Source organism: Lepidochelys olivacea (assembly GCF_965140295.1).
Source record: "Lepidochelys olivacea isolate rLepOli2 genome assembly, chromosome: 1".
Taxonomy (NCBI): Eukaryota; Metazoa; Chordata; order Testudines; family Cheloniidae; genus Lepidochelys; species Lepidochelys olivacea.
The window spans coordinates 315,909,458-315,981,546 of record NC_140411.1 but is presented as its reverse complement, the minus strand read 5'-3'; the positions used below and the strand labels follow the sequence as shown (position 1 = coordinate 315,981,546).

The following is a 72,089-nucleotide window of genomic DNA, read 5'->3' as shown; positions in this document are numbered from 1 at the left end:
TCACAGTCCCAAAGCACTACTCACTTACCACAGGTCAGTTTCACCTTAGATCTAACACCAAAGACAACACTTACAGCCAATTCTATAATAAAGTATATAAAGATTCATGAAATATTAAAAGGAAATTACAAGGTTAAAGCAAGCAAACAGTCACATGCATGAATTACTCTTCAATTTTAAAAGGCAATATAGGCTTCTGTAATCAGCAAGCTCTGTTTGAGCTTTAGGGCTAACTCAGGCTAAGCAGCTGGGGATCTCTTGCTATGCCTAGATACACCTTGCTGCCAATGCTCCCCCCAAGTCCAAACAGCATAGAGATACCTAGTTCCTTCTCTTGGGATTTTGAGCCCCTCCTGCCATGTGGTCTGAGCTGCAAACTCAGCTGATGGGAGGAATCCGCTTGCATGACTCATTGTCACAGGGAGGAGAGAAGAACAACAAAAGTCTTTTGTCCTCTTATTGACAGTACATACGGAAATTCCAGTTGCAACGTCCCACAATCTGGTATCGATGGACTTTTCCTTTGGGGAAGGGCGTAATACCTTCTGTTGAAGGTCAGCTCTTCACACTAATTAATGTGTCTCTCCTGTCTGGTGATTTCCCAACTCACAATACAACTGCTCAAATATTACCTTTACAATATAGGCTACAGATGTTCTAAATGAGATTAATTCACACAGCTACTTGCAAGTATTCAATAAACTCTGAATACCAAATGCATGCTTCCAATCTTAATACCTGTTTTACCAATGCTAACACATAAGTGAGCCAGACTGATTCCAGCTATGTATTTGTCAGTGTTCAATTGAAACATAGGGACCTTGGCATGAGAGGACACCTGATCTGCCAGTGTCACGGGGCCCTACTCCATTCTGCAAATTTGATGGCTTTTCTCTCTCTAGAGAAATCTCAGACCATTCACTAGTTGTACTTATCTCTTAAGTCAGACCCCACCGTCACAATCTAATGATGACTAAGGCTTTTAGGCCATATTGCCACATGTACTTGTGTGACCCAACATGCCTTGCTTCTCCTGTGCATCCTTCGAGCGTGGCTGAACTCAGTGTATCAACCGAAAAGACATCCCTTAGAATACTGGTACGGGTTTGTCCTGCAGTCCTATAGCCTCCAGAGTGGTGGATGGGTCAGAAGAACACATGCAAGGGCGTACCCTTTTCTTGCCCCCTTCAATTGTTACTGATGCTTCCCTCCTGATAGGACAGGGTGCTTATCTAGAAGGGTTACAAACCTAAGAGTTAATATGGAGAATTGCCTCCTGCTCTATCTGTGTCCGCAAATTCTGCACGATTCAGAGGGCTTGTTGTGCTTTTCTGTGTAAAGAGCTTGTTGATCTAGAAGCTGACCAAATATACAGCCACAGTGTACTACCTAAACAGACTGGGACAGCATGATCTGATCAGCTTTGTCTAGAGGTGATAAATCTATGGGACTTTTGCATCAAAGAAGGGGTTGCTCCCATTTCCACACACTTACCAAGTTCCCAGAATTAGTTGGCCAATCACCTCAGCAGGAGACTTTCCCAAAATCACAAGTGGTCCCTGAAGAATAGTGTGCTCCGAACCAACTTTCAGGTCTGGGGTATTTCAGCATTTGACCTATTCACAACAAAAGACAAGAAGTGCCATCGGTTCTGTTCCATTCTGAGTGAGCCAGAGTACAGGTTTGCTAACCCAAACCTTTCTCTCAACATGGGGACTGAGCTTCATGTATGCATTACCCCCATTCTGCTTATCCCACAGGTTATTGTCCAAGTAAAACAAGACCAGGCCAGGATAATTCTCATAATGCTATCTTGGTCAAGCCAGTGCTGGATCTCTGATCTTCACAGTTTCTCGATTCAAACTCCATGTCATCTCTGTCTATTCTTCCAGGCCTACTGTACCAGCATCCTAGACCTACATTGCACCCAGATCCAAACAGTCTGTACCTCATGGTGTGACTGTTGAGTAGTTAGATCAAACAGAGAGACTGCTCAGTGGCAGTTCGGGAAATATTGCTTAATAGTAGAGAGCAGTCTACTAGATGCACTTTTTCTTCTTTGAGTTCCTGCTCGTATCCATTCCGTGCTCGGGGTGTGTGCGTGCCACGTGCGCGGTTGCTGAAGATTTTTCCCTTGGGGTATCCGTAGGACTGGCTCTCGTTGCCCCTGGAGTCACATGCAGATGCGTCGGTATAAGGGGTGCCGCCAACTCCGCACCCTTACTGCCTGTGACGGTTACTTGGAATGATCCCTCTTGCTCTTGCAAGACTTCTTTCCCTTGGACTTTATAATATATTGTATAGTTTTTGCAGTTAGTTTATATAGTTCTTAGTAAGTGTTAGTGTATATAGGGTGAATAGTGGTCCCTGTTGTTGACGGATTTTCATACCAGGGCCTGGTCATGCCCCAGTCCCCGAGCTTCAAGTCATGTGCCTCCTGCCGCAAGCCCATGCCAGAGAGTGACCCGCATTCTAGCAGTCTAAAGTGCCTCAGGGAAACTCACATTAAGGAGAAGGGCCAGATCTTCAGGAGCTTCAGCCCACATATTCAGAAATATAGACATATTTGTATGGAGGCAGCCCTCAGACTGGCCTAGGTGCCAAGCTGATCCAAATCAGCACTGAGCTCTTCAGCTTCCCTGCAAAGGACTCCACCGGCACCATTCTCCATCCCTGGTGCCGAGGAAGAAGCATTAGAAACAGCGCACCAAGAGAGGGCGCTCTCCAGTTCCAAAGAGGGACAAGTGAGTCCCAGACAAGGACAGAACAAGGAGTAATGGTCTCAAGTTGCAGTGGGGGAGGTTTAGGTTGGATATTAGGAAAAACTTTTTCACTAGGAGGGTGGTGAAACACTGGAATGCGTTGCCTAGGGAGGTGGTGGAATCTCCTTCCTTAGAAGTTTTTAAGGTCAGGCTTGACAAAGCCCTGGCTGGGATGATTTAATTGGGGATGGGTCCTGCTTTTGAGCAGGGGGTTGGACTAGATGACCTCCTGAGGTCCCTTCCAACCCTGATATTCTATGATTAAGTGGGGAGTGACTAATGCAGTGAGACCCGTGCTGGGCCACTCGTCCTCCCTAGAGCCATTGTTGGCTCTGGCAACTCCACCTAGAGTGCTAAGTCCAGTCCACCTGCAACAGCAGGGGTAACTTCACTGTTTCACTCCAGGCAGTGTCAGGAATAAATCAGTGGGAACAGAGCAATTCCATATGATGAAAGATTAATGTAAGTAAGCGTGCTCTATCTAAAACTGGAGTTTATTAGATTGGAACAGTATTGAGTAATTAACAGCATGTTTGCAGTGGCCAGTTGTTACCTGCCAGGGAGAAAAGCCATCAGGAAAAACATCTCTCAAGGTGGCTTCAGAGGACTGCTCCAGAATACACTGTCTTAGCTCATCTTTTATAACTAACTTATACATCTTAAAGAGTAGCAGCCGTGTTAGTCTGTATTCGCAAAAAGAAAAGGAGTACTTGTGGCACCTTAGAGACTAATAAATTTATTTGAGCATAAGCTTTCATGAGCTACAGATCACTTCATCGATGCATTCAGTGGAATTTTCATTTTCCACTGAATGCATCCGATGAAGTGAGCTGTAGCTCACGAAAGTTTATGCTCAAATAAATTTGTTTAGTCTCTAAGGTGCCACAAGTACTCCTTTTCTTTATACATCTTAGTGACCCCTATTAAAATCATTACTTTTCCTAACTTTCAGTAAACTACTTATCAACACATTCCTAACAATCTTAATCATAATAATACTTCTGTATCAGTCACCCAAATTCAGGGTTTTCCATCCACTTAATTTCTTTTTCTCAGTTGTTGACTTTTCTTTCCCCTCCTCCCATTATGATTAGCAGAAACTGCGAGCTAGTTCTGACCTTGCCTCTAAAAGCCTGCTTTCAAATTAACCCTTTATTATGTGGTGTTCTATTTTATTAATTCATGGTGTGTGAACGCGCATAATATGGTTGCAATGAGTTTGATCACATTCTGGGGTCCACCCCCCTCAAATCCAAGGCAGCAACCTCACCATCAGGATTCTGTCAAGTCTGTATGCTTGTCATACTGTGTCTTGAGTAACAGTAGTTGTGCTCACACTTGGCTTCTCCCCCCCCCCCCCCACGTAATGAGCTCCTGGACTGCATCAGAGGCAGATGTCTGTCATTAGTCAATTGTTGGAGAAATGTGTCCATCATTGTTGTGATGCCAGCCATTTCTAGTTGGGGAAGGGATGTCAGGCTGAGCCTCCTTGGTATGGTTCCCAGTAAGGCTAATTTATGTGCTTGGTATGTTGCAGAAGATTATTGTAAACTGGGGGGAAGGCTGCCTTCTGGGCCTGTTTGTGACAGAAAAGCTTATATTGCAATTTTATTTGCACCCACAGAGTTAGCTTTTGGGTTATAGAGAAGAGCTATCGGAAGCTCTGCTGATGCCAGCTGTGCAGGAGTAACCACCGTAATGCCAAAATTGGCAAGGCTTTTAAATTTGGGTGGATTCTTCTGACAAGCTTCCATGGCTTTAGTTTGCCAACCCTTGCCAAGCAGCAGGTTGAATCACACCCAGTCAGCATGCGTACTACTGGCAACATTCTGTATTGTTGTTGGCCAAGTTCAGCTGCTATGGTGTGGGTGATCATGATTCTGAGAAAAATTTTACCAGATGTGCTTTATTCTTGGGGTTTTCAATGAATTTTCTCCATTGGGACCATGGATTTTTACTTCATTGCTTTGTGATGATGCCTCTGTGCATGCCCAGAAACTTTCAATTGAATCTTTGACATGATATAAGTAAAGACAATATATGTTCTTTTGCAGCTCTCATAACTCTGTAGAGGGTGGTGTACTATTCTGAAACCCAAGTCAGCAAGTTCTGCAAAGCTAGTTGCACCTTCTGGCCTGACCATTTGAATAACAGACTTGCCATTTGCTATCCAAGTTGTGCGCATGTTGAATGCTGGCAGTTGATATGGACTCTCACTCTTTCTAATTCAGGCAATAGCTTACTCTTTGCAGTTTTGTTCAGGGTACCATCCAAATGTGCTAGAACATATTGAACTGTAGAATGCTCATGTATCTCTTGTTTGTGTAGTTACTACAAGACAGCTAAACAACTGTCTTATCACTACTAACTTTCAGGTTGAACTTCTTGCTTAGAGATGCAAATGTTTTGATGTTGAGCTTAGGCAGTGGTTCAAAGAAACCAGTGGTATTTGAATTTAATCCCTTCCACATACTGTTTCATTGCTTTGATTCCTATATCATTTGTAGTAACAAGCTTGGTAGCAATCTTTGCGGGTACAAACAATGCCACTTGCAATGTTGGTGAATGTTCTCAATTCACATTCAAATCAAATGGGTTTGTCATGGATTCAGTGATGGTGCAAACTCCCTTATTTACATCTCCTTCATCACATTGCATGCAAAGTGGTGCAGCCTCCTTGTGTTTTCCTTGTGACACATCTGAGTCTACTATATAACACATGTTATCTTTGTGGAAGTTGTGATAGCTAAGCACTCATGAGCAGTGATGAACCATCTAAGATCCTGGTTTCAAAGTGAAACCCACTATATCCCCTTTTTTCTTTATTATCACAGTTTACTGTTTGTTCAAGTGCCATGTCTATCCAGACTTTGCTGAATTTATTTGTAGACTGAGCCACTGCATAAGTTCCTTGCACAGATTGATCATGAACTTTGGGCGGCTTAATCTGGCAGAAACTTCGTATCACTGATGTACACAGATACCCAGCGGGCATAGCTGGTACAGTCAAAAGTGAAAAGTAGTAGTATCTCTAAAAGCACTGCAAGATGTATGTGCCAGTTGTTTTCACTTTCTGCTCTAATGAAACACATTGAGATGTTAACCATTTTGATGTAATCATCTCAGAATGCAAAGGTTTGGGAAGTTGCTGTTCCAAAATTGCAGAATCTGTGTACTACATCCAGTACATTCTTGAGGGCATCACTGAGCTGGGCAAGTGTCTGCTGTGAGACTTGTTGCACCATTTTCGATACCGGAATTTGACATTCTTGGAGCTTGCTGTTGGTAAGGTCTACATCACAGTCAATCTCATTGTCTTGTATCCATTTACAAAATGCCTGCCACCGCAATCTGGACAGAGCCTCCATTGTAAGCTTGTGGGCCTTCATTCCACGGTTGTATAACTGCCTTTAAGTAGACTGCTTGCTGTGTTGCTACCATGCAACTGAAATTCTATGAGGATGTCTTCCAGAGCACTCTTCGTACTTCTTTCCAGTTATAGCCAGAAATGTCTGTGCTATGTAGAAACCACCCATTCTCAAGATTGTTTTTTCTGAAATTCCTCTGGGCACCTCCACTGAATCACTTTAGCCTTACAATATATAGCCTCATCAAATGTCAAAACACCATCATCTTGGCCAAGTGTCCTAGACATCTTGTTGACATTCTTCATTACAGTGAAAACTGTATCCCATTCAGTAGCTGATGCTGGCAGCACTGGACAGTACACAATAGATGTTACTGTTGGAATAGCAGATGAAATAATCACATTACATTATGTAAGCGAATCATAAATTACACATATAGACAAAACAACAAGCAGAGAACATATTTAAAGTTCATTTGCTATAATGAAATCACTATGGGATGAAATAAATGTATAATTATACACGCATTAAAGAAGAGTCATTACTTGGACTTTTTCAGGAAATGTGTGAAGGCAATTTGAGATGATTTACAAAAGCACCCATAATTCTCAATTACCCCTACATAATACAACACACACACAAGCAAATAACTCCAGGGAATTAATCCCTTCATAAAAATGTGTTAACCATTTCTGCAGATGGATGCTACAAATTTCAGATTTAGGCAGGATTTTCCATTTGGGCCCCCAGACTATAGCTTCTTTAATGGGCCTCCATTTGAGCCTATGGCCACCTGTTCTTTTGTCTTTTGATATCAGAAGAATCCTGCCTCATTCCTATTATGTCAGCCAGAAGAGTGGGTGAGCATCAGGGTCTCGTAGCAGGACCTCTATATATGCTGTTTATCAAAGATCCAAGTAGCTTTGAGAGCACATCCAAAATTTTTAATATATTTACCTGTGTTTTTTCTTAAAAGCCGCTCTCAAATAGGGATGAGGCTCATCTGCATACTTTATATGTAAAGCCAGTATTAGCCTTCTGTCTGAAGAGGACTGAGCCTTTTAGGCTGTCTCCTCAGCTCTTTGTTTTGTGTGCTGACAGAGTAAGACAGCAAGCAGTTTCCAGATTACTTCCTGTATCATGACAGCTTATGAGATAGTGAATACCCCTCCTTCACAGAGACTGTCAGCCCATTAATGAGATCTCAGGCTATCTCTAGCTTTTCTAAAGGGCATACCCATACTGGATGTTTGTAGGGCAGCTATTTGGTCCTCTGTGCATACCTTCATTCATCATTACACCATCACTACAGTTGCAAGATCTGATACAAACTTTGGAAAAGTGGTGTTATAGTTGCTATTTAAATAAACTCTGATTCCTGCCTCCTAATGGTACTGCTTGTCACTCACCTGAGTGGAGTACACATGTGCAACCACTCGAAGACAAAACTGTTACTTACCTTTATTATAACTGTTTTCAAGATGTGGTTGCACACGTCTTCCACGACCTAACCTCTGTCCACTCTGCATCGGAGTCCTGTATCTCCAGGTTCAGATGCAAAGGATCTGAGGGTGGTCTGAGTGGTGCTATTCTTACATAGTCTTGGGGGAGAGGGTCTGAGGATGTGTAGGTTATGAGCACTGCCTCAATGGGTTCTGCTGCAGAAAACTCTCTGGCTCCAGCATCCTGGTTGCGCATATAATTGAGTGGAATACATGTGTACAACTGCATCTCAAAGAACAACAGTTACAGAACAGGTAAGTAAACATTTTTTCCGCTAGTGCACTTTGATCTACTCCTGGGAGTAGATTAAAGTGCACTAGGGACGTGGTTCTCAACCAGGTGTCCATGGCCCCCTTGGGGGCCACAAGTTGGTTTCAGAGGATCTGTGAGCCCTGAGCCGCCGGCACCCTGTGGGGCACAAGCCCCGAGCCTATGGGCAGAGTTGGAGAGTCTCTCCCCCACCCACCCCCAAACTGTAGTGCCTTAACCAGAGTGGGGCAGTCCCAGGGGAAGCTCCAAACGCTCCCTCTACCTCTTCTTTCTCCCCCCCATGCCCCCTCCCGAGGCCTCACCCCCCTGCCCAGGTCAAAAATGGGAAGCCAGAGCTGAGCAGAACAGGATGGCTGCTCCTCTGACTAATGCCATGGAGCGGGCAGCCATGGTGCTCCTCCTCCTCCTGGTGTCCGGGTCTACAGCTGCTCCTCAGCTCCCATCCCCCTTTGACTACCCACGCAGCCAGTAAGAGCAGCCTGGATGGGAGTACCTGGCTCCAGGGCCAGCAGAGCCCTTTGGGAGCAACAACCACGGGGTGGACCTGGGGAGCCCTCCCAGCACACAGCCCCTTGCTATCCCCCTGCCTGCACACAGCCCCTAGCTACCTGTCTCCCTGCACCGCGAGTGCTTTTCAGACTTTTTGAGCTGAGCATACCCTTTGAGTTATGATTTTTAGTTGCTTCCCCCCTCCCTGTTCCCCTCTTCCCCCCCCTCCCCCAACACTGACAGGCTGGGTGGCTTGCTGAGGTGAATCGGAAGTGGAGTGTGGTGCTCCCTTCCTGGACCCTGCCGTGTGGAGCTGGCCTGAGCCCCATCTGGCCCTGCTCCCTAAAATAGAAGTCAAACTATGCCTATGCCCAAGTGCACTGTCCAGCAGCTGGACCCTGTGCCCCACAGGCCAGAATCCCAGAAAAACACACGCACCACACCACCACCCCCCTGCGGCTGAAGCTCCAAGCCTCCCTGGGCCCTAGAGTGTTTATAGCATGTTGAGGGGGGCTCAACGAAAGAGGGTTGAGAACCCCTGCACTAGCAAACTGTTAGTGCATGGCAGCAGGGTCCACATGGACACTTACTGTGCATTAGGGTAGTGCAGGGCAGATCTACATCCTATCTTGCTGCAAACTAAGTGTTCATGTAGACAGGGCTTCTGTCTCCTGTGATTTCATAACTCCAGTAGTTCCTCAGTCCTCCATAAAACTCCAGAGGTAAACAGGACTTGCTTTTTTAGTAGAAAAAGCAACTCAGAAATCCTCCCCCGTATTTAATATTAATGTAAACAAACATAAGAAAAATGTTCAGACATTCATCTATCCATAAAGATGCTGCACAGGCACTATTGCCCCACCTCCCAATTTTAGGCCACCATTTAACATAGAAGGTATAAACCTGTGAATCTTTCCACATAAAAGGTGGAAAGATAATATTGCAGCAGCAGAAAATATTCTTTTATAGAATTGCTGGAAAGAAGTGAATGTAAATATTGTCTACTGTATAACAAAGCTATAAAACTACTTCATTCACCACAGAGCTGAAACAAAAAGAAACTCTAATAGTCTGTTCAATGGAAACAGCAGGAGAACTTAAACTGATTATGATTACTGGAATTGGAATTCACTCAGATGTGCAAGCTTTCTTCTCAAAAAGGGCAAAGAATATTTAAGTAACACACGTGATCTGAGCCTGTGGTACGTTTTGCCCAAAGTAGCACAGTGTCCACTAAAGTCATTCTGAAGCATTGGTTGTACTGATTCACTTGAAAGAAAAATATTTAATAAATCACCAGTACCACTTCCTGCAGCAGTTATCCCATCCAAGAGGTTGAACTAGCCCACCCTTACTTATCCTGAGATCAGACAGGGTCACAGCAGATAATAATGGCCACAGAGATGAGAGGGAAGGGCAAGAAGACTGTGTTTACCATTTTGTCTAGGCTTTTGGCTGTATAACTGTATGCACGTAAAATGAGCTTGTCCCCTTTTCATGCTTCAATAGCAAAGTTAAAAGTCCCATAACTGATTCCCTTTCATTAAGGCCTATTTTGGCTGAGTCTAAATATTATGGAGTCTACTGGGAGTTACATTTTACCATTTGGGAAGAAGGATATATTTAATGAAACCAGTTTTTATTATTTTTTTTAAAAAGCTACAATAAATCTCGTCGTAGAACTTTTACTACAAAAAAATCATCTATATTCTTCTTTAAGCACAAGAGATCCATGAGTTTGTAGAGCCTGCACTAGAGCAGTCAACAATTGTTGCTGTGCTATGGAGATGAAATAGTGTTGTTTGTTACTATAGTGCCTACGAGCCTTAGTCATAGACCAGGACCCCATTCATCAAAGTGGAGTACAAACCAAACCGATCCTTGCCCTCATAAGCTTATAATCTAAGAATAAGATAAGACAACAGATAGATGTAGATAGATGGGGGAGTACAAGGAGTTGGTGTGATAGGCAGTGATCTCTGCACATCAGCAGTCTAACCATAGTCAAGTTTTCTATAGGCATCGCAGCAAAGGAGCATTTTGAGGAGGGATTTAAAGGTTAATGATGGAGTAGTTTGTGCAGCCCGAGGGATAGCACATGAGAAAGCATGAAGGTGGTTGTTTGAAAATTTAACAAGTGAGTGATGGAAGCTGGCATCATGGACCAATTCGGGAGGAGCATCAGCTTGACTGGGAATAAGAGATGATAGGTAGGATGGGGTTTGACTGTGAAGGTCCTTGAAAGTGAAGACAAGAAACTTATTTTTGATACAGTAGAGAAGGGGAAGCCAGTGGAGGGGCGCAAAAGAAAGCTATGGTCTAGGAAAATGATCTTAGCAGCAGCATTCTTAATGGAAAAGAACCTTAATGCAGTAATCGAGATTTAAGGTGACGAGAGTTTGGACAAGAGTTTTGGCTGTGTAGATGAATAGGCAAATCCTTATCTTAGGTAAGATATAGATACGACCTATGAGGACCTAGAGAAAAGGCAGAGTAAAAAATCATACACCGGTTATTGATGTGAGTGAGAGGATGGTGAAGTTGTCTACAGTAATTGAGAGAGGAGGTAGTGGCAAGGGCTTGGGATGGATTATTAGAAGCTGTTTTTAACCATATTCAACTTGGGCTGGCAGCTACACATCCACAAGGAGATCTCACAGAGAGAGGTTGACTTTTTAATATGGCTAGAAGAAGACAGGTCTGGAGTAGACACACAAATCGGTGAGTTGTCTTCTTAGAGATGGCAGCTGAATTTGTGTCTGTGGATGAGATTACTCAGATAAATTGTAGAAGAAGAAAAGGGGACCAAGGACAGAGCCTTGTGGAACCTTCACAGAAAGTTGGAGGGAGAAAGAGGATTCTTGAACATGCTGAAGGAACAATTAGAGGTAGGAGGAGGACCAAGAGAAGACAGTCAGGGAAGACAATATTTCAGGAAGAGGAGTATGGTAGATAATGTCAAATGGACCAAAGGGCGTGAAGATGTAGTATTGGTGCTGAGCTTTAGCTAGGAAGAGGCCATTAGAGGTTTTAGGAGGAGTGGTTTCAGTGGTGTACAAGAGGCATAAGCTGGATTGGAACAGGGTCTAGGATACAGCTGAAGTAGAGGAACTCCAGACAGTGACTGTAGATAGCACATTCAGTGAACTTAGAGACAAAAGGGAGATGGGTAGTTGGAGAGGCAAATGGGGTTAAGAGGTTTTTTGTTTGGTTTGGTTTTTTTAAGATGGGAGAGACTTAAGTATGGTTGTATTGTCGGGGAAAAGAGTTAGATGTGAGGGAGAGGGATTAAGGAAAAGAGTGAGAGGATGAGAGTAGGTGTGGAGGAGATCAGGTGATGGGATGGGGTCACTGGGGCAGGTGAAGGGGTTAGAGAAAAGAGCAGACAATAATCTTCTCTGTGCTGGGAGAAGGAGACAAGAATTGCAGGATGTGGTATGCGTGCAATTTCATTTCATGGATTTTGAGTTTTCGTCCTTGCAGGTTACAAAACTTTTGAAGAATTACAGATCACATTCTACATTGCTTGCGTTGCCCTCTAAACTGTTTTATCATAAAGAGCTGGAAGTTTGTGCAGACACTTCCGTAGTAACTTCTTTGTTGGGTTGGGAAAAATTACCGAGGAAGGGGTTTCCACTAATTTTTCATGGCATAAAGGTATGTAAAATATTCTTACTAAAATGGGGGTGGGGAATTAAGGGAGATTTGATAGGTGGGAGACTCTTCTTCTTCAGTAACATAAATTTCATATGCTTGGAAGTGCAGTAATTGGAGAAGGACCTGTTTGTTTTTCCTCAGTCTAATTCTAGACTATGTAGATACATTTAATCAAATTAGCCGACATTGCTGTATAATTTGACTTCTTTCCAAACCAACTCCTAAGTGTTAAGAAGATAATCAGCAGGTATTTATCACTAAATTTGCAACAACTCTGTGTCTGATCTTTATTTTCTTCTCTCCTAATGCAGGGCACTGAAACACGTGAAGGACACAACCCCTCTTGGTTTAATCCTACAGAAGCAGTTCAAGTAATGCGTTATTGTTGCCTTCTTGCAAAACATGTTAACAATGCAGTGTCGGTGACTGATATTGGAGTGATTACACCATATCGTAAACAGGTCTGATTCTGATGCTTATAAGTGATAAGTTTCTGAATTTAAACTCATATTTTTGATTCACTGCTAGTCCTGTTTATTGCAAGAAACTATTGCAAACTTTGGACTGCTTTCCTAGTCGCATTATGTATTGTACTGTCAATCATATTTAATATGCTATTAAACTATCAGATAAAAAGCTAGCAGTAATGAAAAAGGACACATTCTGCTTCTCTCCCCCACGTTAATGTCCCCAGATCTATCACAGTTGGTTTTCTGCCTACTTACAGAAGCAGTTAAGAAAACTGTGGAGAGACTGGATAGTAGCTAAATACACCGTAAGAATTTCAACATTACAAAATTTCTTAGAAACTATATTAATGTGAGGAAAAAGCCAAGAAGTGTGAACTAATTTGAAACTGAAAAAATATCAGTTGCTGGTTAAAATGTTGAGATTAATTTTGTCCATAGACAACTAATCGTACCTAATACCATAGACAACTAATCGTACCTGTGTTATTGGGTACTTTACCTGTTAGCCCTGGTCTGCACTAGGACTTTAGGTCGAATTTAGCAGTGTTAAATCGATGTAAACCTATGAAGCCCTTTTTTCTACTTAAAGGGCTCTTAAAATCGATTTCCTTACTCCACCCCTGACAAGTGGATTAGCGCTTAAATCGGCCTTGCCGGGTCGAATTTGGGGTACTGTGGACACAATTCGATGGTATTGGCCTCTGGGAGCTATCCCAGAGTGCTCCATTGTGACCGCTCTGGACAGCACTCTCAACTCAGATGCACTGGCCAAGTAGACAAGAAAAGAACCACGAACTTTTTAATCTCATTTCCGGAGACTGCGGGAACAGTGGGATAGCTACCCACTTCGCAACACTCCGGAAGTCGATGCTTGCCTCGGTACTGTGGAAGCACTCCGCCAAGTTAATGCACTTAATGCACTTAGAGCATTTTCTGTGGGGACACACACACTCGAATATATAAAAACGATTTCTAAAAAACCAACTTCTATAAATTCGACCTAATTTTGTAGTGTAGACATACCCTTAGTTTGGCAACAGGTATGACACTTTCCCATATGAACTTTGTACTTAATCTAAAAGCTCTTGTTAATCATTCCCAGTTAGAACATTTGCTCTCAATCCAGATGCAAACACTTTGAGAGGTATAAAAATTTTTACATTAGGTTCTATTTTTGATACACTTTGTATGAAAGATACTAGTTATTTAATCTAAAAACAAATTCCTTCAAATATTTTTGTTTTATAGGTAGAAAAAATTAGGTTTCTTCTGCGAAATGTTGATTTGATGGATATTAAAGTTGGTTCTGTAGAGGAGTTTCAAGGGCAGGAGTACTTGGTGATCATCATATCGACAGTATGTAAAAGTGCAATGTTTTTTATACAACAGTAATCACCATTTTAAAAGGCAACGTATTTTTATCTACCACTTATGTATCACAGCACCTAAGATACTACTTCATTTTCTAAGTACAGGCAAATACTGCAGTATGTCAGATATCATTTTGTAGTAGTTGGTAAATATTTACGTTTATATTGTAACAATTGTCTCATTTATTTTACACAAGGGTATGACTTTTTTACTTCAAACTTCGAGTACATTTAAACATAAATTGGGGAATTGAAAATTATGTAAATTTAAGCTAGTAACTATAGAGGAGAAAACTTTTAATCACTGTGATAATGAACCTGTCTACAGCTATTTGATTTATATGAAAATTAACATTCAGCCCGCTTCCTAATGAGAGGAGTGCACATGACCAGAGTCACTGCCTCAATTGATACCTTTGCTGGTAGTCTATCCAAAAGCACCAACACCAAACATGAATGGAGACTGAACTATCTTATCACCTTGTAAATTTGTAGGCTTGGCAGAATTTGATTTTTTTTTATAGTTTTGATGAATAATCTGTTTATTTTTAAGCATTTTTTTAATGTTTATCAATTTAAAATTTCAGAGTTGCAGAAAATTATGAGGGGGATCAGACGATAATTATTTAATGACAGTAGATTTTGTGATTCAGAAAGTTAAAGCCTCGTAACCATTAAAACACAAATTTCAGGATCGTATGTCAAAATATGCAAAGTATATAGCCTTAAATCAAACTCTGATTTCTCAAGCATCATTTTTTCTTTCTTTACCAAGCTGTGACTGTCAATTATTGATGGAAATACATTTTCACTGGTTTCTGTATGGTGAGATCGACGTTTATCAACATTTACCGATAAAAATCTAATGCTTCCAGGCCATATTACTTGTATTGTGATAGTACTTATCTCGATCTTAGCTCCATTACCGTAGTATGAGTGCCTCACAGTCTTTAACATATTTATCCTCCCAGCACACCTGTGAGGATACTGAGGTACAGAGATGAGTGACTTGCCCACAGCAAGTCTGGTAGAGCAGGTATTTGAACCCAGCTCTTGAGTTCCATGCTAGGAACCTAACCATAAGGTCCCATTGAGCTTGGGTGCATGTGTGTGCACACACAGGTGAAGAAGGTCTCTGCCCTGAAGTGTTCCTAATCTAAATAGGAGACAATAGGTGGATATAACATACTGGGAGAGAACAAGGAAACAACATGAAGTGTGATAAGTTGTGGTCCCAGAGTACCAGTTGTCTGAAGAAGGTGGTCCCTCCATGTTAGGTTTGAAGCATGTCTGGGCATTGTAAGGAAGCGTGCAATACTATTCCATGTACAAATACAGTAGCTTAGTCTGTGGGTTGATCAATTAGAACTTCTCTGGAGCATTACCTACCTTCACCAATAAAATTAAATAATGTTCTAAGATGGCGTTCTTCATTAAGATATGTACTACTAATTTCTCATTCTGAATTAGGATTGGCACCCCTGATTGCTGCTTCACTGGGGCCACTTTACACACCATTCTCCTTGAGCAGTCTCATCTGGAGAACTTGCCTTGTGTAGGGGATATTTAGAGTGGCAACATAGTTGGCGGGGTGAAGTTGACTGCAGTATATTTTGATGAGTTTCCGTCTCACTTATTGACTGTTGCTTTGTTTGTCTATTCGTTTTAGGTACGATCGAATGAGGGTTCATTTGATGATGATAGATACTACTTGGGATTCCTCTCTAATGCAAAACGATTTAATGTGGCAATTACCAGACCCAAGGCTTTGCTTATTATGGTGGGAAATCCTCATGTACTTGTAAAAGTAAGGTGGTATTTTTGTTTTTTCGCTGTTTAAAAAAAAAACAGAAGTGTGTGTATGCAGTATTTGTATGGTATTTGGGGGCTATGAACTGTGGGGGTTTTTTTGAGTTTTTATTTACTTGGTGTGAAGAACAATGACTCTTTGTTCTCCTTTATATGAAACTTTTTCAAAACAGTGTTGAGCACTGCTTTCTTTTAGTGTAGTTCTGGTTTGAAAAGTGATTAAAATGGCACCTTCTAACCTAACACATACCTGTCCCTATGCATAGCTGGCACATTATCTCTTGACTTTAGTGAAATGTCACTAAAAGTCAAGTAGTAATTTTTTTACTCATGTTAGCTGCATTGTTCTGCAGGGCTAGGTTTGTGAGCTGGATTCTCTTTTAGCATATTTATTGTTTTAAGTGTGGAGCCAAATTCTGCTCTCACGTGCAGAAGTTCCATTGGATGTTGCTTTCAGTAGGGTTGCACAATTGTAAAATAAAGTCAGAATTTGGCATGTATAATCTCCTACTGATGGTGGTGATGCACAAGTGTGAAAGAGTCTGGCCTGACTTTCAGATCCCAGAGGGGGGAGTTTGGAGGATGGGCAGTTGGGGTCAGGGCCGGCTCTAGGATTTTTGCTATACCCCAAGCAAAAAAAATTTTTGGCCGCCTCCGCTTTTTTTTCATGCCCCCCTGGCTCCACCCCAACTCCGTCCCTTCCCCAAATCCCTGGCCCCGCCTCCTCCCCCGGGCGTGCCACATTCCCCCCTGCATTACTTCCTGGCCCCCGCCCCCCCCATACAACCCCTGGCCCTAGTTCACCTCCGCTCAGCCTGCTCCCCGGAACGTGCCGTCGCTCCGCTTCTCCCCCTCCCTCTCAGGCGAGGGAGAGGCAGCGCGTTCAGGGGAGCAGGCGGAGCGGAGGTGGGCGGGGGGGGGGTGCGGCAAGCCTGGGAGGGAGGGGGGAGAAGCAGAGTGGCGGTGGTACACTCAGTGGAGGAGGCGGAGTGGAGATGAGCTGGGGCGGCAGGGGCACATTTCTAGGGGCGGCATGGCTGGCGGCGGAATGCCACCCCTAGAAATGTGCCGCCCCAAGCACCTGCTTGTTTTGCTGGTGCCTAGAGCCGGCCCTGGTTGGGGGAGGAAGGAGTTTTTACTTGTAAACTGAGTAAATTTCACCTAGAAACCAGAGATGCCACCAAGATGGAACCTTGGCATACTGTTTCTAGTTTCCTGTATTTAGTTTTTTCAGTGCACAGCCATCTCCTTTATTTAAATTTGTGTTCCTATCTGTGACTAAAGGGACAGTTAGAGAAAGGAATTTATACGCAATATTTTTGACTTTTCAGCTTGTGGTTTCAGTTGCGCTGGGACTCTTTATATGTTAGTACTACAGCTATTGACTTCCATGTGCTAAGAAATACAATGGGCATTGTCATCCACAATGTCAAAATACTTTTAGATATCACTTACATGTCTTTAGAATATTTAGCTCTTTTTGTCCATGTCTTCTGCATCTCTAAAGGACTTAAGAGTAAGCAAATACGTAGAAGTAGGGCAGTCAGAATTTTTCTTAGTCTAAGCCATCCTGTTGACAATCTTCCCTACCATATAGGGAAACTCTAGATTTGTTTAGATGGAGAAAATCCGTGTGAAGCATCATTCTTTAAGTTACCATCCGCAGCCTTACCTGGATATGAAAGTGTTTTAGTCCCTCCTCTCATCTTGGTCAATATGAATTTATAATTTAGAAATCAATATATTTGTAGGTAACAGTCATGATGTTTAGGTTAATTTGGATGCATTGTTAATCTTGTTAGAGAGATTCTCTTTTTGCTTAATCTTCCCAAAAGAATCCGAGTGCTCTTAGAGCTTATCTATAGTGTGTCTTAGTTCACACCAGTCCCATTTTTGAACAGAATTGCATTAACATGCATAGAACTTTTAGTGCACACCAGCAGAGTTTACACCGGTCAGTTAGTGCATGACACAAGCTGGTGCGTATTACAGTTCTCACCCCAGCTGGTGTGGATTTAAGCACTGTATAGACAAGCCCTAAGAGTCCTTGGATTATTTTGGGAATACTAAGCCTAAAGGGAATCTAACAAGCTATTAACAATGCATCCAAATCAACCTAAACAACATGAAGAAAAGGAGTACTTGTGGCACCTTAGAGACTAACCAATTTATTTGAGCATAAGCTTTCGTGAGCTACAGCTTTCGCTCACGTCATTGGATGCAAGTGAGCTGTAGCTCATGAAAGCTTATGCTCAAATAAATGTGTTAGTCTCTAAGGTGCCACAAGTACTCCTTTTCTTTTTGTGAATACAGACTAACACGGCTGCTACTCTGACACCTAAACAACATGATTATTACCCACAAAATAGTGATTTGTAAATCCATGTTGACCAAGATGAGAGGATGGACCAAAACACTTTCATTTCCAGGTAAGGAAATGAGGAGGACTACAGCTAATAAGAATTCTGTGTATTTAGAATCACTATCTTCCTGTGTGTATTAGGTTCATCATTTATAGTGAATCAAAAAAATAAGGTTAGTGTGCCTTTCCAGAATGCAGTGTTTCAGAAACTTCTAATACTTTTAGGAGCACATACGAATCTATCTGTAGAAAATGTAAATTCCAGCTAAAGACAGCAACATTATTTAATTACCTTCTGTTAACCAGTCTGCAGGTTCTATTTTTTGACCAATAATTTATTCAGATAAATTTAGGTCTCCTGTACGCTTGCATCACCTGTTAATACTCTCTGAAATACACAAATTAATTCTAACTGCACTACTGTATTTAAACATAACTTTTTTTTGGTAGGATCCCTGTTTCAGCGCTCTTTTGGAATACAGCCTAGCAAATGGAGTTTATGTAGGTTGCGATTTGCCTTCTGAATTGAAATCTCTGCAACGGTGAGTGCCTGCTTCTTCAGTATGCTTAAGTGTGGGGGCAACTTACTGTGTGTGTTTCTAAACAGATACAGACTCTAATAAGGGTATGATAAATACAGGAACATCTGTTTCCATATTCAGAAGATGTTGTTACTGAGATATAAGCGTTTCTTTTCCCATATGTGTTAATTATCAAATTCTAAGTTATATAGACTATATTGTAACTTATCAAAATTGTGCACATGTATTTGGGGAACTAGAGATTTTTTTTTTATTTTTTTTTTTTAAGTTTCCTCCAAGCCATTAAGTATGGCCTTTGGAGACCTACAAATAGGAAAAGGTACATCAAAAAATTATAAGTGAACCAAGGCCATTATATTCCAATGAGTGCCTAAAAGCTAAGCACCCAAACAGAGCTTTGTGTATCAAAACAAATTGGCTGACTGCTGTTGAGCATTCATACCAATAACTTAAAAATCTGATTTGAAAATCTATTTCTAAGGTTTCTAAGATGATGGCAACTTAACTAAGGGAGAACAGTTTTTAAAGAATGTGATTTAAGCTAACTGAGCCCCTTTTAAGCAAGATACTAGATTTACTACACAGGAATTAACTTTTTATCTAAACCAGCACCTTCTTATTCACAGGAGGGTGGTTGGATCTACTTCACCATTTGTAATTATTTTTCCCTTTTACTTTTTAACTTTAATCCATAGATACGACTTCCAGTGCTCAGGGCGTGACCCGAAGACTTTTCCATCTGAAAGTGAATGTGTGAAAAGCATTTGATCCAAAACAGAAACTCAGAACCTCTAGTTTCAGCATTGTTTTCTAAATAGTTTGTATTCCTAAACTTTAAGGGGATTTTTTTATTTAACTACAAACAACTTTAAGTTCAAAATCCTGTGCGTCAAGGTAAAGTTGCTATACTAACTTCAGTCTTGTACCAAACGAGTATAAATACCTAAAGTTTATGCATACTGTAATGTACCATTATCCTTTTGGCTTCTCAAAACAGAAGCTAAAAAGAACCAGGAACTAATATTGAATTTCTCCCATCTGACGTTTAATTTTGTATCTGTAATAGTCTACGATTTTGTAATGTCTTTTATTCAGTGCCCTGCAATCCTCTGAGTTCATGTAGTATCGGTTCAGACCCAGGCAAGTATTTCAATCCAGACTTCTGAGAAAGTTTTATATCAAAAGAATAGTTTTTACAATGTTTCAAGGATTTCTGTTTCTTCTTCTTCTTCCCCTCTCTTTAGTCTCTGGCATTTTTCTCTGAAGAAAACTATTGGTTTCCAAAAGGCTTTTTTCCTTGCTCTCATCTGTTGTAACAAATCTGTAGCTTCTGAAGGTGACTTAGCCTCTTTGGGCTGAAATATCACAAAAACCTATAATAGAGGTACTATATTTATGAAACTCATAGCTTTGTGCTGCACTTGGGCTTTGTCCAGGTTCTCATATTAACGAGAGAAAGGAAGTGGTGACATAAAGCATTACATTTTAGGCAACCTCTAACTTTTTTTTGTTTTTAATACAGCCAATAATCCCATGCAAGCAGATAACCTAGATGGCTTCTAGTGCACTTTCACAGAAAAGATCAGCTTAATGATTTGGGGCTAGGAAATTAGAATGTAGTTTGGAAGATGTCAGCTAAAGATTACAAGGGTTACTTAGCGATAAAAGTTATACACTGTAGAATAAGGTGGAAAAACACTGCAGCAGTTATGCCAAGAAACAACCTTTATTTTTTTGTTTTGGAAAAACAGTGTTCAGAAAATCCATCCCTATGAGAATGACCTGCATTAAGTTTTGTTTTTTTTTTACAGGCAAAATATGAGAACATATATATGGCTTATTTTCCTGTATAAGTGAGATAAAGAGTGTTTAGAAATTTACTGACTAACGTTTAAATAATAAAGCCTGGTGTACAAAAATAACCTCAACTGTAGCTATCCTAGTGATTTTTATGAAAACTTAGTGGTGCAGCTCCTTTCAGGATTAAGAAATACTGTAAGCAACAATATGATCCAGCCTGGACTGCCTACAGTTTCATTTATTGGGTTTCTGACTGCCCACATACCTTAAACAAAGGTTTTGATTAAAGGTATTCCCATAACAAGCAGTACAAGGCTTATAGTCACCTCACTGTTTTCTTTTTAATTTTTTTTAAACTACCAAAATTTGTGGGTTGTTTTATTTTTGTTTCCCACTTCAGTAAGCAAACAGCTGGCAGTCTTGCTATAATAGATAATAGATCTGATCAGTGGTTCATGCAATCTGATGGCCCTTTACAAGGCAGTGACCTTATGTCATGCTTTTCAATATAATACATTAGGGGAAAATCTGAAATTCATATAAGATTAAAGCCACAAGGGACAACTATATTTCAGTCCGATAGGCCACAGAATTTCACCCATTAATTCCTGCATCGAGCCCAATAACTCTTGGCTAAACCAGAGCATAGCATGTAGACACTGTTTTTGATTTTTAAGGTTTCATAAATAGACCTTTGTGATCATTTAGTCTGATTTACATAACACAGGCCATAGGATTTCCCTGTAATAATTCTGGCTTCAAGTCCTATAGCTGTGATTGAACTAGAGCACATTTTCTAGAAAAATATCCAGTCTTGATTTTAAAATCTGCAGTGGCGGGGAATCCACCACAACCCCTGGTGGGATGTTCCAGTGATTAATTATCCTAACTGTTAAAAACGTGCACCTTTATTTCTAGTCTGAATGTGTCTAGCTTGAACTTGCAGTCACCAGTGGATCTGTCATACTTTTGTCAGCTAGTTTAAAGAGCCATCTGTTACCAAATGTCTATTGTCCCATGTAGGTACTTGCAGACTGCAAGCAGGTCTCCCCCTTTAATAAGTTAAATAGATTTAGCTTCTGGAGTCTCACTGTAAGTTATGTTTTCCAATCCTTCAGTCATTCTTGTAGCTCTTCTCTGAATCCTCTCCAAATTTTCAAAATCCTTATTGAAAAGTGGTCACCAGAACTGGACACAATTCCAGTAGCAGTTGCACCAGGGCCAAATACAGGTAATATAACCTCCCTACTCCAACTCTATTCTGTTTATATATCCCGCAATCACATTTATTAGCCCTTTCTGGCCACAGCATCACACTGGGAGATCATGTTCCATGGATTATACACCATATCACCAATTCTTTTTGAGAGTCACTGCGCCTCCAGTTCCTTCTCACTGCTGCATGGTCTGAGTTGGAACTGTTAGTGTCCTCTCCTCTTTGATGCACTTTTAAAGAAAAGAAGTTTAGAAATTTTATATATAGTTAGTTTTAGTCTACTGTTTTTGCTGTTTCTTCATAGTTTAGTTTTTAGTAGCAGTTTTAGTAGGATTTGGACTTTGGGGGAATCTGTTTTCCCATTCTTCCCCCTCCCACCCACTCCCCAGCACCAACACACAGATTATGACAAAGATGCCAGGTTTCAAGATCTGTGCCTCCCGTCCACATTCATTCTCAGTCAGTGACACGCACCAATGCTACCTCTGCTGCTTGGAAGAAGCCCACATTTCATCCAGGTGCAATATCTGCAAGTCCTTCCCAAGCCGTACCCAGGAAGACCAGGCTCATCACCTCTAGAAGCACCTCATGGAGGTTGCCACGAGTCTGAAGTCAAAACCAAGCCAAGGAACACTCCACCCCATACATTGGCCTGAGAAACTCAGGAGTGTTTCTCTGGCTGCAGAGCTTAATTCCAGCTCCAGTGGTACTGCATCTACAGACCCCGTGCTGGAGCCTAGTTGGGAGGTAAGGAAGTATGCACATAAGCCTGGCAGTAAATCTTCCTCCAAGCCAAACGATGATGGGCCTTCCATGAGTTCCAGTCACAGAGAAGTGGCGGCATTCCAAGGCACACAAACATGACAAAAAATTGCACAGACCAACAGATCTGCTGGTATCCAGCCATGCACACCTGCAGTGTCAGCCTCCCTTAAGATCAGGGATCCGCCGGTTCGGGGACAGTGCTCCGCTTCAGTATAGAATGGGTAATGTTGACACAAGGTGTTGGGATACATATATCCATACGTAATCCATATATCCATGTAATATGTTATAGGCCTAGTGTGGATGACATGTGTTTGACCTGAGTTGCATGTTGATAACCGAAACGAGAATTTGAGGTTTTAAGCCATCCAGAGCTGTTTGTGAAAAATATGAGAAAGATGGAGAAATACCAGATAAGGAAATAGCATTGGGGGTATTGCCATGACAATGTACCTGTTGAAATGTATCTGTTGCAGTATAAACAAGAACTGGGGAAAGAGGAACATCTTGGGCCTGGGACTGTTTCTAAACATCTTGGGTTTTGACAATTTGCCCAGAACTGTTTCTTCCATCGGTTTCGATAGTACCACCACTGGATCCAGGATCTGAGTTCTTATAGTCGGCTGATTCCGACAGGGCATAAGAGCCACCTGTTCACTGCTGTTAGTACAATTACATGAAAGGTCCACCAGTGGTGTGGCAATACCCTCCCCTTCAGCAGCATGGAAGCTGCTGGTTGCCCTCTCCATGTGGCACTCCGCACCATCTGCCAGATCAGTCTTGCTGGCCCTATTGGGGGTCCTGGCCCCAGTACCCACCCTTGGAACCCACTCGTTCTACGAAGGAAGCTTAGCTCCTATCTCTATTTAGGGCATCCTCAGGCAGATGCTCCAAACAAGCTATGGAGGATGAACCACTCAGTCCAGTTCTGATGGTACCAGCGGAACAGGAGTGTTTCTCATTATCGTCTCCAGATGCTGCAGTCCTTCAGCCTCCCCCTTACCTCCAGATGACTTTTTCCAGTTTCAGGAACTCCTGTGAAGGGTGGCAGGCAAACAGTATATTCCACTGGAGGAAGTACAGGACAAGCAGCATCAGCTCCTGGACATCCTTCATTCCTCAGTACCAAACGGGGTTGTTCTACCCATTAACTATGCCATTCTCCAACCTGCTCAAACAGTTTGACATACCCCAGCTACTTGCACGCCTACCCTCAAGGGGGCAGAGGAGAGATACTACATTCCAGCTAAAGGGTCAGAGTTCTTTTCTCTAACCCCTCACCCAATTCCCCTGTGGTGCAAGCAGCAACAGAACGATCCAGACAGCAAAATACATGCTCCACCTCGAAAGATGAGGGCAAACTCTTGGATCTTCTGGGATGCAAGGTTTTCTCTTCAGCAAGCCTCCAATTTCAGATTTCAAACTACCAGGCCTTGCTGGCCAAATATGAATTTCTTAACTACAGTAAATTGGAGGACTTTGCCAACAAGCTGCCTCAGCAAGACCAAGCATGTTTCTAGTCTATCCTGGAGGAGGGCAAGCTGGTGGCTAGAATGGCGCTACAGTTGGCTACAGATGCAGCAGATACCTTGTCTCACTCAATGGCCACTGGTATTGTCATGAGGAGAGATTGATGGCTGCACTCATCCAGGTTCCCCAGAAAGTGCAGAAAGCCATTGGGGACCTTTCTTTTGATGAGTCACATCTGTTTAATCAGAAGACCGATGATTCCCTTTATTCCTTCAAGGATTCCAGATCCACATTACAATCACTGGATAGCTATACACCTGCACCCAAAAGGAAATTCTACTGCCCGCCGCCTAGACTCTGGTTCAGGACTCCCCAGTTCTTCCACCAGAGGTCATATAAAACTCCTCATAAGTGCCAGAAGACGCAAGGATCCCATCCTCGGGGCCCACCTTCACAATGTTCCTCATCTCATGTTTAAACCTCTCAAAAATGACATTTGAGTGCCACTAGAGAGTCGTCAACCATCACCGTGCCTACCACCATGCAACCAACCCTCTCCCTTCGAGAGTCGTCTAGCACTCCTTTTTACCAGCTTGGAGTGCAATAACAGTGGACACATAGGTCCTGGATGTCATCCACTATGACTATACAATTGAGTTCACTACGCTACCTCATCCATGTCCCCTGCCCTGATCCCTTTTCAGGGACCATATTAATGACAATATCCTCACCCTAGAAGTGGACTTCTTGCTACAAAGGGGAGCAATAGAGCACATCCCTTGGACCTATCAGGGCACGACGTTCTATTCAGTTAGGCTGCTGACCAGGAAGTAATCTTCCAGAGACTCAAAACATGATTGCAGACTCTCTAATTAGAAGATTCATCGTTGATCACGAATGGGAGCTGCACAACTCCATAGTGAATGACATCTTCTGCCAATGGGGGACTCCCACCAGAAACTTCTTTGTTTCTCACATCAGCAACAAATAGAGCACATACTGCTCCAGAAAGGTGTTGGTATCCACTCTCAAGGCAATGTCCTCATCTTCTGCTGGTCGGACCAGATCAACTACACATTTTCCCCACTCTCCCTCTTATTCCATGAATCCTCCACAAGATCAGACGGGAGAGGGCCAGGTCTATCCTGATAGCCCTGTTCCGGTCCCGCCATTTTGATTTCCCACACTTCTCCACGTCGGCCCGTCCCCGAATTCCCTTACCCTCTTCTTGGAACTGCTTGTGCAACACAACAGCAGGATCAGACATCCTGATCCACAGACATTTCACATGAGAGCTTGGTATTTGGATAGGCATCTTCTCTAGAACAGGAATATTTGTTGGCATTACAAGACATCCTTTTAAGCCACAGGAAAGAGTCCATGAGGCGTTTTTATCAGCCCAAGTAGAAACGCTTTGCCCTCTGGACCCAGCAGATAGGGGCTTCGCCCCTGAGGAAGTGGACATTCCCCTTCTTTTAGACTTTCTGTCCCTGAAGACGTTTGGACTTGCCCTCAATTCTGTAGCAGTTGGTTATCAGTGTCTTCCATCCCCCACACCTGTGTAGAAGGGCACTCCATATTTACACACCCGTTGACTACCAGATTTTGGAAGCGTCTCAGGACTTTCCCACACACACAACCTATTGTCCCCAGTGGGACTTCAACCTTGTTCTCTCAGCGTTGACTAAATCACCCTTTGACCCACTGGCTTCATGCTCTCTGTCCCTCCTTTCCATGAAGGTCAAGCTTCCTGGTAAAACATTGTTGGGAAAAGCCACTTCAGCAGAAAGCATCAGCAATCAAAGAAGGATACTAAAGGATTTATAAAGTAAGCCTGTTAGTTTTAACTATAACTTAGAATATAGCGGGAGTGGGTTTTTTTTACTAAGAATGCATAAAATACTGTTACTAATTGAGACTTTATCTGTGTAAATTTTAGAACAAATTCAAGAACTGCTGTCCATGATTTTTTACAAACTGGCGATTTGTAGCAAAGCGCTTTGCTTGGAATCATTTACACTATATGCTGTCATAATTTAAATGCTCTTTTAAACGTGTAATAAGGAATTAGTGTAAGGCAGCGGTTCTCAAAATTCATTGCACTGCGACCCCTTCTGACACCAAAAGTTACTCCATGACCCCAGGAGGGGGCACCGAAGCCTGAGCCCACCCAAGCCCCATTGCCCTGGGTGGGGGAGCCAAAGCCTGAGCCCCACTGCTCCGGGGAGGGGGAGCCAAAGCTGAAGCTCAAGGGCTTCAGCCCCAGGCAGGGGGCCTGCAACCTGAGTCCTGCTGGCCAGCGTTTCCGCCCCGGGCTCCAGCAAGCCTAAGCCAACCCTGGCGACCCCACTCAAAGGGGGTCACGACCCACAGTTTGAGAACTGCTGGTGTAAGGGGTTTTGTGCCTTCTTTAAGATTTTTAGATCATATTGTATTAGGGATTATTAGCTACATTAATAAAATACTTTATTTTGGAAGTATAAAGTAGTAGTAGTAGTAGTGCCTATGTCAATTACTTTATTGGAAGGTTATATCCATGTCCTTTAGTGTTTTCTGTAACAACTCCAAAAACTGATACCTCAGGAAAGACAGATAAAGAGGCAGTAGGCTTGGGATGCCAAAAATCCATTTTTCAGGGCAACACCCTGAGTTTGAGAATGTTGATGTGGACAGAAGCTTCTTGAGGAGTCCATTTGCCCTGGCCTACAGAGCCTTGGAGATGGGCATCCTAACACAGCAGGGAAATATCCATGGTAATGAACCTTTGTGGGGGTGGATGCAAAAAAATGCAACTTCCACACAGACTTTGAAAAGATCCTTGCACCAGTTGAGGGAGCAGAGAACTCTGAGATATGGTCACTTGTTTGGATAGACTGTCTGTTGGCGTGTAAACAGTCCTGAGCCGGTCCTGAAGGTATTTAAGTTGTAGTCTTGCATGGGAGGACCAAGCTGTCAAAATGGCTGTTTAAAGAAAGGTGCAGACTGGGAGGTAAACGTAAAGGGTGAGACCCCCTTCTTGTGAGGTCTGGACCTCTTTCTGGAGGGGTCTACAGGACTTCTATAGGTCTGGTATTGAAAGGGTCACGGTTGTTGAGCAGGCTGCAGTTTGCTAAATCGTCTCTTTGTTGCAGGCCTATAGATCCTGAGAGATTGTGTCATCCTGGAATTCTTGAGAGCGAAGTGAACAGTTGGTGTCGCTACTGAAGAGCTTCAAAAGAAAGGTTCTCCACTGTGTTCTGAACCTCCCTGGGAATGCTGGAGGTTTTATAGCCAAGAGGCTCACCGAATGATAGCGATTGCTATCTAATCTAGGGAGCCTTCATGATCATCTGGCCTTCTCAAATAAGAGCTTAAAATGACTCTTTGGTCTTGTAGCAGGTAGTCAATGAAATATGCTTTATTAGATTAAACATGTACATTTTATTGTCGAGGCTTAATAGTTCGTGACCCTAAACTGCAGAGCAGCAGAGGAGTAGCTCTTTTGGCCCAGAAGCTCCAGCCACTTGAGCTCTTTATCTGAGAGAATCTGTTTGGAATAAGCTTGTTGATGGCTCCTTGTTTTTACTGCTTCCACTACAAAGGAGCTGGTAGGAAAAAAGGATGGGAAGAAAAAAATCTACTACCAAGGATGGGAGGAAAAAAACTCCATCCCCTTGGCCGGGACATAATACTGTTTTGTCAGCCCTCTTCCACGTGGCTGGGCTGATGACAGGTGTCTGCCATACAGTAGATTGGTGATAGTAAATCTATTAATAGGGTAAGACAGCCTTGCCCTAGGAAGCAGAAAGTTCACCAGGAAGTGTGTGGCGGTTCCTTGACTTTCTCCAGTGGGACCAGAGGGAGTCTAATCTCTTCAGCAGCAGAGTATGGGGGCAGGGGCATAACCCCCTCAGCAAGGCAGGATAACAGCCTCTTGTATCACATCCGGTAAGTTTTCTAAGCTGTTCTAACTCCTATGTAAAGAAATCAGTGCCAGAGAGAGCACTGTCCCACACAGCTGGAAGCAGGCAGAGCAGGAGAAAAACTTAGTGAATTTTACCTGCTCCAATTAGCATAACAAAAATCGTGACAGTATCAATGTTTAGACATACATAAAATATAGATGTAACTAATTTTACAAATATTAGATAGTGATAGTTTATAGCAGGTTTAGCTAGAAATCCAAAGTGGCAGCCATAATGATTTTATTTAAAAAATCAAAATGGTGATCTTAGGCTGAATTGACCAGTAGCAGACAGGTAACTGGGGTTATAACAAAAGATTTTGCTTTTAGCTGCTCTGAAAAGCCTTGCAGCACCTTGGATAGAGACTTGCAGACAAAAACTGAAAAAGCGGCTTAATCATCATAAAATCGTATTTCTCCAGATTTGGCATGACAGTGGTGGTGACAGTATCATAACGCTTTGGTTGCATAAAACAGTAGTTAGTTTTAGGATTAAGGCTTTAGATAAGTAGGAATTAATGATAGTTTAGAGTCAGAAAACCAAAATAGTGGTTGCAAGTACTCTCTGTGGAGGACATAGGTTTAGATAGAGTTCAATGGGGAATGACCCGGCATGTCTCCCAAGACCTCAAGGGGAGGATCTATGCTAATATTGACCTCCAGGGGAAGATCTATGCAGCAAGGGGGGGAGGGAAGGATGAGCCTCTATGATAACTGGAAGCTGATTGGCTGAGTGGATCTAATTGGGCAGGAAAGATTATGCTAATAAGCCAGATTTGAGAAAGCAACCAGTATATAAGACTGACAGCCAGCAGGCTTAAGTGTGTGGGCATGTAGGGTACCTGAGCTGCAGAGCTGAAGGGAATAAAGCTGAAGAAAAAGCAGAGGCTTCCGGAAGCAGCTACCCACAGGCAACCAAAGCTTCCAAGTAGCTTCTAAGGCAGCATAGCAGCACCAGCAGGTTCCGGGCAGGTGGCAAGGGGAGTTTTGTGAAGCAGCAGCAGCAGCAGCCATCCCCAGAGCAGATATCTCCCAATTGACGGAACAGAAGGACCCCTTGAGATGAGTCAGAGGGATTTTGAGTGAGAGTGTGTAAGTCTCTAATTTTTCCATCAAATTTTTTTTAAAAAATGACTGGGTGTACCTGTAAATAAAAAACAGATGCCTGCCTGAGTGAGATCTGCCCCACCCATTCTGTGATCGTCTGGCCACCACTCACAGAATGTTACTGTAAATAATGATTCTTTAATGTATTATAATGTTTTGTTGTACACATGCATAGAAGCTCTGTTTGTTACTTTATGATGGGTTGCAATATACCATTGTATTGGGGCTCTATGCATGTGTATGAGATCTCTATGCGCCTTAATCATCATCATTGTAACTGCCATTTGACTTATGTATGCTATGTTTCCTATGCTGTCTTATTTTATTATGCCATTTTAAATGTTATGTCTTGTAGAATATGATATACTTTTTCTTGCTTTATTAAATATATTGTCATTGCTTATCTCCTTTTGTGATAAATTAAGGGGGGTTAGCTTCCTTTTATGGACACCCAGACAGCCAGTAGCTATAAAATCCCTCTTAGTAACTGTTCTCTAATTGCACTACCTGTAAAGGGATAAAAAGTCTTACTGCTACGCATAGGTAAAAGGAAGGGAGTGGACACCTGGCTAAAAGAGCCAATGGGAAGGCTAGAGCTTTTTTAAATTGGAGGGGAAAAAAAGACTCCCCTTCTGTCTGTCTGTCTCTGCCCTCCTGGGGAGGGGCAAAGAGGACAGCAGCTATGCTGTAAAAGCTTGGGCCAGATATGAAAAAATCCTCAGTATCATACCTAGAAACTACTCGTTTAAAACCCCAGATATCTAAGTAGATCAGGAATGTCTAGAAAGATGCAATTAGTTTTATTCCTTTTATTTCGTTATGGCTTGTGGATTCCTCTGTGCTAACCTGAGGTGCTTTTGTTTTGCTTGTAACCTTTAAGCTGGACCTCAAGAAAGCTAGTCTTGGTGCTTAATTCTTGTAGTTGCTCTTTTAAAATCTAGCAGTAGCCTGAGTTTCCGGATGTATGTATTCTTTTTTTATTAATAAAATTTACCTTTTTAAAGAACAGAATTGGATTTTTGTTTTAAGAAGTTTGTGCACATGTTGTTTAATTGTCTGTGGCAAGAGCTGATTTCCTTTTTTGCCTTTCTCAGCTCTTCCCAGCGGGGGGGAGGGGGATGAAAGGGCTTGAGGGTACCCCACAGGAAGGAATTCTCAAGTGCGCCTTCCTGGGTTCTCAAATGGGGGATTTTTTTGCACTTTGGTGGTGGCAGTATCTACAGCTTTTCTCTGACCTCGAATTGGTAACCTTGGGAGTTTAATACAAGCCTAGTGTGGCCAGTATTATTTTTTTAGAATCCTTTTGGGCCTCCACCTTCTGCACTAAAAGTGCCAGAGTGGGGAATTAGCCTTGACACCTTAAGTAAATGATACTTTGTTTTCGAGGAATTACTGTTTGCATGTCAATCCTTTGAGCAAAGGCCTGTATCCGTGTTCTTCCAAGGGGTAGCAGGATTAGCCTGCTCTGGGGAATCCTCTGCAGGTCAGCAACAAACCCCCTAGTACTACCCTTGCAATTCCTCTAGGGCGGGCCACCACCTTATTACTAAGGCTATGATTTTGTCATTGTTTTTAGTAAAAGTCATGGATGGGTCACAGGCAAGAAACAAAAAAAATCATGGAAGCTGTGACCTGTCCCTGACTTTTACTAAAAACATTCCTGACAAAAGAGGGAGGGAGGAGGGTCCACCACCCTTCCCCCCTTCCCAACCTACAGTAGCTGAGAGTAGCAGGGTCCCTGTGGAGCTGGAGCAGGCAGGGGGCAGGGGTCCCCTGCCACTGCTGGTTGGAGGAGGGGGGGCTTCCAGCAGCTGCTGAGGTTCCTCTGCCATGGCCAGAGGCGGGCAACAGCTGCTTGCGGTGGCGAGCAGCTGCGGGGGGGGGGAGCCCTGGCCAGCGGTGGTAGCTGGGGAGCTGCACGGGTTCCCATGGCCGCTGAGTAGCTCCGGGATCCCTCTGTCATGGCCAGAGGTGGCTGGGAACTGCAGGGCGGGGGGTGGCTGCTCGTGGCCACTGAGCAGCTCCTGGGTTCCTCTGCCACCACCACTGGTGGCTTGGCAGCTCAGGGATCATAGAATCATAGAATATCAGGGTTGGAAGGGACCCCAGAAGGTCATCTAGTCCAACCCCCTGCTCGAAGCAGGACCAATTCCCAGTTAAATCATCCCAGCCAGGGCTTTGTCAAGCCTGACCTTAAAAACCTCTAAGGAAGGAGATTCTACCGCCTCCCTAGGTAACGCATTCCAGTGTTTCACCACCCTCTTAGTGAAAAAGTTTTTCCTAATATCCAATCTAAACCTCCCCCACTGCAACTTGAGACCATTACTCCTCGTTCTGTCATCTGCTACCATTGAGAACAGTCAAGAGCCAACCTCTTTGGAACCCCCTTTCAGGTAGTTGAAAGCAGCTATCAAATCCCCCCTCATTCTTCTCTTCTGCAGGCTAAACAATCCCAGCTCCCTCAGCCTCTCCTCATAACTCATGTGTTCCAGTCCCCTAATCATTTTTGTTGCCCTTCGCTGGACTCTCTCCAATTTATCCACATCCTTCTTGAAGTGTGGGGCCCAAAACTGGACACACTACTCCAGATGAAGCCTCACCAATGTCGAATAGAGGGGAACGATCACGTCCCTCGATCTGCTCGCTATGCCCCTACTTATACATCCCAAAATGCCATTGGCCTTCTTGGCAACAAGGGCACACTGCTGACTCATATCCAGCTTCTTGTCCACTGTCACCCCTAGGTCCTTTTCCGCAGAACTGCTGCCTAGCCATTCAGTCCCTAGTCTGTAGCTGTGCATTGGGTTCTTCCGTCCTAAGTGCAGGACCCTGCACTTATCCTTATTGAACCTCATCAGATTTCTTTTGGCCCAATCCTCCAATTTGTCTAGGTCCTTCTGTATCCTATCCCTCCCCTCCAGCGTATCTACCACTCCTCCCAGTTTAGTATCATCCGCAAATTTGCTGAGAGTGCAATCCACACCATCCTCCAGATCATTTATGAAGATACTGAACAAAACCGGCCCCAGGACCGACCCTTGGGGTACTCCACTTGATACCGGCTGCCAACTAGACATGGAGCCATTGATCACTACCCGTTGAGCCCGACAATCTAGCCAGCTTTCTACCCACCTTATAGATCCCCGCCAGTGTGGTGGCCAGTCAGTTCCAAGGGTCCCACCACCACCAGCATCTGGAGAGCTGTATTGCTATGTAGCTTGTATTGTGTTATATTGTCGTCTTTCTTGATTATATAATGGTTATAAATGATCATTTTGTTTTCAAAGAATTACTGCTTGAGACAAACTCCCTGGTAAAATGTGGGTAATTCTTCTAGGGGAGGGCCTACTTCGATGGGCCAAATTGACAGTTGGTTTACAGACCATTATTAGGGTGCCATGGGTCCAAATTTTGGGGTAACAGATGGAAGTGTTGCCTCAACTGCTGCCTTCCTCTGTAGCACGGGGCACGGGTCTCTTGCTGGAGGGTTCTCTGCTCCTTGAAGTCTTTAAACCACGATCTGAGGACTTCAATAGCTCAGACATAGGTGAGAGGTTTATCACAGGAGTGGGTGGGTGAGATTCTGTGGCCTGCCTTGTGCAGGAAGTCGGACTAGATGATCATAATGATCCCTTCTGACCTTAATATCTATGAATCTTTTTGCCCCTGTGTGGCTACTTCCTGGGGAGGCTATTGTGGTACTAGTAGCTGCTAGTCCAAAATGGGTCTCCTACACGAAGCTAACCTACAATACTGGCCACTTTAAGGAGTCATGGGGTTTCAGAAGATCCACTACAGTTGTGCATAGAGAAAAGGTCCTTGGGGTTTTCCTGCCAGGAGTGATATGGACATCTGGGATCTTTTCCCCAGGAAACACCTACAGCGAAGAAGGTGGGTTTGGGATGGAGGTGCAGTCCTGGACAGAAATGTCCAAGTCAGAGGAGGTTTCTTCTTTGCCTCCAGTAGAGGAGCTCTAGGAAGTGGTACCAGGAACCATGTCCATTTTGGAGGCTAAGGTGGGGCTGGTAATGGTGTTGGTACCAGCAGTCAAGATTTTATGCTGGGCTGCAGTACAAGTGGATAAGTTCTCTAGCAATACTGGGGAAGAGTTTCTCAATACCGCTTCATAGGGGTGATTCCAGTTCCTCTGCAGGAGGTCTTTGTGAGAGAAGAACCTGGACAGTAGTGGGGAAGCTAGAGACAGGGAGAGGGTGCAGCAGTACAATTCATGCACTCCACAGTTATACACCCCAAGGAGGAATATACCAGAGACAGTGCAGAGGGATGGTCCATGCACTTCTTATGGCTGTGACCTAAAGGGGGCGATACCAGAACCTTAGAAGAAAGCTTCTTAAGAATCATAGCACCTGGAGAAGTCTCTGGGGCTAGAGGGTTTCGCTTCAGTAGCGACAACAATGGCTCTCAGCATGATTTGCTAGAAGATTTCTTGGTGCAAGTATACCACAAGTCTTGGTAGGTATTGGTGCTTTGGTACCAGAGCCAATAGCAGTACCCATTACCAGAGCATGAGCTCTCCCTATTTCCAGTCTTGAACAGCAACTTCCCCTTCTTTTGGAGTCTCTCTGCAAGAATTTGGTTTTCCTTTTTGAATGGTTAGTTTCCAAAACTGCTCCAAGGTCTGTGGAAGACACCACTGTAACCTAAGCATGTGAGGCCAGTGTACTGGGACAGATTAGACTCCGTGAGCCTGAAGGAGCTCTCTCAGCTTGCAAGAACTGTTTTTAAATGAGGTGTAGACCTTCCATTTTCACAGGATGAGAGACTCCCTGACTCGGCTAGAATGCCTGTTGATGAGGGATGAAGACCTGTAGCAGGGCTGATGGGCTTTGAAACCTGAGGGGTTTGGCATAACCCAACCAGGGAGGCCCCAGCAGCACAAGGAAAGGGGCAGCTGGAAAACACTCCCTACCCTCAAAAGCACAAACATATGCTAAAGTAAAAACAATAAGGAATGAAATTTAAATACTTATAAAAGGATGCTGATAACTAGCAGCAGACACTGCAGTACTCTAGCTCGAGTTGAGGATGGTTGAGAAGGAACTGGAGGAGTAATGAGTCTCTCTTTATATACTCTCGCACCAGAGCATGAGGATGTATGGAGTGCAGGTGTAGAGCTAAGTTCCCTGTAAACTGCATGGCCATGCAGCAGCCTATTTAGCACCATGCAGGAGCTTAGGGAACCAATCTCCCCCAGTCTCCCACAGCCCCAACTGCAGCCCAGACCTGCCACGGGCAGATGAGGCCTGGGGCAATGCGGCTGCAGCGGCACAGACCCAGGTGCGGCCAGATCAGGCCCAGGAACGGCCAGAGTGGCATAGACCTAGCCTGACCCCAAAACGGCCTGGACCCAGCTGCAGTGCCCACACCCCCAGCCAGCCCCTTCCCACCCCTGCACCCTCCCCCAAGAACCCCTTGGCCCCACTCCACCCCATGAATTTTGTTACATGCACCAATATGAAGGTGATGTGTCAGACATCACCTCCATATTGGTGCACATAACAAAATTCATTCTGCACATGGGTGGGAAAAATTAGGGGGAACACTGGTGTAGACCCTCAGACACTGCAGATTAAAATCTCCAAGAGTGCTTGAGTGTGCACAAATCCTATGGTGGAGCACCCAGAGCGACACGTATTTGTTTAGATGGAGTATGTGAGCCAAAGATATTATCAACTAGACACCATCACATTATACAGTGTAAAACAAGGTCTGAGGTTTGGTACACAGAAACCTCAGGCTGTTTTGTACTATGGCAAATACAACTAAACATCCTTTTAATATTTTATTAAAGATAAAAGAAAAAATTTAACATTTGAAAAGTAAAGCATTAAACTTATTTTTTAACATCCCTTCTTCCCTTTCCCAGGAGAGCATTTTTAGAAGGAAAACCCCTTTGTCAGAGATAACTTTCCTTTTGGGGAAAAGAGAGAAAGATAGTTGAGGTGGGCTGGAACTACTGTTGTTCAAGTCTGATCCCATTTCAGCCAAGTGCTGCTAGGATTCAGCTACGGCTAGTAGATGTGGCAATGTTATCTGAGTCCCTCTCTCTGGTCTGATGGGGAGATCTTTCAGGATTAGGATGAAGACCACTCAGGGTCACAGGAAATGGTAGGGATGGCAACCATGATGGTGAAGCTCACAGCAATAGCCTCCATCTGTTATTTTGTCCCCAAAGTCTCAAGGACGCTAAAGGGTTTGGTAAGTAGAATAGCCCATCCTGTCATTCTGTCCACAAGTTAGTCTTAACACCCAACATACCAATTTGGTTAATTAATTTCCAGATCCACATTTGCTTGTTTATTAAATATGATCTCACTAGAGTCTGAATTATATTAGCAGGCTTTTTTGTTTGGACTAATTCAGTTTGTCTGGTTTTCTTGCACCTGTTCCTAGCAACATGTATTGTTATAGGTTACAGTGACATCTTATGAACTTACTCACTTTTTACAGCTGAACGCAGAGTACATTTGTAAACCGAATTATCATATCAGATAACAACTCAAAGGGAACCATGCTCTTTGTGAGCTCCAGATACACCCATACCAGAGCCTGAAATTATGGGGGAGGTAGCCCTTTCCTCTTAGAGGATGCAAGAGGTGGTGATTCTTACTTTTTATCAGGGTGCTTGCCTTTACCCTCCTCATTTCTGAGTTTGGATGAGTCCTTGGGTCTGACCTCTGAGGATGCAGAGTTAAGGAGCGCAGGGGCTAGAGGGGCACTAGGCGGTGGCTCCATCCAGTGCATTGCAGAGCCAGAAGACCCAGGGTCAGATTGGGGCCATACGAAAGGCTCCATCGAGGTTCTACAGCGTTGTCACATTTGAGGGAAAGAATGACGTATCTTGCACTTCAAAGGGTGGGTCTCCCCACAAAAGCATAAACAGCTCTTGTAGGGATCACTAACTCGGAAGAGCCCGGGGGCAGCCTAGGCAGGATTTGAAGTGAGGGAACTTGGGCATACTAAGTGCCCAGACTTGTACAGGTACTATGGGGAAACCCTAGCCCTGACACTATTACTAAAAAATATCTAAAGAGCAATTATTCACAACAGCTAAACCTAAGAGCAGGAATGCTAGGAAAGCTGGTGGACACTGAGGAAGTTGTGTCTCAGATGACAAGTGATAGAAAGAAACTGGATAGAAGGTCAATCTATGCTGCCTCTCAAGCCCTCAGTTCAGAGCATAAGGAGGAGCAGGTGCAGACCAATGGACACTGCTAGTGAAAAATTCATCTCAGGCACACGGAATGCAGGTGCACCCATAGTGAATACACATAGGGACCACCACTCGAAGAACCAGAAAACACAAAGTATAGGAATATGCCAATGCACCCTTAATTGGCCCCCTTGGAGCTGGCAATATCCACTAAGAATTACCTGCATGCACTACAGATGCATTCACTGTTAAGAATAGCTGTGATGAATGGAGGGATTAGTTTTAGTAACCATTTTTTTTCTGCCAAGTTTCTCACTTTCCATAGCTATTCTTCAAGATGTGTTGTTCATATCCATTCCCTGTTGTGTGTGCTCACCCCATGCACCACTGGCAGAAGTTTTTCCCTCAGTGGTATCCACAGGGGACTGGCTCCGGAGTGGCACGTGTATGAAACAGCATACGAGGCTCCCCCCTCCCTCAGTTCTTGCTCACTAGAACTCAGACAGAGGAGGAGGAGGGCAGGTCATAGAATGGACATGAGCAACATCTCGAAGAACAGGGGTTATAGAAGGCTTTTTTTCTTTGAGTGCTTGCCCATGTCCATTCCATGTTAGGTGACTCCCAAGCAGTATTTCTGGAGAGAGGTAGGCGTTCATGGATGTGTCAATAGCAACACAGCTCTGCCAAATCAAGCATCATCTCTGGCCTGCTGAGTAATGGTGTAATGGGTTGTGAAGGTGTATACCAACGACCACGTTGCAGCCCTGCAGATGTCCTGGATAGAGACTTGTGCTGTGAAGGCTACGGACGTTGCCTGAGCTCTAGTTGAATGGGCTGTCACTATCTTTGGAGGTACGACCTGCGCCAACTGTAGCAAGTACAGATACAGTTAGTAATCCAAGACGAAAGCCTCTGAGGAGAGGCTGGGAAGCCTTTCATCCTGTCAGCCACCTCGAGGAAGAGTTTGAGTCATCTAAGGAAGGGATTGGTATGCTCTAAGTCGAAAGCCAGAGCCTGCCAGACATCCAAGGTGTGTAAGTGCCTCTCTTCAGTGGACGAGTGAGGCTTCAGGCAGAATATGAGGAGGAAAATGTCCTAGCTAACATGAAAAGACACCACCACCACCTTCGGCAGGAAGGCAGGGTGTGGACTGAAACTTCTCCTTGTAGAACACCGTGTATGGGAGTTCCAACCTAAGGGCTTCAGTGAGGCGAGTCTCCAAGATTGAAGTGATAGCCACAAGGAAAGCAACCTTCCACAACGGATGTGAAAGAACAGGAGGCAAGAGGCTCAAAGGGAAGGCCAGCGAGCCTAGAGAGGATGGTGATCTGCTGTTGAGCCCTTGAAAGGAGCAGAACTGATGGCACTTCCTGTTCCACCTGGTGGCAAACAGGTCCACTTGGGGAGTCCCCCCCCCCCCAGAAGATCATTCTGACGACCTCCGAGTGGAGGGACCACTGATGGTGAGAAAAGAAGCACTTGCTGAGGCAATCTGCCAGCATGTTTCAGACACCGGGGAGATGTAGAACTTTGATGTGTATGGCATGCAGTCCCACAGTCAAAGGGCTTCTTGAGAGAGGGCTGATGACCATGCTCCTCCTTGTCTAGTCACATAGAACATGGAGGCCGTATTGTCCATCAATGCTTGTACCACCTGACAGGACAGTTGCAAAAAGAACACTTCACAAGCCAACTGGAGGGCCCTGAGCTCCCTGACATTGATGTGCATTGCCAGCTCTTCCCTGGATCACAGCTCCTGGGTCTTTAGTGATCCAAGGTGGGCTCCCAGGCTCAAGTCAGACACGTCCAACACTAGCACCATTGTGGGTTTCGGGGTCGCAAACGATATTCCTTCAGATATATTTACAGGGTTGGACCACCACTCCAGAGCAGTAAGTACTTGTGGCAGAACTGTGTGGACTCTGTCCAGGTGGAGCATGGCTAGGTTATAGTCTGATGCTAGCCACATCTGGAATGGTCTGGGATGTGGTTGTGCATGTTGAACTACGTAAGTGCTTGCCGTTACGTGCCATAGAAGCCTGAGGCATACCGTGGCTGTGGTGAGAGGGTGGCTGGTGAGTTGGGCAATGAGACCTGACATTGCCTTGAATCTGGGTTCTGCGAGAGAGGTGCTGGCTCGGGTACAGTTTGTTTACAGCAGACCTAGTGCTTGGCACATGGCTTGCACCAACCAGATGCTGTGCTGGACTTGTGCCCGTGAATGACCCTTGATGAGCCAATCATCTAGATATGGGAAGATTTGAATGCCCTGGCACCTCAGATATGCATGGCGGTGGTCGCAGCCTTTCGTGAACATCCTTGACACAGTAGCCAGGCCGAATGGAAGCACTGCAAACTGGTGGTGGATGTATTCTACTACAAACCGCAGGAACCTTGTGTCCATGGAAAAAGGAAATATGAAAATACGCATCCTTCAAGTAGAGGGCAGTATACCAGTTTCCAGGGAGGGGATAATGGAGACCGGGGAGACCATGCAGAACTTCAACTTCTTGAGATAGTTGTTGATGCCTCATGAGTCCAATATGGGTTGTAGATCCCCCACCTGAATCCCCAACACTGAACGCTGCATCTGGGTCTCTGATGCCTGGGGAACCCCCATGGGTTCCAAAAGTACCACAGGATGGCCCATTGCTCTGGCTGGTGGCCTTGGATGAGCACCCCTCCTCCCCCCTCCCCCCCCCAGATCTGGCTGGTTACACCTGGCAAGAGGGACCTGCTATCTCCTCAGCCTCCAAGCCAGGAGGAGGAAAGTTTTTGCCTTGGAGACTATTGCAGTGCCAACGCTATGTCCATATCACCTCCACGCCTACCATCCCAGCATCTGTGGCTGGGGCTCGGGGTCCCTGTGCCGCCTGGCCGGAGACCGGGGGCAGAGCTCGGCGAATCAGCAACAGTACACTAGCAATCAACGCCTAAAGCTCTGGGAATGGCAGTGGGAGTCCGGCGACAGAGAATGAGACGGCAGAGAATGCCACCTCCACCCCTGGCATCAGTGCCATGAGTCTGGCAATCTGCATCTCGGCACCGGAGACCAGTCTTATGGTCCCAGGGATCGGCGGCATGGTCTTAATGAACTTCTTTGCCCTGAGGAGCGATGCCTGTGCTCTAGTGACCGGTGCCATGATTTCAGGGACTGGTGGTGTGCTACTGCTCTGCGCCAACCATTGGGCGAGCGATGCCACGCCTTGGGGGACCAGTGCCAAGAGTCCAGCAAATGGTGCTGGGAACTCCAGTCAGTGTGGAAGCACGTTCCTGAGGATCGCTGCTTCGACGTCAACCACCACAGTGCTCGGGAGAGATGCCACACAGACAGAGCCCATTACAGGGGCCCCAGTGCTGGCTTCCCTCTAGAGATGGGTACGTCTTGACGAGGCATCGGTAGCAACGGCAAAGACATGTCATCTTTTGCGGTCTGGAAGGCCTCCGGCGTGGATGGGACCTCCGCCACTACCCAGTGTGGCTGGATAGCCTCACCAGCGATGCATGTACCTGGCTGGGCTCCGGAGACATGCTGCCCCGCCTGGGCCTATGCTGCTCTCTGGACTTTCACTTTTCAGTATGAGATGTCAGGGAATGCCGTCTCCCGGTGTGCTTTCTCTGCTTCTTAGCGGGGACCGGCCTTGGGAGGCCAGTGCCAGCAGTGCACTTTGCCCTGAGCACAGTGACATTGGTACGGAGTCCGATCTCTGCGACCGGCACAAGGGCCGATTCCATGAGGAACGCTCTTAGTCTTATGTCCCGCTCCTTTTTAGTTCTGGTCTTTTAGCTCTTGAAGATGTGACGCTTATCGCTAACATAGGTTTTCCCCAAACACTTCAAGCAGCTTTGATGAGGGTCGCTGGTTTGCATAGGCTTTTTGCAGTGATCACAAGGCTTGAAGCCCGGGGACTGGGGCATGCCCCATCTCTGGGCTAAGTCTCTTAGGGGACTGTCTAACTTATCTACAGTCTATTAGCTAACTATTAAGAGAACAAAAAGAACTACTTACCTAACAAACTATTTACACAATGAATGATAGGAAGAACCTCTGAGTAAGAGTACTTGCTGAAGCAAGGAGATGTTCCAGCACCATCACTGGCGATAAGAAGAAACTGAGGGAGTGGGGAGCCAGTGGCGCCCCTTATATCAGCACATATGTGCTCCACTCCAGAGGCACCAGAGCCAGTCCCCTACAGCTAACACTGAGGAAAAAACTTCTGGCACTGGTGCATGTGGTGAGCACACACACTTAACATGGAATGGACATGAGCAACACATCTCAAAGAACTAGGATTGTGATATGAGGCAATCTGCCTTATACTCTGTCTTTCAGTGTCCATATGCCCTATTCCCTGACTGTTCTTCACTATTTCTAAAGGCAGAATGTGGGGGGTGAGAGGCAGGGGGATAATAGGTGTATTGGGGTGTCATTCAAAGTGGGAAGAGTTGAGCATTAGCACATACCATAACTATTCACTTCCTGGTTTTCAGAGGTTAGAGTGCACAAAACTCATTATTTTGGAAGGGCATGAAATACCACAAGCCAACCCTAACTGTGTTAATGAAGTATTTCGTCAGTAAATATCCATTTGGGTTTTTTTAAACAAAAATGTTTTTGTTGAGTCAATAACTATCTATTAAGTGACCATTATGTAGGTTGGCAGCTGTCACTACTGTGGCAAGGCATTAGCACACATCTAAATGGCTTAACTTTTTTGAATAACATTTTCAATATTACTTCCCTTAATGGCTAGTAGGTATTATACAGCAGCTAGGATAAATCTTGAGTGACAGACCATTTGGGGCACGATCAGAGCCATAGTTTGATTCCCCAGTCTACACAAAGCCATTGGTAGAATGTCAACCTTAAGAAATGCTGGATCTCAGAAACTCCTTGCTCAGATAACTCCAACTTTGGATCACTAACTCTACCTGCCATCCTCTGAGGCATACCAAATTTCAAAGCAATTCAAATAAACATGGGGCTTTTAGAGCACTCAGTCAACCTTTAAACAGAAAGGGCTTCCCTGCCTTAACTAAAGCAGAGCTGCTGCTTTGCCAAAATGTACTGTAGCATATCCTACTGTAGCATCTGTACCAGACCTTGTTATTTGTAACCAAGTTATCCACTTCCAAGTTATGCCACTATATTAATTGTGACAATAGTAACCGGGTAGGTTGTTTACTTGGGCTGTGAACTTCCTTTCATATAGCTGAATCATATCTACCACTAACAAGAGAAAGGCTCATTCAAAGTGGGATGGATCTTAAGAATGAAGGCTCAGTTACATACTCTAGACATCCTAACCAATTAAAATTTAACTTTGCCTTGTAAGACTAAATAAGCTCAGCTTTCACATTATCCGCAATTGTAAATTCTACAGCACTTTTACCTTTCTCTGGGTATCATTTGGAAGTGAAAATTTATCTACAATAGTTCATATGTCTAAGTTAAACAGCTGGGCTAATTTTGATTGCATAGTAAACTTAGTAACATAAGATGCACTTCAAACATTTACTTCCTGTGCTGGTGTCTTAGCAGTCAAGAAGGGTGTGGAAGTTGTAGGTTAATTGTTTGTCAGAAATGAGTGGATGAATCCTAATCTCTTCCTACTCTGTTTATGTTTACAGTATGCATATACTCCCTATGAGTGATTTGAAGATGCAGTATAGATGATAATTTTATAGCCACAATAGCAGCATTCAATCTTCCAGTGAGGTTGCTGATCACATGCTCTAAATGCTGTGTAAAGTGCCTTAGCTCAACCTAAAGATAATTAAAATCCCTTGGTAAGAACAAGCAGTAGGAGGTCATGCAAGTAGTTGCAACAACCGGGATCCAAGCCCTTTAGAGTTACTGGATTTAAGACCTATTCTATGTTTGTCAGTTATTGATATCATGTCTTTACCATACTAGTTTGACTCCAGTTACAAAGTATCTATTGGCCTATTCATCTCAGCAAAAACTAATCCCAGTTACTTGCTCTTGACAACCGCATTTACAATGCTCTGGGCATCATATAGTGCAATTTGACAAACTAGAGGTAGTTCTGAGAAAAAAAAAAACCAGTTCCGAAGGAGGTGGGAGGACTGATTGCGACAGTTTAACTAAAAGACTAAAGGAAGAGATATCTGACTCTTTAAAGGATGGAATTCTGAAAGCATAACAAGGAAGAGAGAAAATTAGGAAAGAAAATTTAAGCTGAGCAGGAAAAGCTTCATCACTTCACAAGGGAGGCTATTCTTGAGAGGAAGAAGCCCTATCATTTTCAATTGAAAATGAGTTTAGAGAAGGCTATAGGAACAAGCCTCTATTGGCAGAGATGGGCTGGGTTATTTACTAGGTTTTACCCATCTCACCTTCTCTCTTCATAGGAAAGAGAGGAGAAAAATATGTTCAGAATGGTAATTTGCAACATGTTCATTTAAATTCTTCTGGATATTTACAGCAGGTTGTATGTCTGTATATCCAGAGAGCGAGTGAGAAACATGCACATACTGGTATAAACCAGATCAAATGCCATCCCTATTTAATTTTAAATCAACCATGCTGACACAAGGTGTCATGCACTGCAATAGATATTTGTCACTGTCAATAGTAACATTTCCCATCTTGGATCAAAAACTACTTCCTCCACTCATAGTACAAATATAAACTAGCAGCATTCTTCTTCAGTCGATAAGCATTTGAAGAGATGTGATCTTAACTCATTTATTGTTTATGCACAATATGATCCGAGTCTGGTTTTAGTGAGCTATTCAAAAATAGTGGGTCAACTTCATTTGTTTCAGCTTCATGTTTAAATGTAATTTTGACAACACTATCAAAAGCAAAGTTTATTTTCAAGACAATTAGTATTGAGTTTGTAAATAAGATAACATAGCATAATCTATAATACTTCCACTAACAAACTCCATTTTTCCTACTGTTGATCTATACAGTATTATAATGTGAAAAATATACAAAATCTCCCTGGAAAGGGTGAACTTACGTCAACAAGATACTTTACAGCCATTGCTACAATGTTTAAGTGGCTGGGTTGTGGTAAGGCACTAGATTACTGAACTGAGGTAAATTTGTATAGATCTGTGTACATACAGAAGGCTCGCATAACACAGTTGATTCCAATAAAGTGTCAAGGGTGTAGTGAGATATTTATCGATGCACATACCCACAACCTAGAATTAGGAACAGTCTCAGAGCTTCAGGTGTCTTTATTGCCCCAGCTTTCGAAAGTGAGGTAAATTCTTTCCCTGCTGACTAAAGAAAGTAATGTTTTAATGTAAGCTATCCAACCTTATACAAATATTGGCCACAAGGCATTTAAGGCAGTTAGATTTCCTACTCCTCTCAAAATACTATTTCTCCAAAGTCTATCCTTTGCAAATAGACTAGTCATGGAAGCATCCTTTTAACAAGGAAAAAAATGTAAAAGTCACTCATTTTATAGAGAAAATTATGCCTGCATTGCACTATTAGTAAGTCACAGTGTAAAGTAATATAATTCAGTAACCACTATTTCCATTGAGGACTTTGATAAAAACTGAATTTGTATACACTTCCCACTGTCAATTCAGTTTAAAGAGCTATGTACTTATAAATTAATCAAAATGACACATTTGGGACTCTGATTTAGCTGGTGTTTCACAGTATTAGTACTAGAACCACATCTGTCCCTCTTTAGATGAGAGTATAATTAGACAAATATGAACAAAATAGGAAATCCACTTTGTGGAATTTAGCAAATTGGTACTGTTAAAGGCTATTTACTCATAGCATTCAGTCATCTTCTAGTAAAAAGAAAGCATTAGCTACAGACAGTCTTCCATGCCTTATGAAAAAAATTGTATTTACAATTTTATATTAAGGGCATTGTTGTAACTTATCCATTTGTCCTTGTTGCTATGCTGATATATGGGTCTTCGCATGTGCTTCTTGGACCTCCTTGACCACCAGAATTCTAGTCAACATCTGCTCCATCACATCCACTTTCACAGGCTGAGCAGAGTACCAGATAGGACTGTTTGGTGCCACGACTGGTTCAGGGACCAGATAGAAGGCATCACTTGGCCCTTTGACACCTTGGGGGCTATAAGGAAAGTTTGAATTATACCAAGCAACACACTACTTAGTTATACTCCTTTTAAGAGTAAAATTAGTACTGACTTTCTTCTTTATTATGTAATAAGATATATTTGCTCCCACACATAAAAAGTTGCTAGCTTTAGGCATCCCTCTTTGAATTAGCAGTGATCCTCTCTTGCCAAACTCAGACTGGAATAGGTATTTGTTGTGGTGTGAAGCCCAAGTATTAAATGAGGGAAGTCAATCATTATAGAAGAGAAAATCTTTCCCTGTGAACTGCTGAAGTTGTTATAGCTAGTATGATGAAATGTGTTGAAAGCCATCAAATGTTTAAAACTAGTGTAGAAAATAAGTCCTTAGAGCCTTACCATTTAAAGCAATAGAAGTCATACAGTTTTATGGGGCACTGCAAAGGGTTGTCCGGGTTTTCAGGTTGTTCCACGTAAGTCTCATCTGCAAATCAAAAAAAAGACAAATAGTGTGCAGTATGTTCACAATACAGCATTTAGTTTCAATAAAGTATTTTTACTGATGAATGTTTAAAATAGTATTATTGATCAAAAACTGTCTTATTTCAACATTTAAAAAAAATGTTTTTATAGCAGCTAAATATTTCAACAACAGGCACACCATTATTGTAGTATAAGAAACATATTGCTCTTGCCAATGTCTGACCTAGTCTGTGGATAAATGATTGACAGCTTAGGAAAATAAAGCCAATCTGGTATGTTGTACTAGCAGATAAATGTCAGCCATACTGATTATCGGTATGCACAATTTTTATCATAGGAAACAGAGGGTGAAGCTCATGCAACAGTGAAGTACTCCCGGCAGACAGTGGCAGCTAAAAACATGTAGCTATAAAAACGTATACTGCGAGTCATATGGCTGACCTAAAACATAAGAATTTAACCTAATATAAACAAACTGTTCATGTAAAAAGTTATTTATCAGATGAAATCCTGACCCCCGTGAAGTCAACAACAAAAGTCCTATTGATTTCAATGGGGCCAGGATTTCATTCACTGTGTCTGCAGAGCCCCATCATAGGTGTTGCAGATCCAGTCTAAAGCAGTCTGACTTTATGGGCATACATGCACCTCTGAAAATCCACTAAAACAACCTATGACTGAGTGATTGCTTCTTAAATTACTTGATTTTGCAAATCCTTTTCAAAAATTACATATGCTTTCTGAGCTAGGAACCATTTTAAAATGCTTTGCAAAAAGAAGTGTATAAGAGACAGGACTTTTCCCTTGCAATCCGCTCAACGGCTCCAGGAGCTGGATCACTAGGATTGATGCCATTTCACTAGCCTAGTGAATGCCTGGGCATCGTGGAAGGGACTGATTTGTAAACAGGTAAAAATTCTGTTGCATGTCTTGGTGGGTAGTGTTTAGCTTCCACTGGATAAGTAGACAAAGTGTCATTCCCCAAACTGGCAGAAGGAGAAAGGAGATGAGGGGGAGACAGAGAAGAGGCAATACTGTCAACCTTCCTAAGGACTCCAAATCCTCCATTCTTTTAAGTAAATCCTATACAATTTCTTTGGATGAAGTCCTAACTAATATATATATATATATTTAAGTTGATTTAGACCCTCTGGAAACCAAGTCATAGTCTCTTTAGGAATAGCTGCAACCCAACTATTCAAACTCATTTTCATTAATAATCTGAAATGCTTAAACTTAAGTGGTTAGCATTTTTGACTGTCGTATACAGGATGCCTACTGGTTTATATTAAAGTCGCACTGAGAGGCCTCAATCAGCGTTGCAGCCCCAGGCAAACAAAAAAATGAGGGTCCCTGCCTCAATTTAAGACAAGCTGTAACAAGCAACCACCAAGCAACCTGAAAGAAATGTCAGTAAGATCACATGGTAACATAGGGAAGCTGTGCAAGTTATTCCCACAAAGCATATAATAGGGGTGCCTCAAACTTTTGCAGCATAAAGAAAGTTTTATGGAAAGCCATGCGCTGTTCAATACTTGCAGAAAGTGACCCAAAAGAATAAAATATGCATCCAGCCTTTCTGGAGACCAACTCTATTCAGAAAAGTTATAGTAACCAGTGTTTGATGCTCTTGTAGAGTCTGAATGTACCCTCTCATTCTATAACTTAGGAATCACCTCAAGAGTTCATCTGTACATGCACAATCCTCTCAGGCAGTGGACGCAGGGATTTCATTTGAGCATATATCTGATGCTGTTTCTTTAAGCAATCTACTATGCCTTATGGCCGCAGAGAAGATACTCAACCATTATGGGGCAGAGCGTATGTAAAGTAGACCTGTAGTAACTGGAGAATGAAGCCAATCACTTGACAGTTCAGAGCACAGAATGAGTTGTAGTTTGTTAAACTTCTAAATAGGCTAGTTCCATGGCTCCAGCCATTTTGGAAAATGTCTGGGACAATAGCCTGCCAGTATGCTGGAGACAAAAATCCTCTCCCCTACAGACTGTCAATGTGAACTCCACACACAGATTGATGACAGGTTATAGTTTTAAGGAGAGAAACACACACACACTGAAGAGGGCAGATATGCTTCACCAAGGCAGAGGTGTGTGTGCATGTTTGTAAATTAGGAGGAGTTCAGGGAGCAAGGAAATGGCCCAAGCATTTTGAGCATAAGTGATCTAAAATATACATAGCGTAACGCCATCTATGAAAGAAATCCTATGTCTGGGTTTCTAAAAGAACTAGATGTAGAAAAGATGAAAAAAAAAAAAAACCATGAAGGGAGAGAGGAGAAAGGAAAAAAGCTTTAATAAAAGTTGAAAAAAATCTACTATCTCCAAAAACATGCAAGTTGGAATTTTTAAGAATACCCTGTATTTAGCGCTGGCCTACCTTTGCTCTAGTTGATTTCAGTGGGTGCAGAGTTAGGCCAATACTGAGTGCATTTGAGGGTCCCAACCCAGATGTGCATCACTAGGGCTGGGGAGTACAATCTAAAGCTCCAGTCCTGAGATTGACTCCACACCAGCTAACCTCTGCTTCCTTTAAGAACCCCACTGACTTAAATGGGGCTCTGCACAGTTGGAGGGGTTCACCTACAGTTATCTCTGCAGGAACAGGGTCTAAGCATATATGTACACTAACAGCAGTGCTCAGATTCCAAACAAATTGCCAAGAAGCCTTTTTTGTCATGTCCTTCACAATCTTAGTGGCAAACAATGGTACACAATCATTTTAAAGGTTATTATCCTAGTCTAATGAGTTCAAACCTTTTCGTCCTCCCAGAATCTGTCCATAAAGCCTCAGGAATCGTATTATAGAACATTTGTCCTTTCCGATGCCTGTATTTTTCCTGGTCTGCTTCAGAATTTTGGAAAAGGCTAGCTGTGCATGCTGCTCCACAGTTTTCAATATGAAATACCTACTCACATACAAGAGAAAAACAATTATAACTCAGTTTTGGAGAGAGAGAAAGAGTTGGCAGACTCGGCAGGGAGTACTTAAAAAAAAAAAAGTGAGGAGAAATATTTTTTAAAAGGCTTTCCAGATTCTCAATAAAAAGTATAGCTTTGGACTGTGGACCAAATCCTGACCTGCTATACCTGTGTAAACCCAGAGTAATTGGATTCACTAGTACTGTTTTATGGCACAACAAGAATTCAGAATATAATCCAATCTATTCAAAGTCACATTCTGACTTCAACTAATTATTTGAGCTCATCTAGACCTCACATCAAATTTTAAAAAGGTCACTTCTGCATTGTACCAAAACCAGAAGTGAGGGCAGACAGCTGAAACATTCCTTAATATCTCACTATACAGGTGTTTCCTTTTGGAGGTTAATCTATGGACTTGATCCTGGAAGTAACTCTGCTCACATGAGTAGCCCAACAAAGTGAGTATTTGCAGGATCCAATACTATGTTAGAAAACATCACTTAATCCTGCAAAGACTTATGCACATGCTTAATTTTACACATTGTGAGTCGTCTCACTGAAGTTTCAGCTGGATTGGAGCTTTAGTGAAAACTCAAGGGTTGTTTGAGATCTTACTCCACTTGTTGTATACTCCTAATTTGTACCAAGGAGTCTTAAGCAACATTATAAAGAATCTCTAATAGCAAATAATCAGCTCTGCCTTCCACCACCATAAATAAAAGGAACATAAATCAACATGAAAGAGAAACAGGAAGACAGACTAAAAAATAATTGTAACAACCCAAAATCAGATTCTGAGAGCTATTTATTACGGCATAGTAAACAGAATAATCTTTCAAAATAAACGCGTTCTGAATGCTTCAAACTTTTTTTATTTGGGGAATGAGAGGAAGGTTAAAATATTGGTACACTTTTCAGTAGTTGAAGGCACTTACAGTATGTCTACACAGGGATAAAATACTTACAGCTAGACCACATCAGCTGAATTGGGCTCTGGGGCTGAAAAAAAAAAACAAAAAAAAAAACACACCACAGCCTAGATGTTAGGGCTTGAGCTGGAGCCTGAGCTCTGGGACTCTGTGAGGCGGAGGGTCGCAGAGCTCAGGCTCCAGCCTGGGACTGAACATCTATACAGCGATTTTTAGCTCTGCAGTCTGAGTCCATTAGCCTGAGGCAACTGACCTAGGCCAACCAGGTCTTTAATCCCTGTGTAGAAATACTCTCCAGCTCTTATTCAACAAAGCATTTAAGTATGTGCTTGAAGCTAAGCACATGGTTAAAACCATAATCCAAAGCCAACAGAACTCAAGGGAAGTCTTTCCATTTACCTCATTGAACTTTGGATCAGTGCTTAAGTGCTTTGAAGAACTGGGGCCTTAATCTTTAGCCTAATGACAGATCAAAAGTGCGTAACAGTGACCTAGGAATGCACATTCTATTGTGATGTTATTTAATTCCAATCTGTTTAAAATCATTACACACTGAAATTCATTTCAACTATAAAAAGAGTAATGCTGTCTTTTATAAGATTGCAAAATGAAGTTTATTTTAAATTTCTGTTTTTGGCAAAACATTTAAGTCTCTATACCCCCTAATATTTGGACACATCTTGTAATTAATGTTAATACTGCTTTGTGTTTTTGTTGATTCTGGTGCAGAAAGAAAAACTATTTAAAAAAACTAGGAATGGTATTTCTTTGTTAACTGCAGTAACAGAGGAAAAATACAAAACTTGCCTTGCACAGAACAGTGATTTTTTTTTTATTAAAGTAAAGGCACTAACAAATATTTTAAGAGGATATTATTTACCAGATAATTTTAAAGGGAAGTCAAATTCAGACCAACATGAATTGAAACAGTTACTTTAAAATTTTAGTAAATGTTTATTTTAATGCTTTTGTCAATACACATCCTAAATAGAGTCAAAGATCATCTTGTAATATAATTGAATACAACCAGCATGCGGTCAGGAAGAATCATTGATTTAATATCTACCTTATAAATATCAGAATATTTAGTTTTATACAGAGAAAGAATATATTTACACAAAGGAAGAATAAGTCAACATATATTATAGGACTTCTGGATTCCAACCTGTTTTTAGAAAGTTAAATTCCAATTTGAGATGAACAATTCAATGCCAATGTAATTAAGTACATTAAAATTCTAAATTATACAATTAGGGTAAGCAAGTGGTGGGGGGAAGAGGAGGGATTGAAGTGTAAAAGCTTAAGACACTAATGCAGGGATTGGCAACCTTCGGCACGTGGCCCATCAGGGTAATCCGCTGGCAGGCCATAAGACACTTTGGTTACATTGACCATCAACAGGCATGGCCCCATGCAGATCCCAGTGACCACAATTTGCTGTTCCCGGCCAATGGGAGCTGTGGGAAGCGGTGGGCTGCAGGAATGTGCTGGCCGTCGCTTCCCACAGCTCCCGTTGGCCAGGAACGGTGAACCGCGAAATCGAATGACTACTCCCAACATGCACTATCTACTCCCCCGCCCCCTTCAGTTCACCGTGTGCACTATTCATCAAGAGATAATGAGAATTTGAGCAAAACACAAATAGTAAGGTTTTGGCAAGCATTAAAAGTATATTTACCAATTCATCTGTTTGGTATGCAGGGGATAGAAGGAGTTTGGGAAATCTTTTTCAGCAAGTTACAAAAACTAAGCCATTTGGTAGGCTACATAAACTCAGACATGGAAGACTTTTATAGAAAACATTCTTACTTAGTGTTGAAATACATCAGTGTGAACAGGAGAGTAGCAGGAGAATGTGCTCCAAGTTGTTTGCAGTCCCATAACATTTCCTCCATGATACAACTAGACAGAACATACCCTGGAAAACAAATACTGATACTAATAAATTCATGTCAGAACATAGTCAAGTACAGACTTCATTTCCCCCCCAATGTTTCTCCACTTACCAGAGGGGCTCACTCTTGGACACCATCCCTTCATCACGCCATGAAGCCTTTCCAAAAACTTCACATAATAAAGATCAGCAAAAATGTTGTCAATTCTGTCATTGTCAAACATATACTATGAATAAAAAAAGAAACGGATGTTGGTAGGATAATAACTGAAATGAAAGCTTAGTTATAAAATGAGATCTAGTAAAACAAAGTTAGTTAACCTCTGTGTCGTCTCAACCATAAAATGGCTCAGAATGTAAACTCTACAAAAACATTACTCACTCAGTACAGAAGAACAGGAACATCAGTAAGTCTTCATCATTTCACACTAACATTTTCCCTAGTGGATTGGCCTAGCACGTTGGAATTTAAATTCTTTTTTTTTTTTTTTTTTTTTTACAATCATCTCATGTTTTAAATGAACCACTGACAAAGTTCTACTGACTTTTGCATGAGAGCGCCATTCCCATAAACTAGTAAATTTTTAAAAAATTGGATTTTAAGTTTGTTCTATTTAAATTATTACAGGGAGAAAAATGAAACCAGATTCCCTTCCACCCAAATAGTCTGTCTCAATAATGCCTGTGACACAAGCATATACATCAACTTACTCCATTTAGACTTTAGTCATCTGAACAATAAACTGGAAAGTGAGTTTTGCAAGGACACAGTGAATTCAGAAACACTTCAAGAATATAAAGCTCATTAGTCCTATTGATCAGGTATCAGCAATACAGGTATTTAAGACTTATTGGAACAGTGTGTGCAAATTTACTATCACTGGCCTCGTCTACGCTAACAAAATTAATACCTATGTTCTAACAGTTCAACTGATGGCTGTTAACACTACCTGCACCTGAGCCCTATCTATTTTATAGGCTAAAACCTGCTCCACACTAAGTTCGCTTAGCAACACATCTTGAAGGATGGACTGAACAACAAGCTGTGGGTCGTCCCATTCCCATTCCCGCTCCACCCTCCCCCAGCCACCCAACTATTTTGGATCTCTTATCATGAAAGCTTTAGTATGCTGAGTATTGAGGAATCCTATTATGCCTGAAAAAGCCCAAATTGTGCCCTTCCGCAAACCCCTCCAATTCCAACCCCCACCATCCTCAGGTTCAAAATTTTAAGCTTCCACTGTTTAATTCTATATTTTAACAAACTATTTTATGGGATTGCGCAGAACACATTACATTCTGCATTAGTGACACGGTTTCAGGAAAGGGAATATATGCTTTTTCAACTCGGCATGAGTATCTACAATCAGCTCTCTCAAATTTTCTTTGGCAACTAGCTCTCATGGGTTATGTCCTGAAGGGGAAAACAATACTTTTCATGTAAGATCTAATTCTCCGTGTACAGTAAGAGTCCAACAGCCAATATGAATTTTATGTTTACCTTTTGAATACAAAGAAATAAATAATACAACATGTCTGCTTCATAAGAGGAACCATCTTGCTTTCTAGCTTCTTTGATCATTAGGCACAGCCCATAATTCAGTTCTGCTATTGGCACTGAAAGGACATCTTCCCTAAAAGTCATTGGTTTTCTTCCTATAATGTGAAAAGAGCATATTTAGAATCACAGAATATCAGGGTTGGAAGGGACCTCAGGAGGTCCTCTAGTCCAACCCCCTGCTCAAAGCCAAGTTTACGCCAAGTTATTTTTCTCCTGTTCTTTGTCAAGTTAGCATAAACCTTTCTTCTCTCTAATACGTGTGTGATTTCAATGAAGAGGAAATCTTTCATGATATTTTTGATGCTGAGAAGTTTGGGGGTTTTATAAGTGACAAACCACTACATAACCAAGTACACTGCTAGAAAAGAGCTCTGGTACTGTTTCTGGAAACTGCTATAGGTTGAAATATTCTGAATGAGCAGTTTCCAACTAAGGCTCTGTGTAAACTGTATTTTTTTTGTATTAAATCACAACAGCTTCAGGGGTAAGTGTTGGAATTTCATGGAATACCAGAATATGAACAGTTGCTGAGTTCCCTGCCCCGCTGAACTGCTGCAATTTTTCCAACAGCAGAAAGCAGGCATCCCAGCTTCCACCTCCCAGCTGAGGCAGAGGCTGCTTATGGGCGGGCTAAGTAGGTTGATCACATCCTGGGGAGGGCAGGTAAGTGGTGGGCCAGTGGTGGGAGTGGACATGGCAAACTGGGGCAGGGTGTGTGTCATCACATGGTGCTATCCATCCCAGCTCTGGCCCCCCTCACACACATGCTCATGCTCCAAGCAGAAAATTTCTCTCGGCTCCTGCGGTGTCTCCCCTAAGCCAGCCAGGGACTCCTGTGGCGTAGGTTAGGCCAGCCCAGGGTCTCCTAATCCCCATGCATTGTCAGCACCTTTCCCGTCTCCCTGCTGGCCAGACAGAAAGTAACAGTAGCAGTCTAGGCCAGACAGCTAGCACCACATGATGAGACATCTCAATCTCCAACCCCCAACTGCAGTAGCTGAACCCAATACGTTGATTTTTCCAACAGAGGGGAGGCAGAAACAGGGATGCCTCCTTCCGCCTCCCCACTGTTGCAAAAGTCACAGTATTGAGCTAATCTCACCATTTCTGTGCAGTCTGTGAAATCATGATTTACACAGAGCCTTGTTTTATATTTAATAGCCTAATTCTGCAACCCTTAATCATGGATTTCAATGGGATGACTTGTGAAGAAAGATACTATTGAACAAAATCAGGCCCTGAATCTTTAGATGATGTACAAGGACATCTTTTTTTCAAGAAAAGGAGTACTTGTGGCATCTTAGAGACTAACAAATTTATTTGAGCATAAGCTTTTGTGAGCTACAGCTCACTTCATCGGATGCATTCAGTGGAAAAAAATTACTTTTCAGTGAATGGTGAAAAGTAAGTTAAAAATCATACTTCCAAATCCCTGAGGGTTCTTTCCAGCATCTTTCCATACATCCTCATTTTTTATTTGTGCCCAGCTCTTCCAGAAATTAGCTCCTTCTTCTGGTTTGAGTTTGAAAGGAAGATGTAAATCAGTCTGTATCTGCAAGTGTGGCAGTGATTGAGAACACTGTGTAACCAGAAGAAAAAAAAATAAGCCATTTGAGAAAAAAGAAGTTTGGTATTATAGGCAAAGAAAGAGTGTAACCTTAAGTATATGCTGATATTGTACTTAACAGTATTTAAGTTCTCTTAGCATTTCCATTATAAATTGTATAATCTCAGCAGTTTTTACAACCTGCTTTTAGATATGCAAAACAAGATTATCCTTCTCCAAAATGCTTTACAATACTATCTGGCAATACTGATGCCTTGTTTCAAGTCTTTTTGGCCACTATTTTGAAGAATGCTTTGTCAGTGATTAGGGAAGTTTATTTAAATTTTTAAGGCAGAGAAAGGGTTTTTAGAAGTTAATGTCTTTACGTTTAAAGCTTTACTATTTTGCAGCAGTTATTGAATCTGTGTCATAACAATACATTGAACAAAAGCCAAGTGCTGAAGCATATGCAGGACACTGCCTTTAGGAAGCAGGCCCTATTGTGCACAGACAGGGACCCCTGCTTAACATATTCCAGTCAAGTGATTTCAAGCCAAATTTATTTATTTTCTTTCAATTTATAAAGATACATGTTTAAGAGGGCCCATCCCAGCTCTGTACACTCTGCCATTATTTAATCTTGTAGAATTTGTATAATCCCTATCCCAATCAGCTTCATTTGTTTACAAAAACAGCTGTCTCCAAACAGAGTTTAATACCTTAATTCATATCCCTTGCCACCTGCATCAAAACCTCTCAGCATGCCCTGAAGAACAAATTAAGAGATATTTCTAACCAAAGGAGGCAGGGAGAGTGAGCAGCAAAGCCAAGGAACCCACAATGGGAATGCTACACTAACCATTCTTTTATGTTATGGGTACTTGATCTCAAGTGCCTCCACTGACTACATCTTTGGCAATATCACAGAGAGGCAGTCTCTCAAGTAGGCAAGTCCCAGGTCATTTTGCATAATAGTAATTGGTTACAGCATCAAACCCGAACAGAATGGTGCAACTGAAAGAAGCTTCAGAAAGAACAAAAGTCAGCTGCCCATATTCTAAGTCTGATGGACCGTTAAACAGCTAACAGGTTACTGTCGACCTCTTAGTGTCAATTCAAAGTATTGGTGATGCTCTTTAAAGGTCTGAGTAGTTTGGAACCCAGCAACTTGAGTGTTCCACTTTATACCCAGCCAGAGCTATCTAAGAGCATTCCAGGTGATCTTGCTAGTGTAGAGAGGTGTTTGTAGAATATTGTAATTTAGAGACATTCCCTCATAAGGGACAGTATTATGAACACAGGAATTTGGAGATGTGCCTTGGAGGCGGAGGGGTTGGGAACACCATATGGCTGTGTGCAGCAGTTCACCACAGCAGCTCTCCAGTTTGTTTTCAGAAAAGTTTTATTCCTCTCTTTCATTTGGTTTGTTTAATGAACCCCATGATTGTTACATGGCATCAGAAGAGCCAAATGAGAAGGAAACTACAGTCATCTTGAAGTTAACTCCTGTGTTTGGAACAGAAAGCAGAGTCAAAGGGGGGCACCAGAGACGCATGTAGAGCCCTAGGCACAGAGGCTTTTGCATGTATTTGTTGAGTACACTAGTAGCTTGACTAGCTTAAAAAGGGGGACAGGGAAAGCCAAAAATGGATGTGTTGCAACCTCCTTCAAGTTTTCAACTGTCAGGCAATGCTGCAGAGAACTGGAAAAAATTCAGACAGAGATTTGAATTGTATTTAGTGGGCAGAGGGGAAAAAAGCGATAGAATGAATTCATCTATCTTTTTGCATGTTGCTGTGGAGGAAGCATTGGACATTTATAAACAACTTTAAGTTTGAAGAAGGTGAAAGAGTGAAGACAAATAAAATACTGATTAAATTTGAGGAACACTGCATGCCAAAAACGAATGAAACCTTTGAGAGAGATGAATTTTTTACATGAATGCAAAAAACTGATGACACCATAGTCAGAGCAATATGTCACAGAATTAAGGAAACTCAGTAAAACCTGTGACTTTAGTGATCTGACAGAGACCGAATCATTTGTGGCATTAAAGACAATGTGTTAAGAGAGAGAATGCTCCATGAAGGAGATTTAACTTTAGAAAAAGCTCTCCAAATATGCAGGCAGCAGAAACTGTGAAAGCACAAGCCAAACAGCTGAAGGGTATGTACTGAATACAAAAGAATATAGCCAGAATAGGTCAAATCAAAGAGTGGAACCACTTGCTACGAAAACCACTGCTAGGGGGAAGACTGGGTACAGACGGTTATATGTGGAAGGTGTGGATCACAGCATGGCCCCAAACAGTTTTCCAAAGGCAAGACACTGTCACAAATGTGGGGAAAATAATCATTTTGCAAAATGCTGAAGATCCAAAATGCAGAGAAGTCAAGCACATCCAGTTCCACAAAGGCCCTATCAGAAGGTAGGCACTGACTTATTTACCTGGCAATCAAAGGGTTATTTTATAGTCACATTATTCTCTGTATCCAAATATTTGCACACTGCACAGTACTAACAGTAAGTCTGTGATAGCCAGTATGAAGGGAATCTTCTCCAGACATGGAATTCCAAATGGTCTTTAGTGATAATGAGCTGCAATGTTCCAGTGCAGATTGAGCAATTTGCCATAGATGGGATTTTCATCACAAAACATCAAGTCCAAATTACCCCCAATCAAATGGACTTGTGAAAAGGTCTATAGGGACAGTAAAGAGCCTTATGAAAAAGATTTTTGACTTTGGGGGGTGATTTGTCTAGGGCATTACTGGTTTACTGAAGTTCATCCCTGGAGAACGGCTTTTCTCCAGCTCGGCTGTTAATGGGAAGAAGGATCAGATTTAATTTACCAATTTCTGATAACTTTATGAAATCACATAACAATGAAACCATGCAGAATACAAAAAAAATTAGAAATGGAAGCAGAATTATTATTTTGAAAACAGGGCCTGTGATCTCCCATCTCTTAACCCAGGTGATGGTGTGTGCCCCTGAGGAATCACACCTCTAATACTTGCGGCCAAAGGGGTATTATTAAAGAACAGCTGCATCCAAGGCCTTATGTAGTCCGGACAGATCAGGAAGACACATTTCGATGTAATCGAAGGGATCTACAAGTAATCCCAGAAAGTTCTAACACATTGATAGCTGACGTGGATTGTGGTTTCCCATCTGACTGATCCTTTATCATCAACGCACAAAGGAACGAGAGAACAACTCACATGGTAATGAGAGGCTGATACTCAGAAGATGAGAGTGGGAGACTAAACGTCCTGAAAGACTAAGGGTATGTCTACACTACACAGCTCTTAGTGACAAGACTGTGTTGCTACAGCCGTGTCACTAAAAGTCACACAGTGTAGCCATGGTTTGTGGGCTCTTCTGCCGACAAAAAACTTCCACCCCCAACAAGTGGCGTTAGCATTGCTGGCAGGAGAGCGCTCCTGTTTATACCGGTGCTTGTCGTGGCAAAACATTTGTCTGTCTCTTTGGGGGGGTGGGAGAGGAGAGAAGAGGTTAAACACCTCTGAAAGACAAAAGTTTTGTCGTTCAGTTGCCAGTGTAGACACAGCCTCAGAGAGGCTTGCTAACCTGCCTGGATAGTGGGTATTTGAGGAAAGTGAGTGGTAAAGACTCACTCAAGAACGATGTGCTGGTAACCTCTCCTCTCTAGGTAGTAGACACATTGCGTTTTCGGAAATGTACTAGATGGGTTGAGAATGTGTTATTGGAGCATGGCTAGTTGTTTATATATAAGAGTTAATTTGTTTTTCTTTAAGAGGGAAGATGTAGAGATGTGTTTGTAGAAGATTATAATTTAGAGATGGTCCCTCATAAGGGACAGTATTATGAATATAGGAGTTTGGAGTTGTGCCCTGGAAGCAGGGGTTGGGACCACCAGGGCTGTGTGCAGCAGCTTACCACAGAAGCTCTCCAGTTTTATTCCTTTCACATTTATTTGGTTTGTTTAATGAACCCCAAGATCATTACAGTTAGTTCCTGGAGTTTAATTCTGCAGGACTAGCAGCGGAGTTCCCAGTAAAGGGTGTTCACCTTGGGAACTCATTCCCCAGCCTAGAGCCTAAGTCTGGCAGCCTTCAGAGCACAAGCTTAAAGCACTCATTTTTTGGTTTTAGTACTCGATAAAGTTTTCATCTGTGTTATTATAGAGGGTGCCACCAGATCCCCCTATCTTTAGGTTGGGGAACATTTTATATTATCCATTTTGTTACTGAATCACATGATAAAATTTGTTTTTCCCCCTTTTTCTTAAGAAGTCCAAGACAATTACACACAAAACGCCAATTACTCAAAAAACTAGGAAATGCCAGTTGTATGGTTGCCTCAGAAACCTTAGTTTTGCCCCCCCATTCCATCTGTATGCACTATACTATTATGTAATTATACACACGGGGGGGGGAGGGGAGGGGGCACAGAACTAAAACTGAAGAGGCAACCATATATCTGGCATTTCCCAGATTTTGAGTGCTTGACTTTGCAACCTAAATAATGTTATTTTAATATAGTTTTTGTGGGCAATAGTATTATTTAAAAGTGTCAGTAGCACTGTATTGCTTATTTTTATTTTGTATCACATTGCCAAGGCAGTGAGTACTCTAGAAGCTAAGAAAGATTATTCTAAAGATTTACATGTTTGTAATTTAAAACAATTGACCCTCCAGATCAGGAACAATCCAATTGTCTCAGTTTTATTAGGATTACCCACTGCAGACACACAGCATGGGCCTCTAAAAATAGTGGTCGTCTTTATCAATATATATTTTTTAATATTGCGTTTTACTTGAGCTTTTTTTCTGGGGAGTGAAGAAGAGTGAGATTATAAAAGGATTATTTTGCAAAGGAGATATTGTTTCAATTTCTATACCAATTTTAAAAAAAGGAAAGGAGTACTTGTGGTACTTTAGAGACTAACAAATTTATTTGAGCATAAGCTTTCGTGAGCTACAGCTCACTTCATCAGATGCATACAGTGGAAAATACAGGAGGGAGATTTTATATACACAGAGAGCATGAAACAATGGGTGTTACCATACACACTGTAACAAGAGTGATCAGGAAAGATGAGCTATTACCAGCAGGAGAGCACGGGGGTGGGGGGAAGGTGAGCTATTACCAGCAGGAGAGCGCGTGGGGGGACACGGGATGACACCTTTTGTAGTGATAATCAAGGTGGGCCATTTCCAACAGTTGACAAGGACAGTCGGGGGGGGGGGGGGAGGGAGGGAACAAACAAGGAGAAATAGTTTTACTTTGTGTAATGACATCCACTCTTCAACAAAAAAAACTTCAAAAACAGACTCCAATGAGAGACTGCAAATTAATTCCAATTCAGCAAACTGGATACAATTAACCCAGGCTTGAATAAAGACTGGGAATGGATGTGTCATTACACAAAGTAAAACTAATTTCCCCTTGTTTATTTCTCCCCCTACTGTTCTTGTGAACTGCTGGAAATGGCCCACCTTGATTATCACTACAAAAGGTCATCCCCCCGCTCTCCTGCTGGTAATAGCTCACCTTTCTTGATCACTCTTGTTACAGTCTGTATGGTAACACCCATTGTTTCATGTTCTCTGTGTATACAAAATCTCCCCACTGTATTTTCCACTGTATGCATCCGATGAAGTGAGCTGTAGCTCACGAAAGCTTATGCTCAAATAAATTTGTTAGTCTCTAAGGTGCCACGAGTACTCCTTTTCTTTTTGCGGATACAGACTAACATGGCTGCTACTCTGAAACCTGTCAATATACCAATTTAGATTGTTGTAGCTTAGAATACATTGTTTCCATGTTAGCACAAAATGAATTTACTGGGAAAGTCAGTCCATGAGTTAGGGAAGAGATGGAGACCAGTTTTAAAGAGGAAACCGTTCACAGAAGAAGAAAGCTCCTAGTGCAAAGAGTGGCAAGTGAAAATGCAACCCCTAGCTAGAGAGAGTCACAGCAAGAGCACAGAGATAAATGAAGTGAGTGAGAAGTACTGTAAATGGAGCAGGAATCAAAGAGATAGAGTGTGGAATTAGTGAGTTCATAAGAATATGAATAAAAGGATTACTTGAAATGGAGGGGAGATATGCAGGACTATTAACTGTCGTCTGTAACCTATCATTTAAATCAGCTTCTGTACCAAATGATTGGAGGATAGCTAACGTGAGGCCAATTTTTAAAAAGGACTCCAGAGGCGAGCCCGGTAATTACAGGTCGGTAAGCCTGACTTCAGTACCAGGCAAACTGGTTGAAACCATAGTAAAGAACAAAATTGTCAGACACATAGATGAACATAATTTGTTGGGGAATAGTCAACATGGTTTTGTAAAGGGAAATCATGCCTCACCAATCTAGTAGAATTCTTTGAGGGGGTCAACAAGCATGTGGACAAGGGGGATCCAATGAATATAGCGTATTTAGATTTTCAGAAAGCCTTTGACGAGGTACCTCACCCAAGGCTCTTAAGCAAAGTAAGCAGCCATGGGATAAGAGGGAAACTTCTCTCATGGACTGGTAATTGGTTAAAAGATAGGAAATAAAGGGTAGGAATAAATGATCAGTTTTCAGAATGGAGAGAGAGAAATAGTGGTGTCCCCAGTCCTATTCAACATATTCATAAATGATCTGGAAAAAGGGGTGAATAGCGAGGTGGCAAAATTTGCAGATGATACAAAACTACTCAAGATAGTTAAGTCCCAGGCAGACTGCGAAAAGCTACAAAAGGATCTCTCAAAACTGGGTGACTGGCCAACAAAATGGCAGATGAAGCTCAGTGTTGAGAAATGCAAAGTAATGCACATTGGAAAACATAATCCCAACTATACATATAAAATGATGGGGTCTAAATTAGCTGTTACCACTCAAGATAGATCTTGGAGACATTGTGGATAGCTGTTTGAAAACATCCACTCAACGTGCAGCAGCAGTCAAAAAAGAAAACAATGTTGGGAATCATTAAGAAAGGGATAGATAATAAGAGAAAATATCATATTGCCTCTATATAAATCCATGGTCTGCCCAAATCTTGAATACTGCATGCAGATGTGGTCGCCCCATCTCTAAAAAGATATATGGACTTGGAAAAGGTTCAGAAAAGGGCAACAAAAATTATTAGGGGTATGGAATGGCTGCTGTATGAGGAGAGATTAATAAGACTGGGACTTTTCAGCTTGGAAAAGAAACTACTACGGTGGGATATGATAGAGGTCTATAAAATCATGACTGTATGGAGAAAATAAATAAGGAAGTATTATTTACTCCTCCTCATAACACAAGAACTAGGGGCCACCAAATGAAATTAATGGGCAGTGGGTTTAAAACAAACAAAAGGAAGTTTTTTTTCCCCACACACAACACACAGTCAACCTGTGGAACTCTTTGCCAGAGGATGTTGTGGAGGCCAAGACTATAACAGGGCTCAAAAAAGATCTAGATAAATTCATAGAGGATAAGTCCATTAATGGCTATTAGCCAGGGATGGAGTCCCTAGCATCTGTTTGCCAGAAGCTAGGAATGGGTGACGGGGGATAGATCACTTGATGATTACCTGTTCTGTTCATTCCCTCTGGGGCACCTGGCATTGGCCACTGTCGGAAGACAGGATACTGGGCTAGATGGACCTTTGGTCTAACCCAGTATGGCCGTTCTTATGAAAAGCCACAATGAAGTGTAAAGCTTCTTATCGGGGAACCTTAATGGTAAGAAGGAAGATAAAAGTTGGGAGAGGTTAGTATGGGAGAAGAGAAGAATTCAATCTGCAAGTAGAAAACAAGGAAAATGAAAGGAAGGAGAAGAATTTCTCCCTCATCACCACAAACAGGAGAAAAGAAGAGAAACAACCTTCCCAACCTTTACTGGCCTCACTTCAGTGCTCTTGTCTGCCCTCTCTGATCTTTAATGACTAGCTAGCATATGTAGAGCTAACTGGAACATGCTTGCTATTTACTGCTTCAGTTTCTGAACTTCACTATTTAGAAGAGGTAATTCTTTCAACTCGCTGTTTATATTAATTTCCAGGAGACCAGTGGAGCCATTAAGAACCTAACACTGCATGAAAGTGTGACAAATCAGTTCGTATTTTTTATGCTACTGTCTGAGGAACCTGCAGGAATAGTTGTAGAGTGAAACAAGTGGTGATCCTTGAGGAACACAAACTTGTTAAGTAACGTGAAGTGATATAGTTCAATAATCATTTCCATTAATTACTGAAATATAGCACTGCACATTAAGAGTTCTCACTGTACAGCTGCAAAAGAATACTTACAACAAACATGACTCTGCTGGTACAGCACAGTTCACTAACATAAAGCAGCTAAGGAAGGCTCCTAAGGCAACATCAAAAAGGTGATTTAGAAATCAGGTGTGCAGATGAATCTCAAAATAGTTGTTTCAGTAGGTACAGTGATCACCTGGAAGATAAAACAAGGCCCTATTAAGGAAACTTTATTAGTTCCACTATCGAATAATCGATATCGAATAATATCGAATAATTCAGATTCACTTGTCTCCTTTTTTGTTTGGTCTTGGCTTCCTTTAATGAGGCATTGTTGGGTTAAGACTTTTTTTAAGCGTAAGGAAATTTTTTTTTGTAAACATTCAAATACATAAACTGAAATAGATCACAATTGCAATTTATTTTTTGCCATATATGTTGGTTACTTTTTACCTCTTGCCTAGAACAAAATGAGGCTTTATGGGAAGTTTCTGCCCCAAGACAAGTACTTGGTAAAGGAATGTAACAAATGATTCATAGGGTAAGGAAGGTGGCAGCAGACAGAGCCTGACTGCTGTGAGGGATACAGCACTGGTTTAAATCTATGTATTTTCTACCAATCGTTATGTTTTGTACTTGTACATTAAGATTTAAGTTATAAACACAACGAATTAATTTTTCCCTATTGCTCAGGAGGTACACTCCTAGGAAGAGGAGGCAATGCGCACACACACACACACACTCACTCTGTCTTCTCTCCCTGCATCAACTTTGCACCATATAAACAGGCCCAGGTTTCTATTTTGTACCATACCTAGTGAATGAGGTTATTTAATCCTTGCATTATTGTTTTAGTAGGACTGCAGTGTTGGATCTAAACAGTGGAAAAAATAATCAGTCCAAGAGTCACATACTCTAAAAAAAAATCTCTATGCACAAGTGTTTATATAATATGAAAAATATTTACAGCTAATATTTCAAGTGTTTACAGTATCCTGGGCTGAGGGAGATTCAACAGATTCCAACATGGGAGTCCAAGGTTCCTTCACACCCAGTATAGTCTTAATGACATACATGGACTGGGGGTAATGCAAGACCCTCTCTAGATATCATAAACCCCATTGTGCAGCCTACACAACAAGGAGTAACGAGTTCCTCCATGGCTGCTCATCGAGGAATAGGCTGTTCATGGCAGGCTGCCCAATTTGCAGATCCAATCCCACACAAGTTGTCTGAGGTTACAGCAGATGCTAGACCAACCCACATATAAGGGATAGGGAAGTTGTTCTGAAGCCTCCTTGCTAGGTGGGGAAAGTTCCATCTCCCCTCCCCCACAAAAATATTTCTCTAGTTGTTGGAGAAGAGTAAAGTTAATACTGCATATTCAGTATGTATTCATACTTAGCATAAGCAAGCTGTGTTGATGCAAGTTAATGCTTATTCAAATAAATTCAGTATTAGTTTGAGAACATGGGGCGGGGATACACAAATAGAAACAAGGTGCACAACTCTCACTAAATCTCAATGGGGGCTGGGCATCAAACTACACTTTGTGCCTTTGCAAATCTCCCCCTTAGTCTTTGTGCATATACTATTTTTAATACATATTCACAGCATATACTTAATGGAAGCCATAAATACTCAGTTAGAAAGAGGGAAAACATGGTATCTGTAAGAAGAGTGGGAAGAAAAAGCTGGGTACTACTAGCCTGTCATATTGATATTTATCACAGTCAAAAATTATTGAGTGGGTCAGGATATGAATGTTTAGAAGAATAATGTTTAATGACCACTAGAATGAGTTTGTTAATATAGTTGTGTAAAATATAACAGACTTACTAGTAATAGAAAAAGGGTGGTACGTATACTTGCATTTCACCAAATCATTTAAAAAAAAAAACAACTGTATCATGATAAAGTAAATGGATAAATAATAGGGCTGCCGATTAATCGCAGTTAACTCACGCGATTAACTCAAAAAAAAATTAATTGTGATTAATCGCAGTTTTAATCACACTGTTAAATAGAATACCAATTGAAATTAAATATTTTGGATGTTTTTCTACATTTTCAAATATATTGATTTCAATTACAACACAACACAAAGTGTACAGTACTTACTTTATATTATTTTTATGACAAATATTTGCACTGTAAAATTGATAAAATAGTATTTTTCAGTTCACCTCATACAAGTACCATAGCGCAATCTCTTCATCGTGAAAGTGCAAAAAACGTAGATTTGTTTGTTACATAACTGCACTCAAAAACAGAACAATGTAAAACTTTAGAGCCTACAAGTCCACTCAGTCCTACTTCTTCCTCAGTCAATCACTAGACAAACAAGTTTGTTTACATTTACGGGAGATAATGCTGCCCACTTCTTATTTCCAATGTCACCTGAAAGTGAGAACAGACTTTCGCATAGCACCTTTGTAGCTGGCATTGCAAGGTACTTACATGCCAGATATGCTAAACATTCGTTTGTCCCTTCCATACGTCCATATGTCCCTTCCCTTTGGCCTACCATTCCAGAGGACATGTCTCCATGCTGATGTTGCTTGTTAAAAAAAAAAAAAATGCATTAATTAAATTTGTGACTGAACTCCTTGGGGGAGAATTGTATGTCTCCTGCTCTGTGTTTTACCCACATTCTGCCATAGATTTCATATTATAGCAGTCTCGGATGATGATCCAGCATGTTGTTCGTTTTAAGAACACTTTCACTGTAGATTTGACAAAATGCAAAGAAAGTACCAATGTGAGATTTCTAAAGATAGCACTCAGCCCAAGATTTAAGAATCTGAAGTGCCTTCTAAGAATCTGATCAGCACGGGGTGTGGAGCATGCTTTCAGGAGTTTTAAAAGAGCAACACTCCCATGCAGAAACTACAGAACCTGAACCACCAAAAAAGAAAATCAGCCTTCTGCATGTGGTATCTGACTCAGATGATGAAAATGAACATGTGTTGGTGTGCACTGCTTTGGATTGTTATCAAGCAGAACCCATCACCAGCATGGACGCATGTCCTCTGGAATGGTGGTTGAAGCATCTTTAGTGCATCTGGCACATAAATATCTTGCAACGCCAGCTACAACAGTGTCACGCGAATGCCTGTTCTCACTTTCAGGTGACATTGTAAACAAGAAGTGGACAACATTATCTCCTGCAGATGTAAACAAACTTGTTTGTCTGAGCGATTGGCCGAGAAAGAAGGAGGACTGAGTGGATTTGTAGGCTCTAAAGTTTTACATTGTTTTATTTTTAAATGCAGGGTTCTTTTGTACATAATTCTACATTTGTAAGTTCAACTTTCGTGATAAAGAGATTTCACTGCAGTACTTGTATTAAGTGAATACATTATGTATTAAGTGAAAAATACTATCTTTTATTTTTACAATGTAAATATTTTTATTATAAAGTGAGCACTGTACACTTTGTATTCTGTGTTGTAATTGAAATCAATATTTGAAAATGTAAAAAACATCCAAAATGTTTATATAAATAGTATTCTATTAATTTTTAATTGCACGATTAATCACAATTAATTTTTTTAATCGCTTGACTGCCCTAATAAATATCAATTAAATAAAAATATCACATCTTGGATTAGAGATGGATTGACAAAAAGGAAACAGAAAAGTCCTAACTGGCAAGACCTCCACATGATAAACGATCATGTGGTTGTCACTGAGACCAATATCTGATCTAAAAGAAGAACAACGCGGATCACTCATTCTATTCAACCAGGCTTTTGCTTCTAGAATGAGGAAAGAGTAATTCTCTAGGGTAACCTCCAAATCTGTCAAGTAGAAGTTTTTTAACCTTCTCTATACTGATGTATGGCTTTAAAAAAAAAAGTGATCAGGTTACTCAGTTCTTAAGATTTAGTTTGAAAGAGAAACACAGACCTCTTCTTTTAATAATATTTACATTCTTTAATATGAGTATTACCATTGTGCCTAGGTCATTTCATTGCTACACTGGTGTATCCCTCTGGAATCCCCTTATTTATTTATAACTTTTTCAAAACTTTTGGGTGCAACAACAACAAAATTAGGACTATAAACTACTACTATTACAGCCCTTGTCCATTTCTGTCCCAAAACAATGCTACCATAATCCCACAATTTTAGGTTTACATTCAGCTACATTTTAAGGGAGGGAGAAGACCAAGTTTAAAACAAGTAGGGTTGATTAGTGTTGTTCATGCAGTCAGCTAAATTAAGGTTTGTAAACAAATATTGTGCTAATTTTGCCAAGAAAATTAAGACAAGCTTGCTCCTTACAACGTATCTATAGTCAAACAAGATTTTTAATTAAAGGACACACTGGTTTTGGCCAAGTTACTTTGCAATATAGAATATGTACTGTAATTACTGCTTTTCAGTATGGTTCATACCAGAACTAAGTTAATAGAGAATTATTTGGTCTAATACTCAGAAGTAGGGGCAGTTGCCTGAATGAGAAATCTTTTTCTACTATTTATACATTGTAGAATCACAGTTTTATTAGACATAGTCCCAAAGCCACAGTTTTGACAAGGATCCCTAGTTTCTCAAAAACAAAAAACACACCCACACCTTGGTCTGCCCTCATTGAGACCTGTGCAGTGCAACTGAGGTTCAATATGAGCATAGGGCCGTGGAGCTGCATGCAGATACAAGACCATCCACCTGGAACACTTTGCCTAAATTTGTTATAAGGTAGAAGGGTGGGGGGGGGGAATCTACATGGGTACGTTTCAAATTTTGGGACAAATATGCCCTGGTGGTGTAATGTTTTGTCTTTTAACATGGTAATATCCTATCAAATAGGGAAGTTTGATTATTAGAGTACGTTATGCAATGACAAAACAGGAAAAGCTAATTTTGCAATGTTTAATATTGTATCTCTGAAGCCTGTACAGTTATGATTTATACACTTGTTAAACTCTTCAGGAAGTTTTTGTGCATGTATATTTTAGGCAGATGAAAGGCAGCTAAAGCTTCAGACTATCTTGGCCTCAATACATAATCCCACCTGAACACACCTTTGCCTGAGAAGGAGTTAATACGAGTGATAAGAAACCCAACTTAGAGAAGCAAATTGGACTCAAGAGAAGTCACAAACACACATCCCACCACAGAGCTTCATATTTGTGCTCACCTGCACCTGTTGCTCATCCCAGTATTCAGCTGATTGATACATCCTCTTTCCACTCTGTACAGCAAGAGGAAGGTGTGTATTTCCATTCTTATTTACACATTGCACTGGGAAACAGGGTGTGCTAGGAATAGGACTCTCCTGAATACTCTTTCTAGCTTCTGAAACAGCTTGAAAATTATCCTTGCTTTCTTCTAACTTAATGCTAGTCATATTCATAGCCATTTCACCAATCTGAATAATACCACAGGCATCCCGATAAACAGGGGTATTCATCATATTCTGAGTTTCAGGGCAAATTGCATGAGGACAAACTGCCCATGATTCTACATCAGGCAGATGGCCATTTGTTCCTGTAGCAGGTGCAAGTCCATACAGTTGATTGCTATCTACTGTTAGCAGTTCTTGTTGAAGAGAATTGTAAGCCTGCTGTTGGGTATGGCTAGGCATTGTTAGTACAGTAATAGGTATATTCTGCAGAGAACTTTGACTATTACTGTAGTTGTCTTCTACTGGCATGTCAATTTTCCTTTTCTTCATAGGTTGAGAAATACATGACAGTCTTCTTTCCCGTTCAGAAGTTGGTGTATTAAATTGCCCTTCAGGGGAGGGCTGAGCCTCTATCTGCAGTTGTACTTGTTTGATCAAATTATTTTGCTGCATTTCTATTTGATGGCCTTGTTGAGGCTGCGTATGGTACACTTGAATATGCTGATGCTCCAGTGGTCCACAGTAGCTTAGTGCTGGATGTTGGAGAGGAGATGTAACTGGATGCACCAACTCTAACAAAGGCCCTGATACATCGGTGCTGCCCATGTATATATAATGATTTCCTTGTTGGTATACCGAGATTGGAGAATGCACAAATTGCTGTACTTCTTCTGGCCCTTGACTACTTAACGAGTCTAGAAATACTTTCATGTGATGTTGAGGTATTGAATGGGCTTTCATACTTTGGTGATCTTCATACTGGATGGAATGGTGCATCCTTCTGAGAACTGAAAAAGTCATGCAAATAATGTATGTTTAGACTAGAGCTACTGTAGAAGCAACATTCTCTGACACTCACCTAAACGAGTCTGGTTGCTCTTCATTCAATAGACATTTATAATTCCCAACAACATTAATGAGCATTACTGTATGTTTGGACTAGGTACCTACATATTTAGGATGTTCTAAAGAAGCATAAGTCAGAAACTCCTCAAACCCCTGAAAAGATGACAGCCGGGCTGTGCTTAGCTACTTTCCTATGCACATTGCTCCCTATAAGCTTTTGCTACTTTATATTTGTGAGAGAATATGAACACAGAAAACAACTGAAATTATTTCGTGCCTAATCGCCATATGGACATTCATGTGGAACCCGGTGAAATCAATGGAGGTTTATGTGCAGGGTGCTCACTGCAGGATCAGTGCCTTAGTTTTCAATTTTTCTACTACAAAAAAAGGTGTAGAGAAAACAGTTTATAGGTTCATATTTATACATGAGTAACAATAAGAGGGCAAAAACATTTCTATAAACATTGTGCAAAACATAAACAACAGAGTAAACATTGTTACTGCACTAGTCACTTCAGTTTATGAGTAATGAAAGAGAATGGTTGGATAATACTTGTACCTGTTATATGGAAAAATGGAAAGCTTTAGTTGCAAGATGGATAATATGAGCTTTACCACTGCCTTAATCATAAGCCTCAACCTTGTTCTGGTGTGATGCTCTCTAAATGATGGGATTGTTCAGTCACCATGTCCACTATATCCTTAGTTTGTGTATAGCAAAAAAGAAAGCAAATTGTAATCTAGACAAAGCCACTAAACAGTGGACCAAGTCCCATTAACTAAAAAAGGTGTCAGCAGGAACCTGTTTAGTTACTGTCAGTGTCTGTTTTTGAAGCAGGAACCTAAAGATTAAAGGCTCCCTATATCCTTGCTATTCCCTTAGTCATCTGATATCTGCAATAAAGAATGACCAGATAGTTATTCCTAAAACAGTTGGCTTTAGTCAAAATTAACTGTTTAAACAGATTATTTAGCTGTAATTTTATCTACAAAATGAGGTAACACTAAAAACTGTAAAATTGACTGATCTTGAGAGAGACAAGGGGGGTGAGGTAACATGTTTTATCAAATCAACTTCTGTTGGTGAGGGACATAAGCTTTGGAGCCACACCAAGCTCTTCTTCAGATCTTAAGAGGCATGTAACTGCTTTTATTTTCGATGTCGTTTTCAGTGAGAGGGACACGGCTTCTGTCCTGAAGCTGTCATTTTGTATGTAGAATAGGTAGGGGAATTTTCCCCATCCCCTCTCCCCCTTTATCTTATCAAGAAGTAAACATACATACTTGCACTTCTGAGACCAAAAGAAACCTCCGGTGTGCTAACTCGGTGCATTATTTCCCCTCAAGTCCAGCACTCAATCACTACACGCTAAAAAATATTTTCCACGTGAGCACGATTCTACCCCCCGTAACTCCGGCGGCTACACCTACAATCCCAGAGCAGTGAGGACGAGCAAACGGCGGTGTCATTTTCCCAGGGTCCCTACCCCACCCGTTTTGGCTGCCCAGCGGAGTACCCTGCAAGGGATCCAGAACCAGACAGCACTGGACGCGCTGCCGGATCCTCGCAGGCACTTCAGCCCCTCACGGGGCAGCGCCTCCGGGTCCCCCAGCACACAACAGCCGCTGCAGCTGACCCCACTCCCCAGCAGGGCTCAACTCTCCTAAGGGCCCCTGGGCACCTGCCTGGCTCGGAGCCCCTGCGGGAGGGATGCGAAGAGGAGTCACAAGGACAAAGGGGCAGGTGGGGCGGAGGGAGCCTGAAGAGGGGCTGGGGGCGCGGCGAGACGGGGCTGGATGAGGAGCAGCTGCAGGGGAAGGCAGCGAGAGGCGGAGGAGGGCGAGCGGCCGGGGTGGAGCTGGGGCGGCTGGCCCCACTGCACCGCGCCCCAGGCGCGTTACCTCTGGGGTAGGGGAGTCCGCGGCACCGGCAGTCCCGAGCCGCCCACGCCGGGCTTTGTCTCTCCGGCTCTCTGGGGCAGCCTTCCCCTCACGCATCCGCTGCAGAAGGAGAGCTCCTGCTGCAGCTGTGGCTGCCGCCCGGATCCCGGCTGAGCGACAGCGGCCCGAGCCACAGGGAGAGGGCGACCCGCCCCAGGGCAGCGTGGTCCCAGGTGCCGGTGCCGGTGAGCTCCGGCGCGCGCGACAAGGCGCTTACCAGGGGGCCAGGTGCGTCCAGCTGAGGGGAAGATAGGCGCAGGCGCGTGCGCGGGCCTGAGAATGGGTGTGCACGCGGGTGCGCGTGCCTCGGGCGGGGGTGCACGCCTGGGGTTGGGTGTGCGAGCCTTACGCGGGCGTGCATGCCTCAGGCGAGGTGTGCGTGCCTGGGGTTGGGTGTGTCTGGAGGTGTGCATGCCTCGGACAGGGTGTGTGCGTACGCAGGTGTGCATGCCTCAGGCCGGTGTGCAAAGAAATTCTGTTCTCCTATTTATCTAGCTAGAATTTTTCTCATTAAAAGTCTCCCTTATTATTTTCACAAAGCCTCCCTCTTTCTGGAACAGCTTAGAGTAGTTTTCAGAGCAGCAGCAAAAAAAAAACCAGGAGTACTTGTGGCGCCTTAGAGAGTAACATATTTATTAGAGCATTGTTATCACCCGTCCCAGCTGGTGCCACTCTGGAAATGGAGTGCCAGAGTGCCTTTGGGTGCCACAGGGCTGCAGGCCTAGGACTTCTAGCTAGTTCCTTCCGACTGGCCTTTCAGCCATCTGTGGGAAGAATCCTTGTAACTGCCTGCATTGTGCACCCAAAGTGGGACCCACATCTGCCTTAATCTTGTGTTGTCTTTAACAAAGAGGAACTATAGGTACAGAAGAGCAATGTGGCAGCCTGGATACTCCAAACCAAAATGGAACGTGGCATACTAAGACCTTTAGTCTTTTAGAGTCTTATTCTCATATGAAAAGTGAAGACCACGGTGACATACTCCTTTTGCATGGGGGGGAAATGTGCAGCCCTTCATTCCTGGAAAAGTGCCAAATCCAGCTTGGAGGCAAAGTCAGACGCCCTTGCTTCTGCCATTGTTCTACACTGTGGTTAACTGGACCAATGAGCAGGGGAAGAGGACAGCAGGAGGGAGAACTTTTCCTTTCTGGGTTCCCTGAAATAAAAGAGCAGGCAGCACAGATGGAGTTCAGAACACAGGGAAAAAAAATTAGTTTGAACATTTCCCGACAGAAGGGCAGAGATTAAAACATTTTTAGCACTGGGTAGGCCAGTGATCATGAAGTATTTTCATCTCTACCATTTACACTATGGGGGAAGCTCTGTGAGGTCTGTGTATGTGTGTCAGGTCCATGCTAAAGATGACCCTCTTTAGCTCTTTAATTCTAGAACCCCATGATCCTAATAATTAGAACCCCCCTAATTGTGCCTATGCTTGAAAAACATGTGTTCAATGAGGATTGTCTCCTTCTCCCTCCATCCCCAAAGCCAGTGCTGGATACAGCGGTCCTACTGGACAGTCAGTTGGGTTCAACATCGTAGTAAAGTGTGCTAGAAGCCAATCTGTGCTGCAACTGGTTCACCCTGTCCACACCATTTTCAACAGTCTTGAGGTTGTGTGGGAGCTGCTATGCTTGACACCAGATGTCTTTCAGATGGCAGTTTTCAACTTTAGAAACCATAGATAAGTGTTTCCTTGTGGTTGTAATAGAAAAGCAGATGGAAATTAGGAGACTAAATACCTTTGTGGATCTGCACCATAGTAAATAGTGATGTAATGACTTCTTCAAGATGGTAATTCCAGGGCCATAACTAGGGCGGGGCATGCGGGGTAGTCATCCAGGGCATGAAGACTTGGGAGCAGAAGAAATGGGGTGGCATAGAGGGAGCCCATGGGGTCACATGTCCCCCAGATTTCTGCCTTCCATTTAGCACAGAGGTTTTCAAACTGGGGGGGATGTCCGCCCCCCAGTTTGAAAACTGTCATCTTCTGCCAGGAGCCAGTGGATTGGAAGGTGGGGGAGCCACTTAGGCCCCTGGCTCTCTGTGCTGTGGGAGCATGGGCATGGGCTGGCTGCCTGGCAGCCCTCCATACCCTGCTCTCTGAGCCAGGCCACTACCTAGAGCGTACCTGCTGACATTGCCCCCTGTAGACAGCCAGGCACTATGGGCAGAGGCTGGCTCCAGGTGGTGGCACCAGCTGGTGCCGGGCTGCTATGGGGGAGAGGCAAG

At 42.4% G+C, this 72,089-nt stretch overlaps 2 protein-coding genes across 5 annotated transcripts in view; one reads left to right on the top strand and one right to left on the bottom strand.

The window, feature by feature from the left end:
• Positions 1–27,856, top strand: part of MOV10L1 (Mov10 like RNA helicase 1) — a 97,346-nt gene extending 69,490 nt beyond the window's left edge. For 2 of the 4 annotated variants that reach the window (XM_084610388.1, XM_084610387.1), the window contains exons 22-27: positions 11,876–12,049; positions 12,361–12,510; positions 13,768–13,875; positions 15,559–15,696; positions 18,511–18,602; positions 19,298–20,504. In XM_084610388.1, coding sequence (XP_084466514.1) covers positions 11,876–12,049; positions 12,361–12,510; positions 13,768–13,875; positions 15,559–15,696; positions 18,511–18,602; positions 19,298–19,370 — 735 coding nt within the window. In that variant the 3' untranslated portion in view covers positions 19,371–20,504. Of the gene's footprint in view, positions 1–11,875; positions 12,050–12,360; positions 12,511–13,767; positions 13,876–15,558; positions 15,697–18,510; positions 18,603–19,297; positions 20,506–26,984 lie in introns of those variants that run through there. The other 2 variants (XR_014709111.1, XM_084610389.1) reach the window with 2 other exon arrangements.
• A 15,125-nt stretch (positions 27,857–42,981) lies between these two features.
• On the bottom strand, positions 42,982–70,306 carry LOC311526854 (transcriptional regulator QRICH1-like; the record flags this gene model as incomplete). The annotated part of the gene is made up of 9 exons (XM_084640326.1): positions 42,982–44,167; positions 44,532–44,616; positions 47,390–47,541; positions 50,296–50,404; positions 50,493–50,607; positions 51,882–52,036; positions 53,364–53,520; positions 66,861–67,855; positions 70,075–70,306. 9 exons carry the CDS (start codon positions 70,304–70,306, stop codon positions 43,981–43,983), a joined length of 2,187 nt encoding a protein of 728 aa, XP_084496452.1. The 3' UTR covers positions 42,982–43,980.
• Positions 70,307–72,089: the final 1,783 nt, after the last annotated feature.